The 72,089-nt window shown below is 35.2% G+C and overlaps 3 non-coding genes across 3 annotated transcripts; all 3 read left to right on the top strand.

The window, feature by feature from the left end:
- Positions 1-24,898: 24,898 nt before the first annotated feature.
- Trnai-uau (transfer RNA isoleucine (anticodon UAU)) lies at positions 24,899-24,998 on the top strand. The gene is made up of 2 exons: positions 24,899-24,936; positions 24,963-24,998. It is a non-coding gene; the product is annotated as a tRNA-Ile (tRNA).
- Positions 24,999-33,540: 8,542 nt separating this feature from the next.
- On the top strand, positions 33,541-33,640 carry Trnai-uau (transfer RNA isoleucine (anticodon UAU)). The gene is made up of 2 exons: positions 33,541-33,578; positions 33,605-33,640. It is a non-coding gene; the product is annotated as a tRNA-Ile (tRNA).
- A 32,813-nt stretch (positions 33,641-66,453) lies between these two features.
- Positions 66,454-66,553, top strand: Trnai-uau (transfer RNA isoleucine (anticodon UAU)). Its single transcript has 2 exons — positions 66,454-66,491; positions 66,518-66,553. It is a non-coding gene; the product is annotated as a tRNA-Ile (tRNA).
- The last annotated feature ends 5,536 nt before the right edge of the window (positions 66,554-72,089 follow it).

The raw sequence follows: 72,089 nt of genomic DNA, 5'->3' as shown, positions 1-72,089 counted from the left end.
GTTACCTCTGTTACAAATGAGAGCATACTTAACCGGCGTTTGTGAGAAAACGTGATCGATGTGAAAAATTAAAGTACACAAAGACGGAAGTAAATCGTATAATTGTTATAATGACGAACGTAAGTGAAGGGTAAATAAAGTACAGTAAAGTAGCGAGTGATTATCACCGCCTAGACATAATGGGCTTCATATCTCTTGAAAATATCATTCGAAACCAATGGAAAGTAGTATCATTCAATTTAATTTCCGCGTTCGTTTTTGTGTGATTTAAATGAATTGCGTAAAAAGACGTGTCGCGATAAAAACACAAAAAAGATGAAACTGGTAAGATTAAAACATGAAACCACGAAACGTACTGTAACTTTATCAAAGCCTATCAGTTCTTTTTGTTGTAAAGTTATATCGAAGTGAAAATTGTGGAAAACATAATTTAGCGCAATATACAGTGATACAATATATTTTACTCTTTTTTTACCGGATTAAGTTTGGGTAGTTTTGTTTATTTCAATAACCTTTGATGGATTGGCTATTAACCGATTGAATTGACATGCCTGTAAAATGTCGTCTTCACTACATGCTGACTTTAAAGTAACCAATGCTGTCGTAAGTAAAATCAAAGCGCTGAAGGCACTGCAGTTGTTCGCTGTTGTCGTCCTTGATTATCTTGTGCGCATTGCACAGGCTAATCATTGTGCACAGGCTAATCTTATTTAACGTACATTAAGCCCCGTTTTCCCTGAAAGCAACCAATATGTACAGATTTCAATGATAAACACTAGACTGACCAATGTCGACTTACAAGCTGGTATATAAACTCACTGCTAGAGGGTGTATATACTCACTTCTACAGCAGAATCATTTGTCGTCTGCTGCAGACAGGCAGCGGTAATCGTCCCCTGCAGAGTGAGTTGTGGTTCACCGTACTTAAGGCTTCTAAGCACATACTGATTTGAAAAATATGCTCTGTGAATTAAAAAGAAATATTGCTTTTTGGAAGTTTATCTCGGTTTATGTGATTTACATACATGGTCTTTTATGTGTGTCTTAAACAAGGGGAAAGCAATTAATAGAAACAATAAGACGTTTTTATCGATTTTTGTTCACTCATTTTTCACTCACACATGAACTCAATTTGTTCACTCAACCAGCCCTCTTTGCCATCTGTTGTTGGAAGCGACTGCGAGGATTCTCCTTCCGGCTCCGTCGTAAGCGCCACCAGCAGGCGCCGTCTCTATTGTCAGACTGAGGTTCTTGTGACCACTGTTGCTCGAATTCCATGAGAACAACCAGCTTTACGTCTCGCATTTCATCAATCAAAAGTATCTCTCAAAAATAATGCCACAACACAATATGATCATATATTGCGATAATCTTAGAAATAAGTTTGGAATTAAATGTTGAATTTATTTGTGTTAAGACTATTGCAATAGGATGTTGTGCTAATCTTGGTACAAAATAAGCAAGGCATTTTTTAAGGGGGCCAGATCATCGTGACGTAGTTAATTACGTCTTGCTGCAGATGAGTAGGACACTAGTAGAACCAACTATTTCCGAGTATACTCGGTCCTGTTGTTAGTTTTTTAGTAAAAACTGATAAAAAAATTTCATGAGTTAATTAATATTAACACAACATAAATGTTAATGTTTTTATCTTTCAAAATTAATTGCGTGGCTGCACGTCAAGATTCCGACAGCATGTCTGCGAAGTCGATATTGATTCGCCAGAAACAATCCGATATCTTAGAGGATCTACGCCTTTTTTATTGAAATTGGATTGGTCAATTTTAGCGGAAACTGAAATGCATAGTCAACACACCTTTATTCTGATGTTGCCGATGCTGTTATGATTGTTTTAATAAATGCCCGCACGTCTAAAGAAAAACGAAAAAAAATATTTAAATTTAAATTGAGTCCTCAAATATTGAGCTGTGACATGCCTACACACCAGTAGGTATCGCTAAATAGAGTGTTATGTATTTCACCTTTGGGGTTTTAAAGACAAACTGGATAGACGTTTCATTTCAGTACATCGGGAGTTTAGATTTGTTAATCTTCTTCATTTTAATCAGTCCCTAGATGGCTGTAAATGGGGACATGTTGTGTTAAATGATAAAGTTGAAACTGGAGTATTCGTTGTTTTGAAACCATATAAGGGCGGTTCGAGACGACACAACTGACCCCACCGTCGGGCCCCCTAGGCAGGAAAACTATATGCAGCTGTTCAGATACGCGATTGTTTTCAAGGGTATTACCAGGTACAGAAATAACGAATGATTGGTGGCTGTATATAATGTTATTATGTTTAAACATTATAGAAATCATGCTACTACCAAGCATTGGGTACAAATAATAAAGAACAAGGAAGCCGACGCGGTTGAAACGGTTAAAATCAAAACAATCGACAGCTCACAATACTTCAACACGTGTGCAATTGAATTGTGAACTTCCTGATAGACGAAATTTCGTTAAGCTTTTTATCAAAATTCTCGGTAAAACATTGTGTTCTTAAAATACCCTAAGATAAAAAAGTTTATATCCATTTAATGTTCAATTTGGACGAAATCAAAAGCGGGTGATATATTTAGGGCAGATGATATGCTGATATAAATAAACTTGTTCACATTTCACTGAAGAGAAACCCGAACTTGTCTGATATGAAGTTAAGGTTTGTGGTTTAACTTCTTTGTAACTTTTGATAGTTTTTTATGGATAAACGTCAATAACAGTATTTAAACCGCTGGTGCGTGCGTCTATTTTAACGAAAACGTGAATAACGAAATGCTTGCGTGTGTTATAAAGTTGCATTGGCCAATAATTTTTACTCTTGTATGGCTAAGACGTCACGAAGTATTTCATAAAACTATTTCCGTGTTTAAGTGAATCGGATTTAACACATCAGTCCATCCCATCTTTTAAAAACCTGGTACTCGGTGTGTTATGCCACAAACAAACTGTCGAACGTGATTGCCTATTTGCAGTTAGGATTTTTTACCAAAAAGACGTTCTCCAACAAATTATATCGAATGCTCTTTGAAACTCGGGTCGTCCAATACGGAATACAATATTGGAGAGCCACTCGATACACATTGCGGCAAATGATCCATTAATTAAATATTCATAGATATCAGCACAAAATATAACTATTTGCATCTTTCTACTAAATTATGTCTATCATATTAATGAACGCCAACTGATGTTTTACTCAGTTTATTAAAACACACGTCTTTTTTTAATCGGCTTAAATCCCCCATGACAGTTGCTGTTGATCGGGTGCAATTTGACGTCCGTGGCTGTAACACTGACGAAATGAAAGTTGCAAGTAATCCTGACTAATCGTTAAATTGAACGTTTGGCTTTAAACGTTAAGATTGGTAATACTACCGTGACGATGGACTTGTTTACATGTCAAAGCAGGTTGCGAAAGACCAAGGTTTCTAATTTGACGAAATGATCTCCTCATGGTAATCGGTGTTCATTTGTAGGACATGTACGTGGGATTCAAAATATACTACTACTAACTACTACTACTACTACTACTACTACTACTACTACTACTACTACTACTACTACTACTACTACTACTACTACTACTACTACTACTACTACTCCTCCTCCTCCTTCTCCTACTACTACTACTACTACTACTGCTACTGCTACTGCTACTGCTACTACTACTACTACTACTACTACTACTACTACTACTACTACTACTACTACTACTACTACTACTACTACTACTATTACTACTACTACTACTACTACTACTACTACTACTACTACTACTACTACTACTATTACTACTACTACTACTACTACTACTACTACTACTACTACTACTACTACTTCTACTACTACTACTACTACTACTACTACTACTACTACTACTACTACTACTACTACTACTACTACTACTACTACTACTACTTCTATTGCTTCTATTACTTCTATTGTAGTAATAGAAGTATTACTAATACTACTTCCTCTTCTGCATTTGTTTTCGCTGTCTTTATTTATATAGATTTATGTGTATTGTAAAAACATTAAACAAACGTACTATGATTTTTCAAATAGACTTAATAGAATTTTCCAAAGAATTTCAAAGCAGCTAGCGAGGAAATATACATTTATTTGAAGTTTGTCAATTTTAGAAATTAATTTTGTTTCGGTGGAAAAACAAATGTTTTTAAGCTTCGTGATTTTCTGTTCCGCTTAAGCAGACGACACTGGGGGAAACACCAGATTGAGTCACGGATTGGGATTAGTTAATACGATACGAAATACTTTATTTATCTATAACTTCATTTGAAAAGTTTGCGCGTCGTATGAATTTTGAACTTGAATTAGGAAGCGAAGAAATCGCGGTATAGTAAAACATTAGCGGAGTGACAATAAATTGTCATCTTTATTCTCGTGTAATGTTACTTCTTTTAATTATGTTTTTGTATCTAAATGTTATCGATCACGTTTCGTGCATTCAAATTCGTTCCTATCCCACGCAGCCGAGACATTTCTTTGAACTTTTTAAGCGGGTCCACTTAGACATGCAGATGTGGCCAGCGTAGTTCGAGACGCACTGTCTGGTATGGATTTAACCCATATATGCCTAGTTGGCTCTCCCATCATTCTACATTGGATCAATTTATTTCCAAAATTAGGGATGTCTAGTATATTTATTTCTATATTTAGAATATTTCTTTCAGAAATTCTTTAAGCAAACAGCGAAGACCCTGATGAGACGCCGCATCATGCGGTGTCTCATCTGGGTCTACGCTGTTTGCCAATGCCTTTTTTTCTAGACGCTAGGCATAAATGGGTTAAACTGACCGCTGTAAAGTCACGATGGTTATATCATCTCTTAGCAGTCTGGTCTGGAGCCACTCTGGCCCCATATGGCATAAGACCGATTTTCGAGGGTCAATTGATGAAGAAGCTGAACACTTTTGCGATGCTGATGTAGATGAAGATGATCCGCCACTGAATTTCCGCTCGTTTTTTTCATTATCATATATACGACATTTTCTCATAGAAAGTGATCAATATATTTTTTCTTTCTTTTAAGCTTTCAAATATTTCCGCATCTCAACAGCAACTTTACAGCCTTATTTTTCGTCTGCATTATTAATATTGTCTGATTGTATGCTGCTCTATAAATAACCCAAACTGCATTTTTGGAGTATTTGAATCGATGATAACGCTTCCTGGAATAACGAGGGCATAGACAACAAAATGCTGGTATTTCAGTCCTCGAAGGCTTCTCAGGGACGGCACTTTCTGCTTTTATGATATGTTTCGTTTCCAAGAATTCTCTTCTTAGAGAAAATCTAGTTTAGACGGAAAGTGTTGCCCCTGATTAACAAGTGCGGAATGTACAGGCTAATGAGGGACGCCACTTTACGCACATTAGTCAAGCCTAGTTTTTCCAGAGCGAGGTTCGCCCAGGACAACTACACTGCCATCACCGCTATGGCGTACCATTTGGGTCGAAAGTCAACAAGACCTACTAGGTGAAAAGAGAAATGTACGTCGACGTACAATATGTACGTCGACGTACAAAAATTGTACGTCGACGTACAAATATGAAATACACTTCGACGTATATATTTGTACGTCGACGTACAAATTGTACGTCGACGTACAATTTTGTACGTCAACGTACAATTTTTCTGAGCAGCCAATCAAAACACTCGTCTCTTGAATTGCTTCAGATTTATTCAAAATAAATGTTCAAAATCTCTTTTTAAATTGAGGAAAAAAATACATTAAATTTGAAACAGAAAAGAATTAAAAATAAGTATCTACTTGACGGTATTTATTCTAAAATCGTTTTATGTAATGAATATTATCTAGTAACTGCTGAGACCGGGCTAGTCCATTTACGGTTTTCAAAAAATATGGCGGACGTCGAAGGTTTTCGAGAAGAAGCAACTCGCATTGTTCACTCTTTATGTAGAAGTTTAATGACGCGAGATACAGATGCAAATTTATGTGAATCTAGTCTTAACACTTTGACAGCGTTAAGCCGGAATGCACGACGTATGTGTTCCCGTTTTCCCATTTTTGAACGGTTGTGTGAGATTCTCGACTCGTTGATGTCAACAATTGAAGATCGAAAGAGGTTAGTATTTTCCCTGACCATTTAAATAATTTTCGATCCCATTACTTGCGGACCATTTGTTTATATTGGCCGACTTAGAGTATAAACTGTTCAGTTTACATAATCCTTTACCTGCAGCAGAATCGTCCATCCCTTATACGCTGTGCAACTGCAAAGTTAATCACTACAGTACCATCGGAATTACAGTGCCACAACCCCTTTAATATTGTAATAATGTCACTTCAACTTCATAATCCGTACCACATTAAGATCACATATACATTGAAACTGCACCAACATCACAGTCATCATCACCATTATACTAATACCAATAAACCATCGTCTCTTAACCACCACTAAAATAAGCGCCGCCAACGATCTACTATAAGCATTACGCTACTACGACATAACGACTGCAAAAAGACCACCAGCGCCGTAACTTTTACACTATCCCGACGACACTGCCACCACAATCACAACATCAACCACCACATCAACCACCACATCAACCACTACACCAACCATCAAATCAACCTCTACATCAAGCACCAAATAAACCATTTCATCAACCACCACATAAACCACTATATCAACCACCACATCAACCACTGCATCAACCACCACATCAACCACTACATCAACAACCAAATCAACCATTACATCAACTACTATATAAACCACTATATCAACCACCACATCAACAACCACATCAACCACCACATCAACCACTACATCAACCACCACATCAACCACCACATCAACAACCACATCAACCAACACATCAACCAACACATCAACCACTATATCAATAACCATATCAACCACCAAATCAACCACTACATCAACTACTACATCAACCACTACCTCAACCACTACCTCAACCACCACATCATCCCCTACATCAACCACCACATCAACCCCTATATCAACCAATACATCAACCACTTCATCAACCACTACATCAACCACCACATCAACCACCACATCACCCACTACATCAACCACTACAGCAACCACTTCATCAACCACTACATCAACCAACACATCAACCACCACAGCAACCACTACATCAACCACCACAGCAACCACTACATCAATCATCACATCAACCCCTATATCAACCACCACATCAACCATTACATCAACCACCACATCAACCACTACATAACTATTATGCTGCCTAACCATTACTTTACCACTGCATACACTCATGTACGCTAATTCGACGCATAATCAAACTATCACATATAACAACATGTGACAGAACCTGTCGTTTCATTCATAAGTACGCTATTCTTATTTTTCTAGGTGAACTACGTCTTCAACGCATCTTATTGTCACAATTTTATGACTGTGATGTTGTTAAGAAAAAAAAAGGCAATAAAGTTACGCGGAAGTTGTACTATGAAGGCCACGCTGAGAAAAAAATGTGGGTTATCGCTAAAAGAAGTTTGCAGAATTTAAACAATTATCAACTGTCAGCCACCGAAATGTTTGCGCCGCCTACCGCATATTTAAAACATGGTATATACTTCTCGAATGATTTAAATGCACAGAGAGGTAATAACGTAGTAAAGAAGATGGCGACGCCCATGCCGAGAACGGTATTTTTCGTCGTTTCATACCCTTTATTACTTGTATTAATCGTTAAAATGCCGCTCGCTTTCCGTCAATATCAACAAGAAAGTGATGAGCGTATATAATATCATCATATTAAATTCGCTCTATATCTCGACTTTACTCGCTGCGAAATTTCTTAGCGGGTCGCAAAATTACAGCTCTCGCTAAGAAAATTCACAGCCAGTAAAGTCGAGATAACGAGCGAATATTAATACATAATACACGATAATCACTTTCTTACTGATGTGGATGGAAGGTGAGCGGCAATTAAACAATCAATACAAGAAATAAAGGGTATAACATGGCGAAAAATACCTGTCTCGGCATGGACGTCGCCATCTTGTTTGTCACGTGATTACCCCCTGGGTTTGCTTTAACATGACGTACCTAGAACAAATCAAAGTGTTCCAACTGTACGAGAACGTCTTTTATTTAGTTTAAGAAGACCGAAAAGTACACATGTTGAAGCCTTTTTTACGCAGCGTAATGTTGGTCATACATGTCCGACAGATTCGCGCCCGAGGCGGATTACAATCTGAATTTGTTGGCAATACAAAATGGACCCCTACCCTCCGGCATTTGATCAGCTAAAGTAAGTACCGGCATGAAGGCGAGGACTAATAGTTGCATTATGATTGATAAATAACCAACGACAAATATCGGTTAAGATGATGATTACGGATCACGGACATGAAAATATTGCGAAGATGAATACATGTACAAAACTCATAATGTATCACCAGTTTTTCCCGCCTGAACCCATTTATGCCTAGTGTCTAGAAAAAGGGCATTGGCAAACAGCGTAGACCCAGATGAGACGCCGCATGATGCGGCGTCTCATCAGGGTCTACGCTCTTTGCTTTAAGGAATTTCTGTAAGAAATATTCTAAATATAGACATAAATATACTAGACATCCCTAATTTTGGTAATATATTTATCCAACTTAGAAGGATGGGAGAGTCCACTAGGCATAGACGGGTTAAACAATTCAGAAAAGCTTGCATTTATTAGGGAAGTTACCAATTCACTTCAAACTGCGGTTTACGCGCAGTGTACTATTACTTAGAGCAGAGAGGGTAATTACTAAGTACAGAGAGGGTCAATCAGTATTTCCGGTACTTTCGAATTCATCAAGAATTTACGCTCAAATACTAGTGAAGCTCATGTCAAACTCCGATAAACGTCGTTCAAAATATTTAAGTTCGAGTGAACTATTAAAAAGCACTACAAGGCATACCCCACGCATTGTTTTGTTATGTTCAAGAGTTGTTTCAGCCCTATTTATTTATCTTTCTTTTAAAATGAATCGCTAACAACTAAAACGAAAGACAAAATACATTTTATGAACGGGCAACTCGTGAACGCTAATTATAAAATATATGTTTATTTTTATTAGCGAGGTGTGCATCCGTGTTATATTAAAGGTAATTTATCACCGCAGCAAACACTCAATGAGATTCACGTTTAAGGAAATAGATGAATACAACTTAGTAAGATGAATGATGTTTTCGTAGAAGTTTATTAATGTATTTATTGTATGCATTTGACTTCTCTATCATTGAATACGCACCTGGTAATATATATTCACTACGTAATACATTGAAGCTTACAAATTTACTTTGACACCAACTGCATGCAACATCGACAAAAGTTGTTCAATTATTTTAACGTAAACGCAGCTAACGAATTACCCGCAAGGCTCAGTTTGTGTTGATTAAAATAAACACATATTTCTCGATATATTCAGTATATCGCGAGAAACGTTATAGATACACACTAATCTCAAGTCTGAGAGTCTGTTTTTGGAAGATTGTATTGCGATGTATCCCAATGAACAGGATGAATAGAAATTCAAATAGAATGGTAGCATTAGAGTGTGACAAAGTACGAGCCTCTACGCAAATATTTATCGTATAACTAAAGCTTCCCAATCAACATGCATCATCTGATGGTTCATCTAAGAGTATCTAGGATGGTATCGCCTTCCAAATTCTGAAATAGCATTTTAAAATGCAGCTATGTCCATAGAACGCTTTATTATTGCTGTTTTGTTGATGTTATTATACATGGTAACATTGCAGCATTGTGTTATTGCAACACTTAATATAACGTTAAAATCATCCTGTTTGTATGAATTTCGCTCCTAACATTAATACTAACCGCAGACAAGATTATTAACAAACCTCCAAAGGCATTAATTGTGTGTATTACGGCCTGGTATACAATTAAGCTACCCACGTCGCCCGCAGATCAAAATGACAAACACATCAGCGATGAGTTTATTTAGTGCATTAAACTGTTATCATATAATATTTCTAAAATAAACAGAATAGCAGATAATTTAATAAGGATGTATAAAAGTAATTGATTTAATCAGTAAAATGTACAAGTACGTGGGATATTGGACAATAAAGTAGACAATTAAATCAGGATTTTACGATCATTACGTTCAGGTGTACTATTAAAACGTATTTAATATTCATTTCATCTGTAGTGATATTTAATTGATGTATAGTTTTTGTTATAATAAAGTCGGAATCTAGTTTGTAAAGGAACAAACATTTAAACCAAAACATTTCCCAGTGATGGTAAGGGAAATCATTTCTTAAAATTTCATTCATTTTTTTTTTCCAAAATTGATTCAATGTTTATCTATTTTGGTTGCACAACATAATCAAGTGTTCCATTTCTTGTAACAAATCAAGAGATTATTTTAAAAATAATATTTCATATCTCCAAAATCAACTTAAAAAAAAGAAAGGTTGACATTTCACACTCAATGTGGTTTCTTTGGAATATGAAGTAAAGTATTATATAACATACAAAGAGCGTTGTATAAATTGCATCCCAACCAGTTACTAACGAGAGCGCCGATGGCGTTGAAAGTCTATTCGCAAGACACAAGGAAGTTTCTGCTGAAGTAAATGTTGAAGGATTAGTTGTCTGAATGAAAATGTAAAAGGCTATCAAAAAGATTTTTTATGAAGAACAAGACTATTGCCAATCAACAAAAGTCACCTACCTCGCATGAAGCAGTAGTATAATTGTCTCCCTTTGTTTTCAAGGGACGTAATTCTTTTAAGTTTGCCTTGTAGCTGGTCATTTTCTAAAAATAAAAATAATGGAATCCCAATATTTCTAGTCATACCCTTTTGCCGAGAACAGAATTGTTTTACGAACAAAATTTGTTTTAGTTTCTAAGGCCGTTTTTTCACGTAAAACGGTCTTAGAAAAAATTCACTAAAAATGGTGTAAGCAATGTTCTTGGAAGAAAATGTTAGAAAAAAGTTTCTAAATAAAAAATTGTAAGAATACTATATAAAATATCTATTTCGTCTGCCCAAAATCAGGGAAGGTTTGGAAAATGACAACCGTTTCCCATGTGATTTTGAAATGCGGTATTACAAAAGTCTATTTGCGTTGCAAATAGACTAAAAACCGGTCCCTTTTACAAAAAATCTCATTTTGATTATATTTATTTTTATCATGCGTTTTATCAAATCATTTCTGAAAACGAAGAGTGCGTTCTGAATTAAATCTTGAATCCATATACCGCGTTAACAGTGACACGCGTTGTGCAGTGCGATCTTTTATTATTTTCGTGCAATTTATTTAAAAAAATTCTTAAAACAACATCCCAGCCAATTTAATATTCGTAGTATCAATACCAAAATGTATGTTTTTACAACAAAGCGATCTATTCGATTTTAGAATGGAGTCAACGTTGATTAGTTGACCGTTTGGTGTCCACATTTGGATCCGGAGGTCCGAGATCTGAATTCGAAACAAATAAATATTCGTTTTGTTTGGTAATCATATTTTTTTTGTAACTGGTCTAAACTTAGTTATTTAGCTCAGGTGCTTGAATTTTTTAGATTGACTAATTTATGAGACACTTAAAAATGCTAAAATACGTATATAAGCCCCACTTCAATAAAATTGCTTGTATTAATTTTTTATCTTACCTTTAAACACATTTCCCAACCAGAAAGAGGGTTAATGATATTGAACAGAAAAACAAACTAAGTTAATTGTCGTAAGGTTATGTTAGTACTTTAAATCTATTGTAAAAATTATGTCATGAAATCCATATTCTGATGGTCACACTCTCCGGTCTTATTTATTCAGAGAGCATTTTATATTGAAAGTTACCAGAGCGTGGATCAAACTAACGACCCGCAAATCGTTAGGCTGTCACCACAACTTATTGAGATTTATAATGTTTGATACATTAATACATGCGATGTCTTTAACTTGTGATTGTTATTGTGCAGCACGTACACACATACAAGTCTGTTATATGTGTGCAAGCACAGGGTCGTATTTGCATGCATTTGTCAAATACACCTTAAATCTAAAATCTAGATATTAAAATAATTTCAGAGATAGTATGCAATGTTGCATGTCATGATCCCGGCTTTTTAACACCGTTACTTTGTCTAAGGCTGTTCACATTGGGTCACTCGCCTTGTTATCGGTCCAGTTGTATTGTCAAAATTCATTAATTCCATTTCACAGTAGAGGAAGTAGTCCAAGTGATTCAATCTATATTTCCATTAACCCATTTATGCCTAGCGTCTAGAAAAAAAAGGCCTTGGCAAACAGCGCAGACCCTGATGAGACGCATGATAAAACAATCGAAATGACACTCTAACCACAGAAAACTGTTTAAAAAAAAGATTCATTAATGGAGTCGTGTTCTGAGAAAACTGGGCATAATGCATGTGCGTAAAGTGTCGTCCCATATTAGCCTGTGTAGTCCGCACAGTCTAATCAGGGACGACACTTTCCGCTTTTATGACATTTTTCGTTTAAACGAAGTCTTTTCTTAGCAAAAATCCAATTTAGGCGGAAAGTGTCGTCCCTGATTAGCCTGTGCGGACTGCACAGGCTAATCTGGGACGACACTTTACGCACATGCATTAAGCCCAGTTTTCTCAGAACATGGCTCAATGGATAATCTGCATTTGAAATCGATAAGTTTGATACATTGTGTAGTACTAACATTGCGTCTATAATTCACTGGACAAATCCCCGGAATGAATTTTGTTGATGTTGTAGTTAGTCTAGGCTATTCAAAATAATATAGATTGATAGGTAATCATATTTAATGATTTTATTTTAAAACTACGAAATTCTGTGAACAAATTCCATTTAAAGACCGTTCGCTTTCACCAGCATTCGGTGCACTGCCAATGGAGGAAATGTTTAAGCTTTGGAACTAGCAAATTGATTAACCAACATCACCATTTCTTTATGATATGTTTTACAAATTAAATTATAAGCAATTCTCGTGACCTAAATGCATTTTGTAGTTGATATAACGGGCTTTAAATGTACATTTAAGATAAAAATAATCTTTTCACCTGAATATGCGTATTTTACTTACCGATTTCTGACCTGTCTTAAAACAGGTTTTATTATACTTTATACCTTTTTTGATAAAACCTTAAACCGCACAGACATTTTCTGAAAATATAGCATCATAACCGTTTAGTGTTCTTGCATATTTCTACATTCAATAGAATACCACAGAAGCAAGTGATTTTCAGAAAACGAATAGAGTATTTCGGTTAAACATGAAAGCGTCAGTTTATCGTAATACTATTGAAAGGTTAGATAGCCATTCATAGCGTCTCATGTAAAACAACTTTTTAAAATGTCTTTTTGTATCAATGATCAAACAGCTTACAATGCTATGACAAAGCGGTGATGAACCTTTTGTTAAAGACTTCCATAATAGTGAAGGTATTAAGTTTATTGCATTATGAACACTTGTTTTCGAAAATTTTGAGTGGCAGAGTTGAGACGCCTTTGCATTGTCATGGGCAAGTACGTTACAATGATATTCATATTGTTAAACAAGCAATTGTTATTTACAAGAAAAACAACAGCAACGTAATAACGCTCATTTGCCCCGTGTTTAGTGCGATTGTTTTGGTTGTAACTGAAGGTATGGTTAAGTTTGCAAAAGTTTGTTCTTGTAACACATGTTTTAACGTTCAGGTCATCTTGTTTGTAAGATGCTCTATTCTTTTGATGTTGTTTACCGCAGATGGTCATTGTCACCTCCGAAGTTAGTAATTGTGTATTAAGGTGTCGGCTGCTATCAACTTCCCCTATGCTTATGTTTGAACCATTTAGCCGGGTTAGTGTAGACATGCCTATGCTTTATAGCATACACGGTTCGTTATAAGTCAAGCGATGTTTAATGGGTCTCATACGCATCCTGTGAAGCTCCAGAACAGGTTGAGCGGATGCGGTCTGGAGCTACGCTGGTCCCATATAACTTAGGACCCATTTTCGTAGGCAATTTGATAAAGCAGCAGAACACTTCGGTGATGCTAATCTAGAATCAGATGATCGACACCACAAATGAGGGGTTTAAGACGGAGCTCGAGAGATTTGTATCTGCGCAACTTAAACTGCCAAACATTTGTTAAATATTTCCAAATGCAATCATGTGTCAATGACGTTATAAACCTATATTAGGGTTGAGGTGAGTGTTACTCGTGCATTACAATACATCTGTCATATTTTTGGTATACGGCATTTTCACCGATAAAATGATCAAATCCATGTTTGTTTTGTTTTTAATCTGCCGAATATTTCCGTCTGTGAACAGTAATTTTACGGCCTGATTTTGCGTCTGCAATAGTATTATCGTCTGCTTGCATATTGCTCTATAAATACATAACGCTCCACGCTTGGTTTATATTGATGGTACTACTGCTTGGTTTTATTGAGAATAAATCGTCTAATATATGAACACATATTTACATGAACACAATTTAAGCTTATTCAATCATCTCTAACACCACTGTGAACACAGAAGAGCAGTAACATTACCATATAATTTTAACAGAGACATGTACCTTTTTATTTAACCCTTTACCACTAAGAAACAACTTTTGACGCATTTGTAGTCCAATAGAAAGTTAAATTTAGTTATGTACATTTCTTACTAAATTCATGTGTTAAAGGATTCATTTCCAACCAAATACCGACGAGCAGCAAACAACATAAAACCTGAACAGTCTGCAGGTTACTCGCAAGCTGTTCTGGCTTTATGCTGTTTGCGCAAAGCCATTTTTACTTTGCTGTTAAGTGCGAAAAGGTTAACACAATACGCTGCCTCACCACTGCTTTACCACTGCATACACTGCTGTACGCTTATATTTCAGCATGTGACAGGCCGCGTCGTTTCATTCATAAGTACGCTTAATTTGTTCTTTTTCTGTGTTAACTGTGTCTTAAACGCATTTGTTTTTCAAAATTTTATGACTGTAATGTTTTAAAAAGAAACAGGCAATCAAGTTACGGGGAAGGTGTAATATGAAGGCCACGCTGAGAAAGAAATGTTGATTATCACTGAAAAATGTAGCAGAAATTAAAACAATTCTTAACTGTTAGCCACCGAAATGTTTGCGTCGACTATAGCATATTCAACAAATAGTATATACTGCTCAAATGATTTAAATGCGGTGATTTGCTTTAAAATGACGTACGTTAAACAGATCAATGTTTTTCGACTGTACAAGGACATCCATTATATATTTGAATAAGACCGAAAATTATACAATATTGAAGCCTTTTTCATGCAAAGCAATGTTGGACATACATGTCAGACAGGTTCGCGCCCAATGTTAAATAAACGCAGAAGCTTTCGGCAATACAAAATGCCCCCGCACTTGATCAGCTAAAGTTAGTATTGGCATGAAGTCAATGACTAAAAGTTTCATGATGATTGATAAATTACCAACGACGAATTTCGGTTAAAAATTGTAACATAGTCCGATGTGATGACAATTCATACACAAGTCCGATGAAATGTCTTTGATATTTTATTCTGCTAATTAACAAGTCCACAAAATGTTTCAACTAATAAGATGTATTCAGTAACTCTCGAGATCGTAAAATATTGAAGTCCAATAATTAAAATATGGCGGGCGGCCAGACCCTTACGTGCCGGCCCCGCGATTCACAATTAAAATGAATCCGATGTATATGCTAGTTTTACTCGAGCTGGACTCTTTTTTTGTACATATTACATTGCTCCCTTTTATATTCAAAAAGACACAAGCCTACGTTTCTACTAAATATAATACTTCGTGATCCACACCATATGTATTATATCTAAGTACATAAAAACTGTCACTTTCGTGGTTGAAGTAAAAAAACAGTGTCGATTTCTCAGTCATTTATATAATATTACATGAAAATCGTCGTCACTCGTTGTTTATGCCTGAATGTTTCGGTGGCTTTAACAGATGGTTTTAACATTTTATCAATAAAGTTAATTCCGTTGTGTAATCCAAGTCAAAACAAAAACAACTGTGTCTGTTTATATATACCATGCGAGGCCTAATTATGCAACATTGGCGGTTTGATGATTTAGGTATCGTTTTGTTACATTTGCCATTGATAGCGTTCTGCTGACTTTAACATATGGTTATTCGATACTGTCCTATTTATCTTAAAGTCCTGTCATAACGTTACAAAATGATGATCATGGATCACGGACGAGAAAATAAAAAAGATGATGAATACATGTACAAAACTCATAAAGTATCACCAGTTTTAAAAAGGCATTTACAACAATTCCCAGAATGTTGCGGTAATAAGAGAAGTTACCTATTCATTCAATCTGCGGTTTACGCACAGTTTACCATTACTATTAAAGTATAGAGAGGGTAATTACTAAGTGCAGAGAGAACAAGTATTTCCGGTACTCTGAATTCAGCTAGCATTAACGCCTACCTTATAGCCACGCATACACATGACAAACTCCAATAAACGCCGTTCAATTTACTACTGTTCGAATAAACTCTTAGAAATCACTAAAAGCATACCAGACGCATTGGCTTGTTATGTTCAAAGCGTGTTTTAGCCTTATTCTAAGAAAATTTAGGTTAATGCACGAGTCGTCCCAGATCAGCCTTGTGTAGACCACAAAGGCTAATCAGAGATGACACTTTCCGCTTTAATTTTATTTTTCGTTTGAATTAAGTCTCAACTGCGCGCAAATTCGGTTTATGCAGATAGAGTTACCTGCACAGGCTGATCTGGGACGATATGCAGATAGAGTTACCTGCACAGGCTGATCTGGGACGATATGCAGATAGAGTTACCTGCACAGGCTGATCTGGGATGATATGCAGATAGAGTTACCTGCACAGGCTGATCTGGGACGATATGCAGATAGAGTTACCTGCACAGGCTGATCTGGGACAATATCCCTAAAAGCGTATATAGAAGATGCATGTATAGAGCGTTCTTGAAATTGTTACGAATATCCGGACTGATGAACGGATGCAATAATGGAGTAAATAATGCCGGCAGTGTATACATCTTTAATTTGATCGCACAAAGTGTGTATGCACCCCTAAAATCAGAGAGGGATGGGATAAAGGGTTGAACTTTTATGTTTGCTTGTTTAATTGGATTTGTTGCCTATTCAAGCAGTACTTCAGTCGTAGAACGGCAGTACTTCAGTCGTAGCACGGCAGTACTTCAGTCGTACCTCGGCGGTACTTCAGTCGTAGCACGGCGGTACTTCAGTCGTAGCACGACGGTACTTCAGTCGTAGCACGGCGGTACTTCATTCGTAGCACGGCGGTAGTTCAGTCGTAGCACGGCGGTACTTCAGTCGTAGCACGGCGGTTTGTTTACCAGCTCTTCCTGGGATATCTGGTTAACCATTACACATACTTATCAAAGTAACTAACAGCTGTCTAACTTTAATCGGAGGTAGTTTAAAATAGTCTTAGGAAGAATTACAAGACAAAGCCCCAATTAGTTTATTTGGCCGAGCAGGGGGTCGAACCTGAAATCCTCGTACATTGAGTCCTGCGCTTTTGGATAAAGGGATATCGAGTGTTCACTGTTTTCCATATTACATGATACGTGATAGTGCAGGGACATATATATTTTAGATAAGTAATTTGTTATCATATTGCATCATTGTTATGCTGTCAAAGTGATTGCGGGATCGAAGGATCACGTTTGAAGTACAGGTTATGAAACGAGTTCGATCATTGCCTCGTTGCACACGAAGACGTTCATAAATAGCTGAACTGTAAACAACGCATTTACTCTTAATTTAAACTCCTCTCGTAATTCGAATGTGTTATCATCCAGATATAAAACACGCCATCCTTTTCACGAGAGCAAGAAACAGTAATGGTTTATTTTCCGATTATAAAACTTGACATGTGCGTAAAGTGTAGTCCCAGATTAGCCTGTGCAATCCGAGCAGGCTCATGAGGGACGCCACTTGCCGCTTTTATGATATTTTCGTTTCAATAAAGTCTCTTCTTAGCAAAAATCAAGTTTAGGCGGAAAGTGTCGTCCCTGATTAGCCTGTGCGGACTGTACATGCTAATCTAGGACGATACTTAAAGCACATGCATTAAACCCCCTTTTCACAGAGCGCGGCTCATTTATATAATGATGTGTGTAGCTTAAAACGAACAACTAAACTTTAGAGACTTCCACACTTCTTAGAAAACTCATTCTATGAATACAGATGAATACAGATTTATCATTCTGTTAAAATGAATCGCGCAAAACTTAAAACGAAAAACACCATTTATTATCTGTGAACACTTTATAAATAAAATATACGGCGAATATATTTATGTTAATTAGCGTTCATTATCGAAGTGTATATCCGCGTTACAACAGTAAAGGTAATTTATTACCGCAGCAATTAATTTATGAGATTGATGGATTTCGCTTTCGACGAAAAAGATGTTAGAGGAATGATGTTTTCGTAGAATTTCATTCATGTAGTTATTTTTGTTTTGAAGTATGTGACTTCTTTATCGCGAAACGCGCTCCTGTATACATACAAGTACATGCATTACACTGAGCATTCAAGCTAAAAGATTTTCTCGGACCTAAAATGCTTGCTACATTTACAAGTTTTAACAAATAATTAAAAAAGGAAATGCGGCAAACACATAATCCTAAATGCTCCGTTTGTGTTCACAAGGATTATCCGATAGCCCCTAGATATACGAAGTTTATGGCGAGCTCCATTAAACATACACATTACTATCAATACTAAGATACTGATTTTGACTCGAACTGCTTGCACAAAGTCGATAGACATCAGGCATATTTAAAGCAAACTAATTAGAATTTAAAAAATCCAAACACAAAAGCAGAAAGTAACATAGTTTAGTATGATAAGTTTAATACTGACAATTATATTTCGATATATTCCAATCAACTAGAGGAGTAGGAATTCGTCTAAAATAAAAGTAGTACGTGTGTTGCTATGCCAATCAAATAGAGGCGTAGCAATTCGTCTAAAATAGAAGTAGTGCGTGTGTTGCTATGCCAATCAACAAGAGGAGTAGGAATTCGTTTAAAACAAGATTAGTGCGTGTGTTGCTATGCCAATCAACTAGAGGAGTATGAATTCGTTTAAAATAAAAGTAGTGCTTGTGTTGCAAAGCACTATTTAACTATGTTACAAAGCTTCACGTCTATGTCTCAAAGATCAAAGATTATATTTTTAAAGCTCCCCGAGTATGTTTCAAAGCTCCAGGACCATGGTTCAGACGTACGAAAATTTCTTTTAGCATGGATTAAACGTACAACATGTCATTTGTAAGGCTGTAACCGCATCTTCTGTATGGGCCATGCTCTGTGATAAAGGGGTTTAATGCACGTGCGTGAAGTGTCGTCCCAGATTAGCCTGTGTAGTCCATAATTAAAACATAATGCACGCATTTAATATGAGCCGTGCTCTGTGAAAAAGGGGTTCAATGCATGTGCGTACAGTGTCGTCCCAGATTAGCCTGTGCATTTCGCACAGGCTAATCTGGGACGACACTTTTCGCATAAACTAGATTTTTGCTATGAAGAGACTTTCTTAAAACAGAAAATATCATAAAAACGGAAAGTATCGTCCCTGATTAGTCTGTGCGGGTTGCACAGACTAATCAGGGACGACACGTTACGCACATGCATTAAAACCCTTTTCACAGAGCACGGCTCATATAAAAGGGGTGGATAACGTTTTATTTATTACATCACAGGGAGGGCTGACACGTTAGATGCATTGCTGTAACTAATGTACGAATATACTTTTTTCGTCTACATAAAGAAAGGTTGTTTTGTTATTTGTTACACACCTGTAAGAAAATTGAGTATATTTAACATTGTTAATTTCATTTAATTGAAAAAACAACAACATTAAGATGGGTCTGATTTTTTTTATTACAAATACCACGTCAAATATTTAGTCGGACTATACGAAGATTGCGAAAACTGTTCGTTCTCTTAAAGACAAGTTTTAACTTTGAATCACGACTTGACAACTTGTCTAAATGGTATATTCCGTACCTTTTAATTATAAAATAAGTTTTCTTGTCAAACGGAATTAGGCTGTTACATTTACTTTTTCTTATTTTGTAGAACTAAAATTAACCACACGCCATTTGAATATTCTCGATCGTAGGAATAAATCGTCATTGTACTATACAATGTACTTTGTGTTTCGGTACATTGAAACACATTTGTGAAAGTGAACATTTATGGAATTGTGAATAGCATTTGCGAACTGCATAATGTAACTGCTTACGTAATTATGCATAACGCCTTATGTGCAGTTCAAGTTTCTGACGCTTCGTTATCACGAACGCTTTTTTAACCCATTTATGCCCAATGGACTCTCCCATCCTTCTGAATTGGATCAATTTATTTCCAAAATTAGGGATGTCTAGTATATTTATTTCTATATTTAGAATATTACTAACTGAAATTCCTTTAAGCAAACAGCGCAGACACAGATGTGACGCCGCATCATTGTTATAAAATTTTATTGATAGAGTTATTGGCAAAAACTATTTTAAATTGTTTAAGTTAATGCGCTTATGACATTTATATATATTGTAAATCGGAATACAAAACCGAAACTGAAAATGAAAACAGACTGATATCTTCACTACATGTATTATTAATACCATCTTTCCGCTTGGAAACTCAAACAGTGATGCATAGACGTTTAAAAAAGTAATTTATATAGAAAGATGGCTATTTGTAATAATGCTTACTTGTATATAATGTATAAATTGCGCAACAACATATAATTTTGTTTCCAAACTGTCACTCTTTAAAAGTACCTATCCTGTTTGCACAGTTTTGTTTGCTCTTTGATTACGTTGAAACTAAATTAAATGACTATTGAAAAATCAGCGTCTTACAGTATTTCTTTGCATTATTTGCAGAGTCCTTATACATTTGTCGTGTATAATTCTAAATCTCAAACTATACGTAAAAGTTCATGTCCCGGGGAAATGTTGTCTCCTATTGTATTACATATATTCGTTCTGTCGTTCAACGTGTTAAAAATAATGTATGTATTTTATAGATAGATATATGGCAAACACGTATTTTCTATATGACTGCTTTAGTGGCGCAACTGGTTAGCGCGCCCTGTAGTTATAGACAAGTATCGTCCCCTTGCTTAGAAATGCAGTGGCTGAGTTCGAGTCCCACACCTGGAACAAGAGCCCAAACCATAAACTTCAATATCATTTCAAATATATGTTTGGTATATTGTCACATCGCCTTTATGTGATGATTGTATATACGGGATAATTTTAAACTGTTACATATATTTAGTTTTCTGTGCAATTTAGATGTTTTTCCATCGGTCAAACAAATTCAAATATGTTATGTCTTTAAAACTTAAAAGATATAAACTTGGCATTTATACAATACCACTGTTCGAAAGGATTATCTCAATTAATTATTCTGTTTTGTACCGCAATGTGTGAGCATAGCTTAGTTTCTTTTTACTGTGATATAATATATATATATATATATATATATATATATATATATATATATATATATATATATATATATATATATATATATATATATATATATATATATATATATATATATATATATATATAGTATTATTATTTACAAAATACTATGATAAAAAGTTAGATGTGCAGGATTGCGTTATAAAAGCACTTCATAAACAACGCACAAGATTACATTGTCTGTTCTTCTAAAAACAGTTTGTCAATTCATTTGTAAATAGAAACATTTGCTTGGACGTAGCAGAGCAAGAACATCTATTAATTATAATTTACAATTTTCTACTGCAATGAAGAAAACATCGAATTTAAGTCATAATCTTCAGAAAATTCGCTGCACGTTTAATTATTGTGTACTCAATACGTGTACAGCGGTGTATCTGATTGTGATCGAACGACTTTTCAACATTCCCATTTATTATCTCATGGCTATACATTTCCAAACATCAAAAAGAAATAACTGGTTAAAGGATTTCCGAATACATTTCATATGTACCCGTCTTTCTAATACTTTCTAATACCTCTTATTAACGGGAAAGGGGCAAAGTAAACGTTAAATACAAAAGCGTTTCGTTGTTGAAATAAAGACATAACACTATCTCATCATAAGAGAACATACTTGACCGCAAAATATACTTCCTCTTTGCTTATTCGAAAGTTTCTGCACTTGAAATCGATGATAACGGTATAACAAACATATCGTTTTATCCTGTCGTTCCGTGATAGCTCCCTGATTGGAAATCGCTTTTAGTATATTGACAGGTGGAATTTAGAGATAACGCTAAGTGGATTTTCGGAAAATCACTTGTTGAACCTAAGAAAAACTTGTTTGCATAGATTTTCATGAATTTGCACTCAACTCTCCAATCAATTGAGTTGTGTAATGAGAAAACTGGGCATAATGCATTTGCGTAAAGTGTCGTCCCAGATTATCCCGTGCAGTCCGCACAGGCTAATCAGGGACGACACTTTCCGCTTTTATGACATGTTTCGTTAAAATGAAGTCTCTTCTAAGCAAAAATCAAATTTAGGCGGAAAGTGTCGTCCCTGATTAGCCTGTGCGGACTGCGTCACGCAGTGGTAGTGCAATAGCTTTTGATTCAAAAAGTCCCTCTATCAAATCCCGGGGACGGAAACATTTTGTACTGACTTTTTTTATTGCTTTCGTAATAATTTAAGACTATTAAAAATATTATAGACTGTAAGTACACATATGTAACGACATTTTTTTTCAAAACTACAAAAATCTGTAAACAATTTCATTTTAAGACCGTTTAATAACTCCAACATTATTGGCACTGTCAAATGTAAGATAATGGTAAGCTTTGAAACGGACGTAAGGTCTTAAAACATCATCATTTCTTAATGGTTATGGTGTTTACTAGTAAAATTATTTAAAAAAGCCGGTGAATTAAGTGCATTTGTGTTGGTAAAAATGAGCTTTAAATGTACTATTTTATGATGAAAAATGATCTTTGTTCGTGGATGTCGATGTTTCAATTTATGTAAACTATTTCTGACATAACTAATAATATATTAACACTATTATGTTTGTTATGCTTTTAAACGCCCTTTTTAAAATATAGCATCATAACTTGTAAGTGTGTTTGCATATTTCTATTGTCAATAAGTTAGTGCTTTGCAGACAGTATTTAGAGAATTTCGGATAAACTTGAAAGCTACAATATATCATAATATTCTTGTTAAACGGAATGATGGTGTAAAATGCACTATTCCTATATTTGTCATTTCTAAACCTAACCATACAGCATTTAAATATTCTTGACTGTAAGCATAACTCGGCATTGTCCTATATAAGACAGACGGACAGGATAGTTTATTAACGTCTCTTTTGTGTACATAAAAACCTAATAAAACAGAACAGAATCGTTATATATGTGTACGAAAATACTCTAAAAGAGTTATGAGAGACGAGGGTTCTAAGAATTGCAAAACTGGTCTACGATTATGTACATTATAAAACTTTCACATCTGTTAGAAGTATATAAAAGATCTTTAAAGGAGTTCGATTTAAAATGAGTAATTTCCTTATGATGAATTAAAATATATTAACACACATATTTAAAAACAATGCAATTTGAGCATTATAAACAGTTATGTAGTTTTGTATTACAAGTTATATTACTATTTGATACGTAATTGTTATATGCACACATTAAAAGGTTCATATATACATGTGGTTGCCTCGCTTCATAAAAATGTCTCTGGAACTGGGTTTCACGATGCGATCATCTGAAAGCAAGAAGTTATATGAGTCATGTTCTGAGAAAACTGGGCATAATGCATAGGCGACACTTTCCGCCTAAATTGGATTTTTGCTAAGAAGAGACTTCATTTAAACAAAAAAATGTCATAAAAGCGGAAAGTGTCGTCCCTGATTAGCCTATGCGGACTGCACAGGCTTATCTGGGACGACACTTTACGCACAGGCATTACGCCCAGTTTTCTCAGAACGCGACTGATATAATGTACTATGCGTTTTGAAACCTTTGAAATAGATTTATTAGAGTGAACATTTGTCGAAATGTGAATAGCTTTAACTACCGGTAACTGCAATCTAATTGCTTACCTAACTATGCATAACGCGTAATGTTCAATGCGAGTTACTAACGCCTCGTTATAACGGACCTTTATTATGTACGTTATTGACAGGGTGTTGCAAAAAAATCTTATAGACAGATTTATCGGCGACAAATCATGTTTAATAACATAACGAGGACTTGAGGGATATAAATATTGTAAATCGCAATACAAAACCGAGACTGAAACGGACTATTATCTATAGTGGTGATACTAGTATCTTTATTTTTGCTGTTTAGAAACTTAAACGGGCATTCATAGACGTTTTAAAAGTCATTTTCATAGAAAGATAGCTATTGTTAAAAATCCTGTTAAATGTTATATACCTGTATTGTTCATAGCCCTGCCACGGAGAGACTTGTTTCAACACTCTCACACGTTTAAGTGCCTATCCTATTTCACAGTATTTGTTCGCTTTTATTATGACGAGCACAATATATTATAATAGAACATAACATATATGTTAATATATTGTAATGATTGTATGGAAATTCAGCTTTAATCATGTTTCAGTAAATGTGTTTTTGCAGAGTGCATGTACATATACATTTGCCGTATATTCTAAATTTCAAACTATATGTAACAGTTCATGTTCCGAGACAAAAAAAATCTATTATTGTATTACATTTATTTGTTCTGATACAGTAGGACACTGTTATCATCGAAGTGGCAAAATAACAAAATTGTTTATTTTATATATAGTTATATGGCGACCAATGATTATTGACAAAAAATGCTCCAGTGGCGCAACTGGTTAGCGCGCCGTACTTATAGACAAGTATCGTCCCCTTGCTAGGAAATGCGGAGGCTGTGAGTTCGATCCTCACCTGGAGCAGGTTCTTTTAACAAACCCTTCAATTTCTGTGTCAATGAAAAAGTTTGTGCATGTCAAATTTGCCCCATGATTCTTGGTTATGTGTAATGATTGTTAAAGAAATATTAATTTTAAACTTTTCATTTTTTCAGTTTTCCATACTATGAAGATGCATGCAATCGGAAGATCTACCTCAACTTAAATAAACTTTCTCTTACATAGCGTCAAACAAAGCCATAATATTTCAAGTGAATAATGTAACTATAAGCGACGTCAACCAACTCTCAGTCAAGTATAAAAAAACGCTTTTTCCAAGAAAATAGTCGTATTAATGTCCTCATGTCTTCATGACGACGATAAAATGTAGAACATATTGAAGACTCTGTCACACACGACGGTAAAATGTAGAACATATTGAAAATACTATTTTTGTGTGTAACATTTCACCGTATTGGTATACATTTTAAAGGCGGTTGGTAAAATTCCAATATACGAAAGAAGACGATTTTCTTAGAAAAAGCAAAATAAAACAAAATACAGCTCTGAGTCGGCGTACATGATTTTCTGAGATGTAAATCTTGTTTGAAGGTTTGGCAGTTTATGAAAAGAAATCCTAATAAAGTCTCACATAAATCAAATAAATGTATATGTATTAACCTAGATACAATTATAAGTCTGTCAAATGTTTTCATATCGGGTTACCCACCTGGTTATCTGTCCAGTTGTATTGTCAAAGTTCATTAATTCAAAAGCAAAGTAAAACAAAAGTCCAAGTGTGTAAATCTATTTCCCCATGAAAGGAACTTAATGACAGGATAAAATGACGATTTTCAACAAAATTGTCATAGAATCAAAATAATAATGAATACATATGGTTTAAACAAGAGAAATAAAACTCCTGGCTCAGAGAACTGTTACAAATAATGGTTCATTTATTGATTGTAATCATGTTAAATCAGTACAATTGTGAAGAGTTTGTAACGCTTTTCCTTGATAATAAGTAGGATAAATTGTGTAGTACTTACATAGCGTTAATAATTTACAAACAAATACTAAAGTCTGCGTTGTTACAACTTGAATTGTAATAACGACCTGAATTGTAATAAACTTTATTACATTATTACAATTGCGTGACAACCTGAATTGTAATAACGCCCGAAAGTGTAATAAACTTTTTTCATGGTTTAATATTGCATCTGATCGCATTTTTCAAACACAGATTATTGCAAACTATAATGCATATATGTATATAAAATGTATCTTTATAGGGCAATACGACGTATGAATGACAAATAAGTTGGTCTCATACAAACTCAATTGTAATAAAGTAATTACATTATTACAATTACTTGACATCCTGAATTGCAATAACGCCTGAAAGTGTATTAAACTTATTTCTTGGTTTAAAATTGCATCTGATCGCATTTTCAATCACAGATTATTTCAAAATATAAAGCATACATGTATATAAAATGTATCTTAACAGGGCAATACGAAAACAAAAAGTTGGTCTTATACAACCCCAATTGTAATAAAGTTATTACATTATTATAATTGCTTGACAACCTGAATTGTAATAACGCCCGAAAGTGTATTAAACTTATTTCTTATTTTAACATTGCATCTGATCGCATTTTCAAACACACATTATTGCAAAATATAGTGTATACATGTATATAAAAGTGTATCTTAATAGGGTAATACCACTTATAAATTACAAAAGGTGTTCTCCTACAAACTCAATTGTTATAAAGTTATAACATTATTACAATCGCTTGTCGCCCTGAATTTTGATAGCACCTGAAAGTGTGTTATAAACTTATGTCTTGGTTAAAAATTTCATCTGATCGCATTTTCAAACACAGATTAATGCAAAATATAATACATACAAGTGAGACTTCATGGCGCGACATCCGACACTGCGATACTATAAACAGCTGCCCTCAAGGAAGTGTACTATTATTTTCCGCTACAACGAACACCCTAGATCGAACGATAAACGCCCATAATTCTCAAAATGACAATCATCAAATTAACATATCTCTTTTTGTGGATGACAGTGCTATATGGACCACTACAAAATAACCTAAATAAGCAATAAATAAAATTCAAAAAGCCCTAACTGCCATATAGAACTGGAGTACATCATAGGGTGTCCAAATTAATCCTACAAAAACACACGCAATCGTATTTTCGAACAGAGCACGAAAAGCAACCCTATGTAAAAGAATTGCAGACCTCCAACAATTAACGTTATGCGGTACTCCTCTTCCATACCTTGACAAAATTTCTTTCCAGGGGATGACATTTGATAAATATCTAACATGGGAAGATCACATCATTGAATTATTAATGCGCCGCCAAAAAGCATCCAAAAAACAACTGGGGTATGGATAAAAAAAGCCCTTATGCGTATTTATAAAGCCACTATCTGGACAAAGATAAATTACGCAAGCATTGCGTGTAACTCATCTAGCGATAAATTACTCAACAAGCTACAAGTTATTCAAACTACGGCACTTAAAATTATCACGGGCACGCGTAAAACTACAAGCACCATGCTACTACACATCAAGTGTGGAATGCTTAAACTTAGACCCGGCCTACCTTAAAAGAAAAGAGAACTTATGACTCGTGTACGCTATGAAGTTCAAGCGCTTAGCAAATACTATCTGATCGACAAAATTAGTACAGGCGCCTACTTAATACAGCCTAAGAGAACTCTCCAAACCCGACATTGACTTTCATCTATCAACACTAATAAAAACAATCGATTCAAATAGCGTAGATATGGCTCTTAACTATTTAAATAATAACTATGGCGAATACACCCAGATTTTCACTGACGGTAGCAAAAACGACGAACTCGAAATAGCCGGCGCCGCGTATGTAGTGTATAACCCACAAAATGTCATCATCCATCACTCCCGAGTAAAATACCAAAAAGGACTCTCTTTATTTGCATGTGAACTGTCTATAATTAATGACGCCGTAACGTTGCTTAACGCACTTGAAACGCACGAGCGAACTAACTACGCGATTTTATCTGATTCACTCAGAGCATTGCAAGCACTATACGCAGGCTCATCGAAAACACGCCCGACTTGGTATGTGCAGTTTTAAAGGGTATTACGATATTAGTAAATAAATCATCTCTCTCAAATTAGGATGGATACAGAGTCAAGTAGGCATTCCGGGAAACGAACACGCATTAAATTGTCCCAATGCAACGTCCCAAATATCGTCGAACACATATTCTTTCTAATTATGCCCGGAACATTCCGTTCAGCAACTAGAATTAAATGCAGAAGAAATAGCAGCAAACAAAAATACAACTGCCACTGATCGCGACCTAGTGTTAATGCCGCCAAGCGGGATAGGGCCTATTGTAATGCAACATGTTTTCGAATTTCTGAGATACACGGGATCCCTCGATAAAGTACATGTACACTAGATACATTGCGTTTAAATCGTGCAAAGAATATGCCGGTAACGAGAATCCAATGGGAATGCGTTATTACATAAAACATAGTACCCTATGGTACTTCGCATTAATAGGAAGGCACAACGACGTGGGGATTGGTAACAATGAATTCAAAACAACACTATTGCCAATTTCTGATACATTATATAGCTCCTCATATATCAGAACTATTTTACTCAAAGAACATACTTACAATAAATAAATTATTATTACCCCTATCTTGCAAAAAAACACCAATATGTATGGTTATAGACTATTTTGAAGCCGTCAACGTTTTATAATTACCTCCCTTGCAATAGAAAAACGCGCATTCTACCAACGATCAAAATCTAAAAATGTTTTTCTCCGAACTTTTTTTCTGGTAAAATTCAATTTAAAACTTGAAGTATATCCGCATATAATAAATGAAATAAGCGATATAAAAAGGCATTCTAAACAATCTCTCGTTTACTTGAATAAATTACCTCCCCTAAGCGTATTAGCAAATTAAATTATTATTATTATGAAAAAGTAAAAAAAAGCAAATTAAAATATACGCATATGGATAAACGTGTTCACAGCAAAGCGTGCTAATAAAACGCGTACCCGTGTCACTCGTTCTCAAATTACTAAATACATCAAGTGCAAACTACCTACAAACATTGCGACAAAATACAATCACAGTAAATAGGTTGTCAGCATAAATATACATGTAGGAAATTTGGAACAAAGAGTAATATATCCTGTATCTTGTCGGCCGACTCCGATCCATGTTATTTAGCCACGAGAGGTACGCCCGAGATGGGCATGGACGACGGACCGCTTCTACGTGCGTCATCGGCCCTATCGTCCGGGCCCTGCCCGGGCTGCATCTAACTGTATCCTACCGGCCTGGTCCGAGCAATTATCTAAAAACAACATATAGTTATCCCAAAGCAGGGCATAGCCGACGGGCCGCTTCGACGAATGTCATCGGCCCCAGGGTCTGTGCCCTGTGGGGCGCCATAGACGTAAGCGAGCTGTCATGTTGCAAATTAAACCTACACATAATGCTAAAACGACGGAAGGTTACGCTTTCCCCAATAAGCAGGTCACTCAGCCTTTTTAACCACTATGGTTTAACCACTATGGATGAGCTTAACTCCTCCTTTCAAAACCACTTATCAATCGGGTTAACAGTATCCGGGTTCCCCCTTTTTCGGCGTAAGCTGCATAAGCCAGCTTTTCACCTTAGCCTGACCTTTGTAAGTGTCCAATAAAATTCCAATAAAATTTCCCGCGGCTAGGTACGAATGAATACACTTCATTTATTCCATTGGCTGATTTGAGTATACCACCAGAACATTGGAAACATATCCGCGTCTTTGTAACATTGTTTTACTGTATGAAACAATTTTATCTCGAATGAAAAGGCTTAATAGATAGAACAGTAAAATTATTAAAAAAAGCCGGTGAATTAAGTGCATTTGTGTTGGTAAAAATGAGCTTTAAATGTACTATTTTATGATGAAAAATGATCTTTGTTCGTGGATGTCGATGTTTCAATTTATGTAAACTATTTCTGACATAACTAATAATATGTTAACACTATTATGTTTGTTATGCTTTTAAACGCCCTTTTTAGCTCATCTATTTTTTGAAAAAAAATTATGAGCTATTGTCATCACCTTGGCGTCGGCGTCGGCGTCGGCGTCGGCGTTGGCGTTGGCGTTGGCGTCGGCGTCCGGTTAAGTTTTGCGTTTAGGTCCACTTTTCTCAGAAAGTATCAATGCTATTGCATTCAAACTTGGTACACTTACTTACTATCATGAGGGGACTGGGCAGGCAAAGTTAGATAACTCTGGCGTGCATTTTGACAGAATTATGTGCCCTTTTTATACTTAAAAAATTGAAAATTTTGGTTAAGTTTTGCGTTTAGTTCCACTTTTCTCAGTAAGTATCAATGCTATTGCATTCAAACTTGGTACACTTACTTACTATCATGAGGGGACTGGGCAGGCAAAGTTAGATAACTCTGGCATGCATTTTGACAGAATTATGTGCCCTTTTTATACTTAGAAAATTGACAATTTTGGTTAAGTTTTGTGTTTAGGTCCATTTTATTCCTTAAGCATCAAAGCTATTGCTTTCATACTTGCAACACTTACTAACTATCATAAGGGGACTGTGCAGGCAAAGTAATGTAACTCTGACTGGCATTTTGACAGAATTATGTGCCCTTTTTATACTTAGAAAATTGAAAATTTGATTAAGTTTTGTGTTTAGGTCCACTTTATTCCTACAGTATCAAAGCTATTGCTTTCATACTTGCAAGATTTATGAACTATCATAAGGGGACGGTGCAGGCAAAGTTATGTAGCTCTGACTGGCATTTGGACGGAATTATGGGCCCTTTATACTTAGAAAATTGAAAATTTGGTTAAGATTTATGTTTTGGTCCACTTTACCCCTAAAGTATCATAGATATTGCTTTCATACTTGGAACACTCACAAACTATCATAAGGGTACAGTAAAAGGACAAGTTGCATAACTCTGGTTGTCATTGTTACGGAATTATGGCCCTTTTTTGACTTAGTAACTTTTAATATATGGTTAAATTTTGTGTTTCGATCCACTCGAAGTATCAAGGCTATTGGTTTCAAACTTCAAATACTTACATGCTATCATGAGGTTACTGTACCTGGCAACTTGAATTTTACTTTGACCATTGAATGACCTTGACTCTCAAGGTCAAATTATTAAATTTTGCTAAAATTGCCATAACTTCTTTATTTATGATTAGATTTGATTGATACTTTGATGAAACTACTCTTACCTGACATACCACAATAGACTTCACCCAAACCATCCCCCGTGCCCTCCCCCCCCCCCTCCCCCCCCCTCCCCCCTCCCCCCCCCTAATTTTTTTTTTTTTTTTTTTAAGGTCATCTCACAAATGACCACCACACCCTCACACTATACCCCCACCCCCCCCACCCCCCCCCCACAATTTTTTTTTGATATTTTTTTTTTTTTTTTTTTTTTTTTTAAGATCATCTCACAAATTATCACCACACCCTCACACTATACCCCCCCCCCCATTTTTTTTTAAAACGGTTATGTTTGAAATACCGTCCAACCATCGCACCCAAACCCCCACCCCCCCGATTTTTTTTTTTTTTTTTTTTTTTTTTTTTTTTTTTCGCTTTTTTGGAAGATAATGTAATAAATGTCCACAACCCCACACTATACACCCCTCTTCACTCCACTCCTCCCTCCTTTGTGATTGAAAATGAGAGTCCCTTCACCTTTAAAAAGAAAATAGATGAGCGGTCTGCACCCGCAAGGCGGTGCTCTTGTTAAAATATAGCATCATAACTTGTAAGTGTGTTTGCATATTTCTATTGTCAATAAGTTAGTGCTTTGCAGACAGTATTTAGAGAATTTCGGATAAACTTGAAAGCTACAATATATCATAATATTCTTGTTAAACGGAATGATGGTGTAAAATGCACTATTCCTATATTTGTCATTTCTAAACCTAACCATACAGCATTTAAATATTCTTGACTGTAAGCATAACTCGGCATTGTCCTATATAAGACAGACGGACAGGATAGTTTATTAACGTCTCTTTTGTGTACATAAAAACCTAATAAAACAGAACAGAATCGTTATATATGTGTACGAAAATACTCTAAAAGAGTTATGAGAGACGAGGGTTCTAAGAATTGCAAAACTGGTCTACGATTATGTACATTATAAAACTTTCACATCTGTTAGAAGTATATAAAAGATCTTTAAAGGAGTTCGATTTAAAATGAGTAATTTCCTTATGATGAATTAAAATATATTAACACACATATTTAAAAACAATGCAATTTGAGCATTATAAACAGTTATGTAGTTTTGTATTACAAGTTATATTACTATTTGATACGTAATTGTTATATGCACACATTAAAAGGTTCATATATACATGTGGTTGCCTCGCTTCATAAAAATGTCTCTGGAACTGGGTTTCACGATGCGATCATCTGAAAGCAAGAAGTTATATGAGTCATGTTCTGAGAAAACTGGGCATAATGCATAGGCGACACTTTCCGCCTAAATTGAATTTTTGCTAAGAAGAGACTTCATTTAAACAAAAAAATGTCATAAAAGCGGAAAGTGTCGTCCCTGATTAGCCTGTGCGGACTGCACAGGCTTATCTGGGACGACACTTTACGCACAGGCATTACGCCCAGTTTTCTCAGAACGCGACTGATATAATGTACTATGCGTTTTGAAACCTTTGAAATAGATTTATTAGAGTGAACATTTGTCGAAATGTGAATAGCTTTAACTACCGGTAACTGCAATCTAATTGCTTACCTAACTATGCATAACGCGTAATGTTCAATGCGAGTTACTAACGCCTCGTTATAACGGACCTTTATTATGTACGTTATTGACAGGGTGTTGCAAAAAAATCTTATAGACAGATTTATCGGCGACAAATCATGTTTAATAACATAACGAGGACTTGAGGGATATAAATATTGTAAATCGCAATACAAAACCGAGACTGAAACGGACTATTATCTATAGTGGTGATACTAGTATCTTTATTTTTGCTGTTTAGAAACTTAAACGGGCATTCATAGACGTTTTAAAAGTCATTTTCATAGAAAGATAGCTATTGTTAAAAATCCTGTTAAATGTTATATACCTGTATTGTTCATAGCCCTGCCACGGAGAGACTTGTTTCAACACTCTCACACGTTTAAGTGCCTATCCTATTTCACAGTATTTGTTCGCTTTTATTATGACGAGCACAATATATTATAATAGAACATAACATATATGTTAATATATTGTAATGATTGTATGGAAATTCAGCTTTAATCATGTTTCAGTAAATGTGTTTTTGCAGAGTGCATGTACATATACATTTGCCGTATATTCTAAATTTCAAACTATATGTAACAGTTCATGTTCCGAGACAAAAAAAATCTATTATTGTATTACATTTATTTGTTCTGATACAGTAGGACACTGTTATCATCGAAGTGGCAAAATAACAAAATTGTTTATTTTATATATAGTTATATGGCGACCAATGATTATTGACAAAAAATGCTCCAGTGGCGCAACTGGTTAGCGCGCCGTACTTATAGACAAGTATCGTCCCCTTGCTAGGAAATGCGGAGGCTGTGAGTTCGATCCTCACCTGGAGCAGGTTCTTTTAACAAACCCTTCAATTTCTGTGTCAATGAAAAAGTTTGTGCATGTCAAATTTGCCCCATGATTCTTGGTTATGTGTAATGATTGTTAAAGAAATATTAATTTTAAACTTTTCATTTTTTCAGTTTTCCATACTATGAAGATGCATGCAATCGGAAGATCTACCTCAACTTAAATAAACTTTCTCTTACATAGCGTCAAACAAAGCCATAATATTTCAAGTGAATAATGTAACTATAAGCGACGTCAACCAACTCTCAGTCAAGTATAAAAAAACGCTTTTTCCAAGAAAATAGTCGTATTAATGTCCTCATGTCTTCATGACGACGATAAAATGTAGAACATATTGAAGACTCTGTCACACACGACGGTAAAATGTAGAACATATTGAAAATACTATTTTTGTGTGTAACATTTCACCGTATTGGTATACATTTTAAAGGCGGTTGGTAAAATTCCAATATACGAAAGAAGACGATTTTCTTAGAAAAAGCAAAATAAAACAAAATACAGCTCTGAGTCGGCGTACATGATTTTCTGAGATGTAAATCTTGTTTGAAGGTTTGGCAGTTTATGAAAAGAAATCCTAATAAAGTCTCACATAAATCAAATAAATGTATATGTATTAACCTAGATACAATTATAAGTCTGTCAAATGTTTTCATATCGGGTTACCCACCTGGTTATCTGTCCAGTTGTATTGTCAAAGTTCATTAATTCAAAAGCAAAGTAAAACAAAAGTCCAAGTGTGTAAATCTATTTCCCCATGAAAGGAACTTAATGACAGGATAAAATGACGATTTTCAACAAAATTGTCATAGAATCAAAATAATAATGAATACATATGGTTTAAACAAGAGAAATAAAACTCCTGGCTCAGAGAACTGTTACAAATAATGGTTCATTTATTGATTGTAATCATGTTAAATCAGTACAATTGTGAAGAGTTTGTAACGCTTTTCCTTGATAATAAGTAGGATAAATTGTGTAGTACTTACATAGCGTTAATAATTTACAAACAAATACTAAAGTCTGCGTTGTTACAACTTGAATTGTAATAACGACCTGAATTGTAATAAACTTTATTACATTATTACAATTGCGTGACAACCTGAATTGTAATAACGCCCGAAAGTGTAATAAACTTTTTTCATGGTTTAATATTGCATCTGATCGCATTTTTCAAACACAGATTATTGCAAACTATAATGCATATATGTATATAAAATGTATCTTTATAGGGCAATACGACGTATGAATGACAAATAAGTTGGTCTCATACAAACTCAATTGTAATAAAGTAATTACATTATTACAATTACTTGACATCCTGAATTGCAATAACGCCTGAAAGTGTATTAAACTTATTTCTTGGTTTAAAATTGCATCTGATCGCATTTTCAATCACAGATTATTTCAAAATATAAAGCATACATGTATATAAAATGTATCTTAACAGGGCAATACGAAAACAAAAAGTTGGTCTTATACAACCCCAATTGTAATAAAGTTATTACATTATTATAATTGCTTGACAACCTGAATTGTAATAACGCCCGAAAGTGTATTAAACTTATTTCTTATTTTAACATTGCATCTGATCGCATTTTCAAACACACATTATTGCAAAATATAGTGTATACATGTATATAAAAGTGTATCTTAATAGGGTAATACCACTTATAAATTACAAAAGGTGTTCTCCTACAAACTCAATTGTTATAAAGTTATAACATTATTACAATCGCTTGTCGCCCTGAATTTTGATAGCACCTGAAAGTGTGTTATAAACTTATGTCTTGGTTAAAAATTTCATCTGATCGCATTTTCAAACACAGATTAATGCAAAATATAATACATACAAGTGAGACTTCATGGCGCGACATCCGACACTGCGATACTATAAACAGCTGCCCTCAAGGAAGTGTACTATTATTTTCCGCTACAACGAACACCCTAGATCGAACGATAAACGCCCATAATTCTCAAAATGACAATCATCAAATTAACATATCTCTTTTTGTGGATGACAGTGCTATATGGACCACTACAAAATAACCTAAATAAGCAATAAATAAAATTCAAAAAGCCCTAACTGCCATATAGAACTGGAGTACATCATAGGGTGTCCAAATTAATCCTACAAAAACACACGCAATCGTATTTTCGAACAGAGCACGAAAAGCAACCCTATGTAAAAGAATTGCAGACCTCCAACAATTAACGTTATGCGGTACTCCTCTTCCATACCTTGACAAAATTTCTTTCCAGGGGATGACATTTGATAAATATCTAACATGGGAAGATCACATCATTGAATTATTAATGCGCCGCCAAAAAGCATCCAAAAAACAACTGGGGTATGGATAAAAAAAGCCCTTATGCGTATTTATAAAGCCACTATCTGGACAAAGATAAATTACGCAAGCATTGCGTGTAACTCATCTAGCGATAAATTACTCAACAAGCTACAAGTTATTCAAACTACGGCACTTAAAATTATCACGGGCACGCGTAAAACTACAAGCACCATGCTACTACACATCAAGTGTGGAATGCTTAAACTTAGACCCGGCCTACCTTAAAAGAAAAGAGAACTTATGACTCGTGTACGCTATGAAGTTCAAGCGCTTAGCAAATACTATCTGATCGACAAAATTAGTACAGGCGCCTACTTAATACAGCCTAAGAGAACTCTCCAAACCCGACATTGACTTTCATCTATCAACACTAATAAAAACAATCGATTCAAATAGCGTAGATATGGCTCTTAACTATTTAAATAATAACTATGGCGAATACACCCAGATTTTCACTGACGGTAGCAAAAACGACGAACTCGAAATAGCCGGCGCCGCGTATGTAGTGTATAACCCACAAAATGTCATCATCCATCACTCCCGAGTAAAATACCAAAAAGGACTCTCTTTATTTGCATGTGAACTGTCTATAATTAATGACGCCGTAACGTTGCTTAACGCACTTGAAACGCACGAGCGAACTAACTACGCGATTTTATCTGATTCACTCAGAGCATTGCAAGCACTATACGCAGGCTCATCGAAAACACGCCCGACTTGGTATGTGCAGTTTTAAAGGGTATTACGATATTAGTAAATAAATCATCTCTCTCAAATTAGGATGGATACAGAGTCAAGTAGGCATTCCGGGAAACGAACACGCATTAAATTGTCCCAATGCAACGTCCCAAATATCGTCGAACACATATTCTTTCTAATTATGCCCGGAACATTCCGTTCAGCAACTAGAATTAAATGCAGAAGAAATAGCAGCAAACAAAAATACAACTGCCACTGATCGCGACCTAGTGTTAATGCCGCCAAGCGGGATAGGGCCTATTGTAATGCAACATGTTTTCGAATTTCTGAGATACACGGGATCCCTCGATAAAGTACATGTACACTAGATACATTGCGTTTAAATCGTGCAAAGAATATGCCGGTAACGAGAATCCAATGGGAATGCGTTATTACATAAAACATAGTACCCTATGGTACTTCGCATTAATAGGAAGGCACAACGACGTGGGGATTGGTAACAATGAATTCAAAACAACACTATTGCCAATTTCTGATACATTATATAGCTCCTCATATATCAGAACTATTTTACTCAAAGAACATACTTACAATAAATAAATTATTATTACCCCTATCTTGCAAAAAAACACCAATATGTATGGTTATAGACTATTTTGAAGCCGTCAACGTTTTATAATTACCTCCCTTGCAATAGAAAAACGCGCATTCTACCAACGATCAAAATCTAAAAATGTTTTTCTCCGAACTTTTTTTCTGGTAAAATTCAATTTAAAACTTGAAGTATATCCGCATATAATAAATGAAATAAGCGATATAAAAAGGCATTCTAAACAATCTCTCGTTTACTTGAATAAATTACCTCCCCTAAGCGTATTAGCAAATTAAATTATTATTATTATGAAAAAGTAAAAAAAAGCAAATTAAAATATACGCATATGGATAAACGTGTTCACAGCAAAGCGTGCTAATAAAACGCGTACCCGTGTCACTCGTTCTCAAATTACTAAATACATCAAGTGCAAACTACCTACAAACATTGCGACAAAATACAATCACAGTAAATAGGTTGTCAGCATAAATATACATGTAGGAAATTTGGAACAAAGAGTAATATATCCTGTATCTTGTCGGCCGACTCCGATCCATGTTATTTAGCCACGAGAGGTACGCCCGAGATGGGCATGGACGACGGACCGCTTCTACGTGCGTCATCGGCCCTATCGTCCGGGCCCTGCCCGGGCTGCATCTAACTGTATCCTACCGGCCTGGTCCGAGCAATTATCTAAAAACAACATATAGTTATCCCAAAGCAGGGCATAGCCGACGGGCCGCTTCGACGAATGTCATCGGCCCCAGGGTCTGTGCCCTGTGGGGCGCCATAGACGTAAGCGAGCTGTCATGTTGCAAATTAAACCTACACATAATGCTAAAACGACGGAAGGTTACGCTTTCCCCAATAAGCAGGTCACTCAGCCTTTTTAACCACTATGGTTTAACCACTATGGATGAGCTTAACTCCTCCTTTCAAAACCACTTATCAATCGGGTTAACAGTATCCGGGTTCCCCCTTTTTCGGCGTAAGCTGCATAAGCCAGCTTTTCACCTTAGCCTGACCTTTGTAAGTGTCCAATAAAATTCCAATAAAATTTCCCGCGGCTAGGTACAAATGAATACACTTCATTTATTCCATTGGCTGATTTGAGTATACCACCAGAACATTGGAAACATATCCGCGTCTTTGTAACATTGTTTTACTGTATGAAACAATTTTATCTCGAATGAAAAGGCTTAATAGATAGAACAGTTTTACACTCAATTCTCGACATCAATACAGTTTGTGCGTACACCTTTTATTTTCAGAGTATTACCAGCGCAAGAGCGTTTATACTTAAAAGGCTATGTTCTCATATTTAGTACTTACTTCCTTATTCCTGTCAACATGTTAACATGTAAAAGTATAAAAGGCAATGGAAGCGAGGCCTCACTTTAAAGCATTGCATTTCAACCCGCGAGGTATATCGGGTCAATTCGCGGACATTCAGAGTTTATATACAGGTCATCACCGGAGTTGGCGGCCAGTAAAATAATCGTTATATAATAAAGACGCTATCCGTGAACTAGGTGACCTGGAATTTTCTTTAGACCAGAAATATGTTAAATGAAGATATTCAGCAATATAATTATGGTATGTAAATAATAGATTCTTAATGTGTTTTCAACAATACAATGATAAATATACTTGTTGATAAATTTAACAATAATTATTCGTCCATATTGCCTAATGTACTAAAGTGATATTATGAGCATGTAACAGTTTATAGGTGTCTATCGCAACCGTTGATTATTTTTGATGTTTCTACTTCATATACACTTATATTAATTAATGCAGCATCATCATACTAAAACAATATACCAGAAAGAGAAAAATAATGCATTTGAATATCAACCGCACTTTCGTTTGACAACTGATCATGCGTTTACGAGTTGAACCTAAATTTAGTTTTAGTGCAGATTTGTTCATACGACACAAAGACACGAAATTGTTTTACGGATCATTTCAGCTTACAGGACTGGGTGGGTCACGTAAGAATATCGAATATAAAATATATTTTTATAAACAACTGGTAGCAAGGTGAGTTGCAGATAATTAATCAGTAACCACATTTTAACTAACTATTTTGACCTGTTAATTCTTTTCAGCTCAATTCAACAGTGCAAAATGCCCATAATATTACTTTAAGCATTAGCACGATGATAATTGATACTGTTAATAATTGAATCAAATAGCAATGCCCGACAAACCACTAAAACAGGTTTGTTCGAAGAACGCGCCTATAAATACGGATACTTCTCGTGTGGTCGGTTGACTCATATGTTTAAATTTCACTTCCATTCTTCTTTTGGTTTTCTGTTTTGTATCTATAGGTTTATGACCAGCAATATGTTATAATGTAAAATAAGCCGCGAAAACTCCCCGTAACATCCCGTACTGCGTGTGATGCAGCTAAGAACTGCACAGAAAAAGACATTCGCTATCCTTGATCTCATTCATTAAACTATTTACGCCGTATATCTTTTTTAAAGATATTTCTTGTTCTACGATGTACTCAGCAGTCAACAACCGTCGACGTACGCAGGGGCGTGCACACAGACAACTTACTTCCACGCACGAACTCAAAGCTACCCACAGTGCAACCCCTATAGGTGTAAATATTGCAGCATTCAAATTTGACCATATATTTTCAAATGTACACTATAAAAATATGTTGGGTGGAGCGTGTCGACTGGGATAGTGGGGCGTACCAAGCCGCCCGCCGCGCTACAGCTCTGTCGACACGACCTACTCAAGATCACAAAAAAGAAAGGTGATGGTATATGTGTTCCTCGTTGTCTTGTAGCCTTTGGAAAACTGATTGCATGCCATTTGGCTAATAACCATTGTATTTGCTACTCCTAATGTACCTACGTGGCCGGCTCGAATGTAATGAATGGCAAGCATCATCCCAGTTCACGCTCTTCCCCGGCCAAAATACAATAATACATAGGACTGCTGCCTTTGTCATCATAAATAGTATAAACAAAGACACATGAACCTGCGCGCTCTCTCTAATAACAAACTAATACCACCACACGGTCCGGATGAAAAAGAAAGAATGAAGCTCGAACATTGTCTCACCAAGAAGAAAGAATATATCAAGAAATTGTCTCCCCTTATACCCCCAATGAAATAGTCATCTTGGTCAAATCACACACACTCAGCCCCTTTGTACTATCGTCAAGTACATGATCTTTCAAAACTTGTCTGGCCCTAACAACACCACCCAACTCCAGACAATACTCGTAAAACAACAGAGAGAGCCCATGTCATTATATGATTAGACACAAGGCAGCCTAGTAATATGTGTACCAATACTAACATCACGTACTAATCTGTCCTCCGCGAGGGGCGTTAAACGGGGGTGCAGTGTATCGGAGCAGTACGCCGGGCACTTAAAAGAACTAGGGGCGCCCCTGGAATCGGGGCGTCTTCTGCATCCCGCTCGAACCCCAACTAACACCTCTCTTGGGGCGAAGAGCACAAATCCTCACACAAGAATCAGAAAACAAGAACAATGCCAATAACGATAATGTTAATCTTTGAGATAACATGACTTCGACACAATAATAATAATAATAATAATAAGAGGGTAAACACTTAAACTCAAAAATGTCATCCATACATTATATACTATTATTTCATCACTATAAGACCTATCAATTTATAGCAGTAAATAATTATATCAGTGTAAAACAAAAACAATCCAGCCTGATGCATGGCCTGGATGTTTGGCAGGCGGGTGGAAATGGGCGATGGTGACTCCGGTTGGGGTTCTGTGAGACTCCTTTGTCGGCCATGGACTGATCCGTTGTAGAGCGCAGCGAGAGGGTAGATGAGGGTGCGCTTGTCTCGGGAAGCTTCGGCGGTTGGAGGCTCGGGGCTGGGCCGTATGCGCGGGCGGGAGGGGTCTGGCCCGCGCGGCGTGAGTGCGCTTGTTCGGGGGCGGCGTTCGCTTCACTCTGGGAACTGCGACGAGAAGTTACTGCCTTCTACGACTGACTGACGGACGCTAGCAACTGACAAACCCTTCCACTTCCGCTCTAGACAAATACCCACCAACCACATACTTTATACTATACATAGCCGCCCACAGATCACCACCACAAGACCCATTAAAGTAAAATTGCGAAATAAGCCCGATATTTAATTCTGAAATCGAAAATGTCTGTACAGTCGAATTCGCCAGCATATATATCGTACATGAACGTTGTGAATCTAAATTTATTTTTGCGGATCATTTTGATTTCCTGCAACGATATCTATTCATACGACACACGAACACTAACTCCGATCCTAATAAAAAGACGAATGCTTCGGTTATTGTAGGAAAATATGTACGGAATATCTTATTCACAATCGGCTCGGTGCGCCAATGTGTCTTTGTTGCATTTTATGAAATTCGTCTTCAATATATATTTTTTCTTGACTATTGTGTTTTATTGTAACATATTTTTTAATCAATATGTTACAATTTAACACATATAAAAATCGTATAATCTCCCTTTAAGATGCATTTTATATACACGTATGCATTATATGTTGCAATCATTTCTATTCTAAACAAGGATTAGATACAAGTTTAAACCAACAAATGAGTTTATTACACTTCGGGTGCTATCACAATTCAGGGCGACAAGCGATTGTAATAATGTAATAACTTTATAACAATTGAGTTTGTATGAGAACACATTTTTGTCATTTATAGGTCGTATTACCTTATTAAGATACATTTTTATATTCATGTATACACTATATTTTGTATAATTTGTGTTTGAAAATGCGATCAGATGCAATGTTAAACCAAGAAAAAAGTTTATTACACTTTCGGGCGTTATTACAATTCAAGTTGTCAAGCAATTGTAATAATTTAATAACTTTATTACAATTGAGGTTGTATGAGACCAACTTTATTGTAATTCATAGGTCTTATTGCCCTATTAACATACATTTTATATACATGTATTTATTATATTTTGCAATAATCTGTGCTTGAAAATGCGATCAGATGCTATTTTAAACGAAGAAATAAATTTATTACACTTTCTGGCGTTATTACAATTCAGGTTGTCAAGCAATTGTAATAATGTAATAACTTTATTACAATTGAGGTTGTATGAGACCAACTTTTTTGTCATTCATAGGTCGTATTGCAGTATAAACATACATTTTATATACATGTATGCTTTATATTTTGCAATAATCTGTGTTTGGAAATGCGATCAGATGCAATTTTAAACCAAGACATAAGTTTATTACACTTTCGGGTGTTATTACGATTCAGGTTGTCAAGCAATTGTAAAAATTTAATAACATTATTACAATTGAGGCTGTATGAGACCAACTTTTTTGTCATTTATAGGTCGTAATGCCCTATTAAGATACATTTATATACATGTATGAATTATATTTTGCAATAATCTGTGTTTGAAGTGAAATCAGATGCAATTTTAAACCAAGAAATGAGTTTATTACACTTTCGGGTGTTATCAAAATTTAGAGCGACACGCAAGTGCAATATTGTAATAACTTTATTACAATTTAGTTTGTTTGAAAACACATTTTTGTCATTCAAAGGTCGTATTGCCATATTAATATAAATTTGATATATATGTATGCATTATATTTTGCAATAATCTGTGCTTGAAAATGCGATCAGATGCAATTTTAAACGAAGAAATAAATTTATTACACTTTCTGACGTTATTACAATTCAGGTTGTCAAGCAATTGTAATAACTTTATTACAATTGAGTTTGTATGTGACCATTTTTTGTCATCCATATGTCGTATTTCCCTATTTAGATACATTTTATATACATATATACATTATATTTTACAATAATTTGTGTTTGAAATAGCGATCAGATGCAATATTAAACCAAGAAAAAAGTTTATTACACTTTCGGGCTTTATTACAATTCAGGTTGTCACACAATTGTAATAATGTAATACAGTTTATTACAATTCACGTCGTTATTACAATTCAGGTTGTAACACTGCGTGACGCGGCGGTAATGCACCAGCTTTTGCATCCGGGCTAGGAATGTCGAGGACGAAAATATATTGTGTTTTTATTTTCTTCATGTTATAACTAGTAGACTACTCAAAATATAACAGGTTTGCAGTTCAACATATAAAATGACATTTTTTTCAAAATTTCGTATATGTTTTTACAGGTCCATTCAATGACATGTGGTTTCCACTAACATACTGTTAGTGCTGTCAGATGTCAAGCTTTGAAACTAACAGAAGGGTTATAATTATTACCATTTCTAAATACTAATTTTTGTTACAAGTAAAATTATATAAGGAGCGCATGTCCTAAGTGCATTTGTGTTCAGAAAAAGGTCTTATAATTAACATTTATAATGAAAAATGATCTTTTCCTTTGCATTTCAAAGATACCTGACAGATGTCTGACACAACTTACAGCATCTTTACAAACTTAGATTTGATTTGCTGAATACCATTTTTGAAAAATTTCACCACTCACAGAGGTTCGTTAAAGTACAGCAGTATAAACTTTACGTTTGCTTGTAGATTTTCAATAAAGCGCGCAGAAGCTTGTACTTTTCAGAAAACGAAAAGGTAATTTCAATAAAACATGATTTTGTATTGCTATATTCTTGAAGTGATTTATCTGTTTGATTTTGCCATTCATTGCAACCCATGTACAACAAATTATAACAGTTACAAATTATAAATATTTTATCAATTATCGAACAGAAAACACTTTAAAGTAGATCTAAAACTATTCATTGATGACATTTTATATAAAACTTACACAATCGTGAAGATATAAAATGTCATGCATTGTGAACAATTGTTTTCGAAGAATCCGAGAGGCAGACGCTTTGAGACGCTTTTGTATTGCCCTGTGCAACTTTGTGACAATTGAATTCACGGAAAAATACCATTGTTTTGTTACAAGAAACACAGCAACGTTATGCCGCAAATTAGCTCTGTTTAATCTGATTGTTTCGGTTCTGACTGATTGAATTGTTATTTTACAGGAGTGTGTTATTACGTGCAGATCATCCAGCTTGAAAGCTTAATGTTACCACAGACAAAAAGATGGTAATCATCATAGTCAATAATTCAAATATCTGAAGTGAGTCAGTGTTTGTATTGATGTGTCGTCTGCTATGACGTTAGATTTAAAAACACAAGTTATTTAAAGATATTTGTTCACCATTTTAAATTACCAAATTAAGTATTATACAACAAAAAAGAACGTTCTTAAAAAATGTATCTGTGTCAAAGAAATCGTTCTCACGGAAAATCGAAATTTTTGTTTATTGTGTTTGAAAGTACGTTTTATCAAAATCAGTCCTGAAACCATGAGTGCTTTCTAATTATAACAACGAAACTTACTTACATAAGGCTTGCACACGGTTGTGAAGTTCAATGGGGCTTTGTTTCAAAAGTAACAAGTTCGCTTGGTGTCCTTGTTTTGGATTTTGACGTCAGAAATTTTAATCCGGATGAATAAATTTGTATTCGTATTGTCTGTGCAATATCTGATATAAATGATTCATTTGAGTTCCTTAGCTCAGGTGCTAGTGCTAATATTTCAAGTAAACCAGTTTAAGTGAAACACTAGGAAACTAAAAACTAAACTACTGTGAAAATGCCCCATGCAAAAATAGTTACGTCGAAGTCGTCATTTTAAATACGTTTGCAAACTGACCTAGTGTTAGCGATATTGCAAAACAAAAACATACAATCCATTGGCCGAGTTCTAAATTATCTTCCGGTATAAATTACAATACGTTTTTTTCGAAGGACACACTTTCGGCTAAATTACCTTGGGAGAACCAGGCACAATTACTTAAATTTGCCTATGTCACTTTTTAAATATTTTTTTAATGTGGCATAACAAATAGTATTTGTATTGTTAAGTTCACATATAAGCTCTTTTAAGGTTTAAAATGAATGTTTTCCACACTTAACTGCAAAATAAAAAACTGATCATAAGCTAATCCTGTTAAACGAGACTTACGAGCTATTTTAGAAATAAGGACCAATACATTATCCCTTTTGAAAATAACATTTGACGTTGATCGTTCATCAATAATGTTTAAAGGAGCCTTTTCACAGATTTTGTCATGTATTGAAGTCTGACAATAAATGCTTTTTATTGATAAATTTAAACATTGGATCAAAAAAGCTCCAGTAAAAAATCAAGAATAAAAAGAAAAAAAGAGTAACCCTCAACAGGGCTCGAAACACTGACCCCTGTAGTTCTGGTTTAAAAGTCTGAAAGTCTACCACTAAGACCTCTCGACCATCCGTGCTCATACAATAAAACGTATTTATACTTTATGTAAGCAATCCTCGTAGTTTCACAAAATATAACGACAACAACAGAACTCTCCAAATTATTCAATCGTTTCGCGTTGTAACGCTTTATAATTTCAGGTTTTTATCGTCAAAAGATGTATATAATGGCTATTTTAGAGCATGGTTAATGTTCAGTATTACTGTTTCATCACAAATATCATAACTAAAACGAAAATTTATGAATCTGAAACAACTTTTTTTAATTTTGTCAATTCACCAAAACGTGAAAAGGTCCCTTTAAAAGCTCCAATGAATCTGCTTTAAACTCACGACCTGCCAGTCGTTCTGCTATCGCCGCATATACAACATCATTGTGATTAAGAGCGTTTGATTGAGTAGTTGTTGCGATGAATTCTACTGACAATTCTTATTGTATCACAGGGGATGAGGAGCGAAGCTAATGCTATTATACGACTATAATGTGTTTCGTATTGGTGCTTCAAAGTCGTCGTATACATAATCACAAAAAACTTGTCCCGAATATCAAGAGCGGGCTAATTTCGAGCCAGCTATGACATCAACATTCGGAAAAAGTCCCGAATTTCGAGCTGGAGAGAATGTCATGGTAGCTCTGACATCGACATTCGGCAAGTCCCGGGACCAAATGTCGATGTCAGAGCTGGCTCGACATTCGCCCCAGCTTGATATTCGGGAGTTGTACAGAATTGGTAATCTTATAAATGTATACATATTGGTTAACATGAGTAGAAATGCAAAAGTCTCTGATATTTGAATTTAGAAATGTTATATACAATTGTCTATTGTATATATAACATTCAATGTTTGTTTTGTTGTATTGTATGTAATTGAGACTATAATAAATATTAAATACATGCTACTGTGGTTTTATGGTTTTTGCACATAGCCATTTTCACTTTGCTTCTGAGTGCGAAAGGGTTAACACGATACGCTGCCTCAGCATTACCTTACCTCTTCATACAATTATCTAATCTGACGCATAATGAAACGATTAAATATCACAGCATGTGACAGGGCGTTCCATTTCATTCATAATAATATCACAGCATGTGACAGGGCGTTCGGTTTCATTCATAATCACGTTTTTCTTGTTCTCTAGGTTAACTGCTTCTTAAACGTACCTGATTGTCACAATTTTATTTATGTGACATGTTTTTAAGAAAAAGAGGCATTTAAATACGCGGAAGTTGTACTATGAAGGTCACTCTTAGATAAATATTTGGGTGATCGCCGAGATGTTTTCTCAGAATAATCCAACCATTTATCATCTGTCAGCCTCTGAAATGTTTGAGCCGCATGCCTTTTAATCAAACCATCTTTATTCACTTCTAAAAGGATCTTAACTCAGTGAATTGTTTTATAATGATGTACATGGAACAAATTAAAGTGTTCCAGCTGTGCAAGAACGTCCATTATTTATTTAAATAAGACAGACAAGTTTAGTGTCGAATACTTTTTTTTCATACATCATTATGCTTGTCACACATGCCCGACAGGTCCGCGCCCAACGCTGAAAACATCAAGAGGCGTATCGCAATCAGAAATTTGATCAGCCGAAGTAAGTGCCGGCATGCTGTGAATTACTAAACGTTCATTTGCGATTGATTAATAACCAAAGATGATGCGGATACATGGCTTGAAATAATGATTAAGGAACAAGGACGAGAAAATACCAAGAAGATGAATAATTTTATAAAAGTCATTAAGGATCACCATTTACCGCCTTTTCAACAATTCACAGAATGTTGCAGTTTTTGGGAAGTTGGCAATTCAAAAGCGAACTGCGGTTTAAGTATATTTTACTTTAACAAGTGCACGGAGGGTGAATTAGTATTCCGTTACTTTCAAATTCAGCTACCTACCACGCAAACTCATGTCAAATTTCGATAAACGCCTTCCGAAATACTATTGTTGGAATGAGCTCTTAGAAATCACTAAAAGGCATATCAAACACATTTCCTTGTTATGCTGAAATCCTGTTATACATTAGTTGCAATGATTCAACTCTCAGCTTTATAACCCAAAGGGTTGCTGAGAGTTGCAATGCGCCGTCTATTGTCATAAGGTGCAAAAATTGATCACCACTGAAAATGCTAAGGAACACTGATACTGCAAAAACTTATTAACGTTTACCTGTCTGAAGCACAAACTAATGCAAATGGTACCATTAAACTGTCGTAATGTTTCCGACAAAAAGTGTCGCTAAGTGTCGGTCAGGTCGCAGATCACCAATCTGATGTTTATATGGACTAGTTATACATTAGATCCTCATAATGGAAAAACTGGACTTGATGAATGTACATCAAGTGTTGTCCCAGTCCAGCCTGAGTAGTCTTCACAGACTTATCAAGTACGACATATTCCGATTGTATTGTATTTTTCGTTTCAATGAAGTCTCTTTTTACCGCAAATCCAACGTATGCGAAAAGGGGCGTCCCTGATAAGCCTGTGCGAACTGCACATGCTAATAAGCAACGACCATTCACGCACGTGCATTAAGTTCAGTTTTCCCAGAACGAGGCTCATTTGTCACACACGCCTGCTTGTGGCCTTTGTTAATGTTTGTCACGAATGTGTTTCATTGCACTATGATGTTTGGCCCCAAATTTTCATTTTGTGTATAATTTCACATTTTGATTTTGTCTACATGCATGAGTTATTTTACTGGAATACAAAGCACAAATTTAACAAGACAGCCTCACGGACAGATGTATTCTTCGTGATGGTTCTGTATTGGATTTTAAATGCGAATTTGAATAATAATCGGATTTGTAGTCCTGTGCTCGTTTATGATGGGATTATCGAGAGATTTCCAGGAACACTGAGTCATAAAACAGACATGCAATATGTTAACGTATTTCATATTTGTATATCATGTCAAAGTGATTGCATGATGACGTTTATGAACGTTTATGTAATAGCATGATTTCGATCACAGGTCGCCACATTGCACAAGAAGAGGTTCATTATTAGCCGATCTATTTTTCATTTAAATACCTTTAGTAATACGAAATTGCTATCACCAACAAAACTACGCAACATTTTCATGATAGCAAGAAACAGTAATGAATTAGTTTCCGATTATAAACTTAATCTAACCGCAAACTTCATTTCGTCGCTTGTGAATGATCGCAAGATGATTAATTATGATCCATATGTAAATGAAGTATGTGACCGAAAACCACGAGAGAAGATTTCACGGGACTTTTTAATATTCCTATCACGGATATAAACTATTGACTTTGTTTCTCAGAATTGATTAAAACCACAGAACGGCAATTAATCGAAGAAATTAACTCGCTTAAAAAAATGGTGAATTTTTAGAGCAGGTAAAATCATTAGGCTCGAGTTTGATATATGTATCAATTTTGACAAATATAAGCAGCGCTCGGACAAAACCATGGATACTGCACATACGTTCAGTGTTGTCCAAGATGAGCTTCTTTTGACTGCACAGGCTACTCATGGGCGACATATCCCGCCTAGTTTTTTTTGAAACCCCTATTTTTAACGAAAAATTCATCTGGGAGGATACTCGAAACACATTCGTTAAGCCCTCTTTTCCAGAAGTGGGGCCCGTATTCATGTTGTTTAAATTAAAAAAATATTAATAAGTGTTATTCATGTGTGTTTTGCCGGATAGTATCTTATATTATCGTTCTGTATATAATGATTATTGTAGTTTGAAACGTACAATTTACTTTTTGGGATTGCAACACTTTTTACAAAACTCATTAAATGATTAAAGATTTATCGGATTAAAGGTTACGTGATATTTTATGAACGGGAACTCAGTCAACAAATGCGGCGAATATGTTATGTTAATTAGCGACGTATATATCCGTGTTAACATTAAAGGAAATTTATCCCCGCAGCAAATTAATGAGATTTATGGAATTCACTTTGAAGGAAATTGATAAATAAACCTACGCATGATTAATGATGTTTTCGTTGAATTTCATTCATATAGTAATATTATTTTGTAGTATTTGACTTCTTTATCGCGAAACGCACGCCTGGTATCACACAAGTATGTTAACTACATAAAACATTCAATCTTACAATTTTATTAAGACACAAACTAAATGCTAAATTGACAATTTTGAGCAAATATTTAAAAGTAATCGCGTCACACAAATAACTCGAAATGCTCCATTTGTGTTCTTTACAATTATCAGATTTTCCCTATATGAATGTATTTTTTTCTTTATATTTTACAGCTTGTGCATTTGGATTGGGACAAAAAGCGCGGTAGACCATGATAATGAGAAAAGTGAAACATCATTAATACGATAATAAAAAATACTTCACCACTTGTTTATAAGTGCACGTTTAATTGCATTTTAACATTATATTGCTGTACAATAAACTCAATAAACATATAATTAACAGATTTGGACATTTAAAATGTGTCATATATTCATAAACGAATGTATTTAATACATTCAACCAAGAAAATAACACGCGTGACTTAGAAAATGTTTTACAATATGCTCCTTTATTGCTAACTATCAGCCGAAATCGTAAGAAATATAAAGCATTTGCAACGCTACTTTCACAGGGTCCTAACTACACTTCACATCTTTGTGAAATGGAAGCGATTTCGCGTTTGCTTCCAGAGATCCCGCGTTATTTTCCAAGGGGATTTACCTTTATTTATTATTTTATTATGTACCTTGTTATTAATTTTTTTTTAAACTATTCCAAATATTACACTTTTGTTAGTAAAATAAAATGATATAGTAAAATGATATTTATCATACGAAAATCGGTGAACAAGTCCTTTTACGGTCAGTGCGTATATAAAACCTTGTCATTATCAGTATATATAAGAGTGAAGTCGTTAAATTGTTTACAAAAACATGTTTACATATACCACGCTTAATAGTTAGTCAGACTATTTAACATGTACACATTCATCGTTGGCGTAAACGGAAGTTTGAAATATGAACTTACGGTTCTATAGGTATATTCAGTAAACATGAATTATACTGGTTCGTGTCCTGTTAAAAGGCGTAAATTATATATACAAACTATTTCCATATTGTTCACATCTGTAATGGCTTGAATGAACACTGAGTCATTTGAACATTCTGAATAGTGAGCTTCACTTTGGATTGTAATATACAGTATATATAACGATGCATGGGGCACAAAATTAAGATTAAACGTTAATAAGATACCTTCAATGCAAAACGCCTTTAGTCAGGGTTACTAACGCTTCGTTTACTCGCATTAATTTCTATTGTTTCACTTATTGAAGGCATCTAGAATTATATATAATTGACATAGGTATTGGAAAATATGGTCAAGTGCAACATCTTTAATATATATAAATATTCTTGTTCACATAATTATTGGTAGCTTTATTTAATACATTAATGTTATCTCATAAGGCATCCATTTAAAATAATTATTCACGGAAATAGAACTAATTATTGAATGCAAATATATAGGTCTATATTTGAATTCATTTCTTCGTAGACTCTCGCGCAACTAAGGCGAACTGATACACTATAGCAATACCCATTTTGTTTTCGCATTTTTTTAGCTTTGATTATTATGTATATAAATACAGTGATTCAATTCAGCTTCTGTCAGTGCTACTGTAAATGCATAGTTGGCATGGAATAGAATTGAACCAAAGACTGTGTTGTTTATGTAATTCCAATACTCATATTGGCGGCGAATGTCATTATTTACTCGAATGTAATGCCCTCAATAATCTAAGAAAAAATTCCATTGATAAAAATATTACATGAGACCAAAAATTTTAAAATTTAAATTGCTAATGTCCATCGATTTTCATAACCACAGTACGCACAGGAAACTGTGTTTGATCGTTGAAGAAATATTGAAACAGTTTTAATGTATTACGTGTTCGATGTGTTTGCTTCTCAATACATTAAATTATTGTATGTTTCCCCTTAACTCTCAATGTTGAAATGTTCGTATTTGTTGAAAAAACATATACATATTTTCGAATGTAAAAATTGCTGTATAGTATGTAGCCCCTTCAACTATGTACCTATTGATGCACTTTGTATAATTGCTGTATAGTATGTAGCCCCTTCAACTATGTACCTATTGATGCACTTTGTATAATTGTTGTATGGTATGTAGCCCCTTCAACTATGTACCTATTGATGCACTTTGTATAATTGTTGTATAGTATGTAGCCCCTTCAACTATGTATCTATTGATGCACTTTGTATAATTGTTGTATAGTATGCAGCCCCTTTAACTATGTACCTATTGATGCACTTTGTATAATTGCTGTATAGTATGTAGCCCCTTCAACTATGTACCTATTGATGCACTTTGTATAATTGTTGTATGGTATGTAGCCCCTTCAACTATGTACCTATTGATGCACTTTGTATAATTGTTGTATGGTATGTAGCCCCTTCAACTATGTACCTATTGATGCACTTTGTATAATTGCTGTATAGTATGTAGCCCCTTCAACTATGTACCTATTAATGTACTTTGTATAATTGCTGTATAGTATGTAGCCCCTTCAACTATGTACCTATTAATGCACTTTGTATAATTGCTGTATAGTATGTAGCCCCTTCAACTATGTACCTATTGATGTACTTTGTATAATTGCTGTATAGTATGTAGCCCCTTCAACTATGTACCTATTGATGTACTTTGTATAATTGTTGTATAGTATGTAGCCCCTTCAACTATGTACCTATTGATGCACTTTGTATAATTGTTGTATGGTATGTAGCCCCTTCAACTATGTACATATTGATGCACTTTGTATAATTGTTGTATGGTATGTAGCCCCTTCAACTATGTACATATTGATGCACTTTGTATAATTGTTGTATGGTATGTAGCCCCTTCAACTATGTACATATTGATGCACTTTGTATAATTGTTGTATGGTATGTAGCCCCTTCAACTATGTACCTATTGATGCACTTTGTATAATTGTTGTATGGTATGTAGCCCCTTCAACTATGTACATATTGATGCACTTTGTATAATTGTTGTATGGTATGTAGCCCCTTCAACTATGTACCTATTGATGCACTTTGTATAATTGTTGTATAGTATGCAGCCCCTTTAACTATGTACCTATTGATGCACTTTGTATAATTGCTGTGTAGTATGTAGCCCCTTTAACTATGTACATATTGATGCACTTTGTATAATTGTTGTATAGTATGCAGCCCCTTTAACTATGTACCTATTGATGCACTTTGTATAATTGCTGTGTAGTATGTAGCCCCTTCAACTATGTACCTATTGATGCACTTTGTATAATTGCTGTGTAGTATGTAGCCCCTTCAACTATGTACCTATTGATGCACTTTGTATAATTTTTGCTCCTATTGTCAACTTATGTTTAAACTGAGCTTAACACGTAATAAACTTGGAAACTTGTTAATAATTTACAAATAAATACCAAAATCTGCGTGTCTTGGCGGTAATGCACCAGCTTTTGCATCCGGGCTAGAAATGTCGAGGACGAAACTATGTTTTGTTTTTATTTTCTTGATTTTATAATTAGTATAGACTACTCCAAATATTACAGATTTGCAGTTCAACATATATAATGACATTTTTCAAATGTTTAAATATGTTTTAACAAGTCCATTTAATGACATTTGGTTTCCACCACAGAACGAGAGCTGTGAATTTCCATGTTTCAAAGAAACCTGATAGATGTCTGACACGACTTACAGCATCTTTACAAACTTAGGTTTGTTTTGCTGAATACTATTTTTTTTAAACCTCACCACGCTCAGTGGTTCGTTTAAATACAGCATTATAAGCTTAATGTTTGCTTGTATATTTTCAATAAAACACGCTGAAGCTAGAGCTTTTCAGAAAACGAAAAGGTAATTTTAGTAAAACATGAAAGGTTTATTGCTATATTCTTGAAGTGATTTATCTGTTTGATTTTGCCATTGATTGCAACCCATGTACAACAGATTATACCAGTTACAAATTTTAAATATTTTGTTAATTATCGAACAGAAAACACTTAATAGAATGACTATTCTTTGATGACCTTTTATATAAAACTTACACAATCGTGAAGATATATAATGTCCTTCATTGTTAACTATTGTTTTCGAAGAATCTGAGAGGCAGACGCTTTGAGACGCTTTTGTATTGCCCTGAGCAACTTTGTGACAATTGAATTCACGGAAAAATACCATTGTTTTGTTACAAGAAACACAGCAACGTTATGTGCCGCTCATTAGCTCTGTTTAATCTGATTGTTTCGGTTCTGACTGATTGAATTGTTATTTTACAGGAGTGTGTTATTACGTGCACATCATCCAGCTTGAAAGCTTAATGTTACCACAGACGAAAGATGGTAATCATCAGAGTCAATAATTCAAATATCTGAAGTGAGTCTTTGCTTGTATTGATGTGTCGTCTGCTCTGACGTTAGATTTAAAAACGCAAGTGATTTAAAGATATTTGTTCACCATTTTAAATTACCAAATTTAACTAATAAATTTTAAACAATATGGTATTTTAGAACTTTTCTTGTTTTGTCAATCTGGTTGACGGTCCCTTTAAGTATTATACAACCAAAAAAGAACGTTCTTAAAAAATGTATCTGAGTCGAACAAATCGCCTTCACGGAAAATCGCAATTTTGATTGATTGTGTTTGAAATTACGTTTTATCAAAATCAGTCCTGAACCCATGAGTGCATTCTTATTATAATAACGAAACGTACACACGGTTGTGAAGTGCAATGTGTCATTGTTTGATAAGTTACAAGTTCGCTTGGTTTCTTTGCTTTAGATTTGGACGGCAGAAATTCGAATCCTGATTAATACAATTGTATTTATAATGCCTCTGTAATATTTGATATAACTGATATAGTTGAGTTCCTTAGCTCAGTAAACCAGTTTTATTGAAAAACTAGGAAACTAAAAAACTAAACTACTGTGAATACGCCCCATGAACACTTAGTTACGTTGAATTTCTCACTTCAAAGCCGTTTGCAAACGAACCTAGTGTAAGCGATATTGCAAAACAAAAACATACAATCCATGTAACCAGTAAATGGGCCAATTTCTACATAATATACCGGTATAAAATTACAATACGTTTCTTTGGAAGGACACACTTTCGGCTTAATTGCCTTGGGAGAACCAGGCACAATTTCTCAAATTTGCCTTAGTCACTTTTAAATTTAAATCTTTCTTTTTTTAGGAAATGTGGCATAACAAACAATCATCGTATTGTAAAGTTCACATATAAGCTCGTTTAATGTTTAAAATGAATGTTTTCCACTCTTAACTGCAAAATAAAATACTGATCTAAAGCTAATCCTGTTAGAAGAGGCTTACGAATTATTTTACAAATAAGGACCAATGCCTCACCCCTTTTGAAAAATAACATCTGACGTTGATCCCTCATTAATTATGTTTAAAAGTTCAACTGATTATGTTTCAAACTCGCGCCTGACAACCGTTCTGCTATCGCCGCGTATACAGCATCATAGTGATTAACCCTTTGCATACTGGGATATGTGTCGTCTGCTAAATTGGTGTCTACTGCATTTTTAAAATCATCATTGTCTTCACTTTATTTCAAAGACCACTATCAGAATAGCAATCGGTTTGGATTATGATCAGACGCCACGTTTTGTGGCGTCTGATCTGGATCCAAACTGTTGGCCAAGGCCTTTAAAATTCAGTTCCAGCGCTAAAAGGGTTAAAAACGTTTGATTAAGTAGTATTTGCGATGAATTATGCTTACAATTCCTATTGTAGCACAGGGGATGAGAAGGGAAGCTAATGCTACTATACGACTACAATATTTTACGTATTGATACTTTAAAGTCGTCGTATATATAATCACAAAGTAAAACATTGTTTCGGTATTTGATACACGCTTGCACGGTCACTGCTTATTTATAATAAGGTCTTTATCCGTATATCTAAAAGGAACGTTGATAAATGGATTTTTTAAGACAATGTTCGCACATTCTACGTCTAATCTTTAATTTAACTGTTCTTAAAATGCGATTTATTTCGATCTTGTAACCTTAAGTTTTATCTACGAAACGACTATACAAAACAAGCAAGTGTTTTAACTGATATCCCCAGCCGAAACAATTTTGTATATAGATGGGTGCAGATGAACAGGGCAATAAGTGTGAACATACAAAGTGTAGTGTCATTTTTTAAATAGATTGCAATTCCCCTCATTGATATATTTGATATATATACCCGTGAAGTTTTATGTTTCAGTATTGTATGGTATCTTAGATATAACCCTCAATAGTTATATCATACCAAAACAACTAAGGACACTCTTATCATATGGTTCCTGTGCATGGCACTTCTCCTCGTTGATTTCTATACATCCAATAAGTTTCATGTTGAAATCGTGTATCATGTATGAGATATAGCCCTTAAAAGTAAAACATCATGGGACAATTACACGTATTTATGAAAATGTAAGGTTATGGTTCTTATGCACGGCCCTTCACCTCATCGATATATATATACATCCATGAAATGATATGTTGAAATATTGTAACGCATCTGAGACATAGCCCTTAAACATACATTATACAAAAACAACAAAGGGCAATACCTCTTACTCAAGAAAGTGTGTGTTGTGATTATTGTGCGTGACCTTGTCCTAATTGATATCTATACATTCATGAAGTTTAATCTTGAAATCTTGAAGTATCCGAGATATAGACCTGAAAAGTTACACCCTTCAAAAACCTTAAAGGGTAATACCTCTTATTAAAGAAAATGTAAGGTTAATGTTTTTGTGCATGTCACGTCTTCTCATTGATTTCTATGCACCCATAAAGAATTTTGAATATAGCCCTAAACAGTTTGTGACGAACGTAAAAAATAAATCGGCATTTTACTATATAATTGACTTTGCGTTTCGGAAAAATTACAATAAATTTGTGAAAGTAAAAATTTGGCGAATAGCATTGACAAACAGCATACTGTAACTGCATTCCTAATTTTGCGTAACGTGCAATGTGCAGTTATTGTAACTAATGGATCGCTTACACACACGCTTTAAAAAATCACCTCCAAATATATCTTTATTATTTGCGTCATTGATAGGAGTGTTTCAAAAAGTTCTTTTTGGCAGAATTATCGGCAAAAACTTCTTAAAATACAAGATGACTGTTTCATTTGCTGTCAATCGGAATACAAAACCGAAACTAAAAAACGAAAACAGATATACATATGATCTACACTGGCATAAATAGTATGTGTCGCTTTCCGTTTTTGAAAAGTTATTCGGGAATGTTAAGACGTTTTAAGTCATTTTCATCGAAAGACAGATATTGTTTAATAATGTATACATGACTTTAAAAGTCATTGCGTTACAACAACCAAGAAATTCGTTTCGCTACTTTCACTCTTTAACATTGCATATTCTACGTTCACTGTATTGTTTCGTTTTGCTAATAATGTTAATCAAAGAGTTTAATGGAAATTTAGTTTCTAACAGTATTAAATTTGCGTTTATTTACTCAGATAGTATCTAGAGCATATTGATGGCAGGTTAATGAGGACATGTGAAAGTTTGTATAAATCCTTTAATAATGGTAGTGGCCAATACCTTTGTTATTAATGTTAATACACAGTTGTTTCAAATTGGACTTTGAAAAATTTAATTTTTCCAATTTACTTACCCTTAGTAAGTTCATGCCAAAATGCACAGCACTGTCCCCTATGGTATTACACGACCCGCAAGGTATCGGGTTTCCTGGGGTGGTGTTAAAATAAGTAATACTAGAGTTGTCTAAACGCTTGTTTACATGCTGACAGGGTTGCACAGGATCTAGGTTTTTTTATGCGACGAACGAATCTGCTCATGGTATTCAGTGTTCATCATTGTTAAACGGTTTTTGCATTTTTTATCAAACAATTTTAAGAAATAGCCCTAATGTTGTTATATTTCTGCTACAACTTCACCTAATACTACTTCTAATTCAATGCGATAAAATATACGAGGGAATAAACATTTATTTGAATGTCATAAATTAATTGAGCTCCGATATGAATTTCAATTTCAATATCGTCTAGAGTTTCTGGTCCGCCTAAGTAGATGACACTGGGGAAAACACCCCATTAACTTACGGATTGGGCATTGTATAAAACCAGATTAAATTATTGAATGATCTATTGCATAATTTGATTAGGGGCAATTTGTTATCGGGGAGTTTTGGGCCTCGTATATATTTTGAAAATTCATAAGATCCACTTCTAAAGTGAAATAGAAAGCGAGCGAAGAAATCGCGATATCTCAATATAGTAAAACAGTAGTGGAGTGAATTTTATTTTTCAGTTTCCTTTCCGTCTAAAATCTTCCTAAGTCTTTGAATAAAGTTTTTTGCATCTATTATGCCATCGATTGTTTTTCATACAACCCAATCGTCTGCCTCAATACACGCAGCACCAACACCAAAGTCACCACCCTTATCATCACCATCACCCCTTTAACACAAACACAACACCACCACCACCGCCACCATAACAACCACCACCACTACCAACTCCACCGCCACTATTCTTCAATCGTCAATATGCTTCTACGACATACAGACTTCAACTCTACCACTACCACCGCTATACCACCACTATCACCACAAACACCAACCACGACTACATTACCAAAACGCTTTATTTCCAACCCTTAGATACTGATGAGCAGCAAACAGCATAAAACCTGAACAAACTGCGAGTTACTCACTGGCTTCTAGAAATGTTATATACAATTGTCTATTGTATATAAAAAATTCAATGTTGTTCATAGTTTCATTCCATCGTTCCTCAAAAAGTTGTAACTCTGTTGCTCTGGTATCTTCAATACCATTGAGTAATTAAATGGTAATTAAATTGAATTCGTTTTAATTCCCTTTTATTATTGTTTAATTTGAGTTACAATGCTATGAGGTTAAATTTTATTTACACTTAAATGAATTATGAATATTGCTGGGCCAATTGTGAGGTTGAGCGCTCCATAACCGGTTTAAACCCCCAATGCTTTGCATTGACCGTTCCAAGGCGGTGACCCCAGCTTTATTCTTATTTGTGTTAATGTTGTTTGTATTATATTGTATTGTGCTGTTTTGTACTGTTTGGGCAATCGGTCACTTGCCTTAAATAAAGGACGTACTAATTGTTTATAATAATAATTCAATACTACTACAGCAGCTGGAGTTTCACTTCTTTATATTGTATTGTTTTATTGTGTGTAATTGAGACTATAATAAATAATAAATACATGCTGCTCTGGTTTTATGCTTTTTGCACATAGCCATTTTCACTTTGCTTCTGAGTGCGAAAGGGTTAACACAATACGCTGCCTCTACCTTACCACTTGATACAATTATGTTCTCTAATCTGACGGATAATGAAACTATTAAATATCACAGCATGTGAAAGGGCATGTCATTTCATTCATAATTACGTTTATCTTTTGCTCTAGGTAAAGTGCTTCTTGAACGCACCTGATTGTCCCAATTTTATTTCTGTGACATGTTTTCAAGAAAAAAAAGACGCAATTAAATACGCGGAAGTTGCACTATGAAGGTCACTCTCAGATAAATATGTGGGTGATCGCCGAGATGTTTTCTCAGAATAATCCAACCATTTATCATCTGTCAGCCTCTAAAATGTTTGAGCCGCATGCCTCTTAATCAAACCATCTTTATTCACTTCTAAAAGGATTTTAACTCAGTGAATTGTTTTATAATGATGTACATGGAACAAATTAAAGTGTTCCAGCTGTGGAAGAACGTCCATTATTTATTTAAATAAGACAGACAAGTTTAGTGTCGAATACTTTTTTCATACATCATTATGCTTGTCATACATGTACGACAGGTCCGCGCCCAACGCTGAAAACATCAAGAGGCGTATCGCAATCAGAAATTTGATCAGCCGAAGTAAGTGCCGGCATGCTGTGAATTACTTAAAGTTCATTTGCGATGGATTAATAACCAAAGATGATGCGGATGCATGGTTTGAAATGATGATTAAGAAACAAGGACGAGAAAATACCAAGAAGATGAATAATTTTACAAAAGTCATTAAGGATCACCATTCACCGCCTTTTCAACAATTCACAGAATGTTGCAGTTTTGGGGAAGTTAGCAATTCAAAAGCGAACTGCGGTTTAAGTACATTTTACTTTAACAAGTGCACATATGGTGAATTAGTATTTCCGCTACTTTCAAATTCAGCCAGCATTAACGCCAACTTCATAGCCACACATACTCATGTCAAATTTCGAAAAACGCCGTCCGAAATACTATTGTTGGAATAAGCTCTTAGAAATCACTAAAAGGCATATCAGACACATTGTCTTTTTATGCTGAAATCCTGTTATACATTAGTTGCAATGATTCAACTCTCAGCTTTATAACCCAAAGGTTGCTGAGAGTTGCAATGCGCCGTCTATTGTCATAAGGAGCAAAAATTAATCACCACTGAAAATGCTAAGGAACACTGATACTGCAAAAACTTATCAACGTTTACCTGTCTAATGCAAAAACTAATGCAAATGGTACAATTTAAGCAAGAAATAACTGCTTTTTATTTACTTTGTTATTCTTTCGTACCCTCTATTCACTATATTGGGAAACTGTCGTAATGTTGCCGACAAAACGTGTCGCTAAGTGTCGGTTAGGTCGCAGTACACCAATCTGATGTTTATACGGACTAGTTATACATTAGATCCTCATAATGGGAAAACTGGACATGATGAATGTGAATAAAGTGTTGCCCCAGTTCACTGGACATGATCAATTCGCATCAAGTGTTGCCTCAGTTCACAGGACATGATGAATGTGCATCAAGTGTTGCCCCAGTTCACTGGACATGATGAATGTGCATCAACTGTTGCCCCAGGTCACTGGACATGATGAATGTGCATCAACTGTTGTCCCAGTTTACTGGACATGATGAATGTGCATCAACTGTTGCCCCAGTTCACTGGACATGATGAATGTGCATCAACTGTTGCCCCAGTTCACTGGACATGATGAATGTGCATCAACTGTTGCCCCAGTTCACTGGACATGATCAATGTGCATCAAGTGTTGCCCCAGATCAACCTGGACATGATGAATGTGCATCAACTGTTGTCCCAGTTCAGCTTGGACATGATGAATGTGCATCAACTGTTGTCCCAGTTCAGCCTGGACATGATGAATGTGCATCAACTGTTGCCCCAGTTCACTGGACATGATGAATGTGCATCAACTGTTGCCCCAGTTCACTGGACATGATGAATGTGCATCAAGTGTTGCCCCAGATCAACCTGGACATGATGAATGTGCATCAACTGTTGCCCCAGGTCACTGGACATGATGAATGTGCATCAACTGTTGCCCCAGTTCACTGGACATGATGAATGTGCATCAACTGTTGCCCCAGTTCACTGGACATGATGAATGTGCATCAACTGTTGCCCCAGTTCACTGGACATGATGAATGTTCATCAAGTGTTGCCCCAGATTAGCCTGAGCAGTCTTCACAGACTTATCAAGTACGACATATTCCGATTGTATTGTATTTTTCGTTTAAATGAAGTCTCTTCTTACCGCAAATCCAACTTAGGCCAAAAGGGGCGTCCCTGATAAGCCTGTGCGAACTGCACATGCTAATAAGCAACAACCATTCACGCACGTGCATTAAGTTCAGTTTTCCCAGAACGAGGCTCATTTGTCACACACGCCTGCTTGTGGCCTTTGTAAATGTTTGTCACGAATGTGTTTCATTGCACTATGATGTTTTGTCCAATATTTTCATTTTGTTTATAATTTCACCTTTTTATTTTGTCTACATCCATGAGTTATTTTACTGGAATACAATGCACAAATTTAACAAGACAGTCTCACGAACAGATGTATTCCTCGTTGTGGTTCTTTATTGAATTTTAAATGTGAATTTGAAGTATCGCAATTGAACAGTAAAGGTCTGTGTATGGCCGGATATTAAAACAAAGTTTTTCTAATATTTGACCTGCCATTGTGATATTGACCTCGAACAAGCGAATCTTACTCATACCGTCTAAACACATCGGAATGACCTTAATATTAGAGTGAAGGTTCGTGCAAATCCTTCAAAGGAAATAAGAGATGTGTAGCCGGATCCTAAATAGTTCACCTTCAAGCGTGACCTTCACGTGTAAGTGACATGTGCACATCGTCTGAATACCCTTGGCTTATGAGATAAAGATGACTAGGATCAGACACGAAAATGTTACGCTCCTCCGTTCTGATGAACGGACGTACGAAGGGCTTTAATAAGCATAGAAGGTTGAATCGTAGAGTGGACTTTACATGTGTGCTTGATTTGTTGGATGTGTAGCTGTTTTTATAATATTTCAGTCTTTTCACGGCGGTCAGTGTACCAGCTCACACCTTTCCTGGGATCGCTGGTTGTCTGCTACCAAATGACACCCGTTTGGCAGTTACGTTCAACTGCCGTACGAGAGGATGCGTTAAAATTGCCGTATGGTTGAATTTAAGGCAAATATCCGCATTATGTGTTTGGCCTGGCCAGGGATCGAACCTGCAAAAATCGGATTTGTAGTCCTGAGCTCTTTTATAACGGGATTGTCGAGATATTTCCAAAATACAGTGCCATTACACTGTGTCATAAACAGACATGCAATATGTTAACGTATTGCACACTTGTATATCCTGTCAAAGTAATGTGTTTAATAGCGTTCAGGTAATAACATGATTTCGATCACAGGTCGCCACATTGCGCAAGAAGAGGTTCATTTAAAGCCGAACTGTAAACCACGCATTTACACACCTTTCGTAATACGAAATTGATATCACCAAGCAATTAAAATACGCAACATTTTCATGATAGCAAAAACAGTAATGAATTAATTTCCGATAATAAATGTAATCTAATCGCAAACTGCATTTCGTCGCTTGTGAATGATCGCACGGTGATTAATTATGATCCATATGTAAATTAAGAATGTGACCGATAACCACGAGAGAAGATTTCACGGGACTTTTTAATATTCCTATCACGGATATAAACTATTGACTTTGTTTCTCAGAATTGATTAAAACAACAGAACGGCAATTAATCGAAGAAGTTGACTCGTTTAAAAAAAGAGCATGTAAAATAATTAGGCTAGAGTTTGATTTTATATGTATCCATTATGACTTAATATAAGCAGCGCTCGGGGAAAACCCAGGGATAATGCACAAACGTTAAGTGTAGTCCCATATGTTGTCCCGCACAGGCTAATAATGGGCGACAATTTCCGCCTGGTTTAGATTTCGTTTTGAAACCCCTATTTTTAACGAAAAACTCATTTGGGAGGATATTCGACGGACATTCATTAAGCCCTCTTTTCCAGTAGTGGGGCAAATAAATACGGAATATTACGCTAGTCAATTGTTCTATGTGTTTATATCAGTCGAGTGGCTTGTGTGATGACGTATCTCACGAGAGGCGGAGCCTCGAGTGTAATACGAAATAGCGCAGGCCACGAGACTGATACAAACACTTGTAACAATTGACTTGCGTGATATTCCTTTTATTATATACAACTTTGAATCATTTAAGTTAAAAAATGAGTTTAAGCGTTTATAATAAACCAAGAATGTTCTTAAATAATTGTCTGAATTCAAAGTGAGGTTATTAAAAGTAGTCCGGCTAGTATGGTAATACGGAATTGGAAAACTAGCGAGTAGCATAATACGGGAATTATTTATGTTCAGTTGTATTTTACCGATTGATACAACTTGTATATTTTTGGGAACATAAAGCAGGTTTATAATAAACATGTAGATTAAACTATAAATATTCAGTCGTTTTACTCATGTGAGTTTTGATTTTCCATATTGCCCTGTCTCCCTGTGTTCCTTAACCAACCGTTCATGGGTTCCAGCGTGAACCAAATCGCACTGGTTGCTTACGAGCGTGCCTGAATCAAGCGTCTATATTGCCCCCTTGTTGCAAAAATGTACCATTTTACATTGAAATTAAATGTCACATGGTAAGTTTTTGTGCCAATGGGGTGATACATGAGGTGGTTTTTAATAAAGTATTGTTGTTCAATCCTCAATCAAGCCATAGCTACGTAGTATCATATATTATCGTGCTTTATATAATGATTCGTGTAGTCTGAAACGTACCCTTTACTTTTTGAGATTGCCACACTTCTTAAAAAACGCATTATATGATTTAAAGATTTATCAGATTTAAGGACACGTTATATTTTATGCACGACAACTCAGTCAACAAATACGGCGAATGTGTTTATGTTAATAAGCGACGTGTATATCTGTGTTAAAATTAAAGGTAATTTATCCCCGCAGCAAATTAATGAGATTTATGGAATTCACTTTTAAGGAAATTAATCAATACACTTACGCAAGATTAATGATGTTTTCGTAGAATTTCATTCCTGTAGTTATATTATTTTGTAGTATTTGACTTCTTTATCGCGAAACGCGCGCCTGGTATCATAAAGTTATATACACTACAGAAAACATTGAATCTTCAAATTTATTAACACAGAAACTAAATGCTACCTTGACAATTTTGAGAAAATATTAAAAGTAATCGCAAAACAAATAACCCCCAATGCTCCATTTGTGTATATTAAAATTATCAGATAATCCCTCGATATATCAGTCTATTTTTTGCTAAATATTTTACAGCCTGTTCCTTTGGATTGGGAAAAATAGCGCGATTAACTATGATATTGACAAAAATAAAACATCATAAATACGATTATAAATAAAACTCCCACTTGTTTATAAGTGCACGTTTAACTGCATTTAAGATGTTTATTATAAAATGCTACGGAATTATACTGCTGTACAATAAGCTTGATGAACCAATAATTGAGATATGCTGAAAAGCGTGTCTTTCCTTTCGGGACATTTTGGTTTGATTTTGGGGGAACATGTTACTTTTTCTATTGAAAAACAGATGTAAGAAGCTGTAATTTTCGGCACAAAATAACAGTATATGCAACAAATGGCACATTTGTATCAAAACTAAAATAATGGTTTAGACAGTAACTGTTTGCACAATGTCGATCTACATCAATTATATAATATATGAAGCAATCCGGATTCGAATCGTATTCATTTAAACAAAAATTAAGCCACGAACCTAATTTAGTAAGACGAATTTTATACTGAAGATTTTATGTTGATGTATGCCAATCAACTAGAGGAGTAGAAATTCACCTTTAATAATAGAATTGTGTGTGTGGCAAAGCACAAGCCTTTATGCAAACATTTATCGTATATGTATAGATGTAAATCAACATCTATCAGAAAGTATCTACAAATGCAGCTATGTACCTATAAAGGCTGATCGTTGCTGCCATGTTGTTGTAATAATACATCGTAATTGTGCAGGATTGTGTTATTGTAACACTTGCCATAGCGTTATACTCATCGTGTGCGTATGAAATTCCCTTCTGTTACGAATGTTAACCGCAGACAGGATTTCCAGTTAAGCTACACACGCCTACACATCAACGGTGAATTAATTTAGTGCGTTAAAAGGTTCAACACGTGTTTATTTCCAATATAGTTATCAACGAATCTTTCTAGAAATAAAATATAAGCGGGCCATTTAACTAGAATGTATATAAGTTATTAATTTTATAAATATAAATACAATTGTGCGGGATATTGGAATGTTAAGTTCAAAACCAAACCAGGATTTTAATATTCGTTATGTGCGGTTGAACTATTAAAACCTCTTTGATGTTCATTTCGATTGCAGTTGAATAAACTTGATGCTTAATTTGTACAATCATAAAGTCGGAACAATTTCGCAAAACAACATCTCAGCCAATTCACTATATGTCGTATGAATACATAAATGAATGTGTTTACAACCAAGCGATCGATTAGATTTTAGAATGCCGTCATCGTTGATAAGTAATGAAACCGTTTGCTGTTCTTTTTTTATCCGGAGGTCCGAGATTGTGTCAATATTTAATTCATGCTCTTAAAGACTTGTTCAAGTTTGGCAAAATGACAATAAAAAAATGTCATATATTCAAAAACAAATGTATTTAATATATTCAAACAAGAAAATAACTCGCGTGACTAAGAAATTGTCATTTGTAAGCCTGCTTGGTGCAATGGTAGCGATTTCGCTTTTGCTTCCAGAGATCCCTCGTTATATGCCAAGAGCATTTACCTTTATTTATTATTGTAAAGTGTACCTTGTTCCAAATATTACACTTTTGTTAATAAAATAATTAAATGATATTTATCACACAAAAACCGGTGAACAAGTCCTTATAAGGTCAGTATTTATATATAAACCCAGGCCATTATAAGTGTAATTAAGAGTGAAGTCGTTAAATTGTTTACAAAAACATGTTTACATATACCACGCCTAATCTTTAGTCAGACTATTTAACATGCACACATTCACCGTTGCCGTAAAGGGAAGTTTGAAATATGAACTACGACTAAAAAAATAGTTCAGTGGGTATATCCAGTAAACATGAATTATACGGGTTCGTGTCTTGTTAAAAGGCGTTAATTATACATACAAACTATTTCCATATTTTTCACATATTTAATGGCTTAAACGAACAAAGAGTCATTTCAACATGCTGAATCGCAAGCTTCACTTTGGATTGTAATACACAGTATACATAGCGTTTCGATGCTTGTGGTACACAATAAAGATATATCAATGTCAAATACTTTTAGTTAGGGTTACTAACTCTTTGTTAACTCGCATTAATTGCTATTGTTTCTCTTATTCAAGGCATCTTGCATTATATATAATTGTATATTTTATATGGCAAAAATATTTATTACCTACCTGCTCCAGTGGCGCAACTGGTTAGCGCGCCGTACTTATAGACAAGTATCGTCCCCTTGCTAGGAAATGCGGAGGCTGTGAGTTCGATCCTCACCTGGAGCAGAAGCTTTTAATACAGCTTTTAAGTTCATGTTTAAAGCCAATACAACTCAAAATCAACGAATATTTCGTACCATATTTCGAAAAAATAAAGTTAACACATATACGATCATAATTTCTTATAACAAAAGCCAACATTTCAACGCTGGATATGGTATTGTTACATAGATTTAACGAGATACAAAATGCTCGTTTTATATTATTAAACAGACTGCACTTTATACTGTGATGACCTTTTATATAGGAGTTCTTTAATCGTGATAAAAAGTTTCCTACATTGTGGAATTATGTATTATTTACAAAACATCTAAGAGGCAGAGTTGAGATGCTTTTGCATGGTCGTGAGCAATAATGTTTTAATTGTTTTCATAAATGTAAAACATTTTTTTAATAACATAATAAAAAGCAACCTTATACCTCTTTATTGTCAATGTTTAATCCGATTGTTGCAGCTGCAATTGAGTGCATGAAAATTTTGTATATGTGTTTTATTGTTCACAAGTGTTCTAACGTTATGATAATCTAGTTAAGTATAGAATTGTCTTCTATTATTATGTCAATCGATGGCGAGAAGTGAGTTATCGTCATAGTCAAACATTCCAACCCCCGAAGTTGTTCTGAGTATTTAAGTGTCGTCTTTTCTACATATCTGCTATGATTTTGTTTATATAAGTGACAGTCATGGTAACCATATAAATCTTTCATTCATGCACATTCTTGTGTAGTCTGAAAATATTTAAGAAAATAAAAACGTTAGCAATTGTTATAATATACATAATTCTCGCAACAGTCGACTGTTTCAATTAAAGACATTGTGTAATATTTAAACATTTCATTTGTAAATCTTTTTTAACGAATGGCACAGCTTGCAAAAACTTAAAGGACAACATATCCAACAAAACACAAACGCAAAACACAAGGCGTGATGTTTAATGTTTTTAAATTTAAAGTCTCTTGGAACTGGCCGTATGCATGCGCTTAATGTTTGGTCTCAGATTAGCATGTGAAGTTCGGACATGCTTATAAAGGACGGCACTTATCGCCTTTTATTGAATGTCCGTGTAAAGGAAATGTCTTATAAAGAAAATAATTTCTATGCGGGACGTGTCGCCAAAGATAAGCTTTAGCTACTAAGCAATTTCTTGAAAATCGCTCTGAAGCGAACAAATCTCTAATCTGGGTCGAAATACAAAATAGCAAAATGCAATAGCAAAATACAAATTCAATAGAATCTTGATTAAGCGGACTTCATCCAACTGCAATGACCCAGGGCGTGTTTGCTCATGGAAAAGTAAGTATACTGATGATTGACTGCTTGAAGTAAGCGGACACCCAAAATGTAAAGGCCATCTTGGTAACTGAAAATATACTAAATAATGTTACGGCAAAGGTGTCAACAAGTACGTAATACTGAAATATCAATAAAAATTATACCGTTGGCTGCATCTAATATGAAAATCTGAAACAAATTCCATTTACTATAATAACAACAATAGTGTATAAAAACGTCTCTTAAAACCGTCATAGACGTAAATTCTGAAAATTAAAAATGAATAAAACCAAAACAAATAAGGCAAATGTATCATATATATGATATAGCAAATTTGACCAAGTAAGGGGGGGGGGGGGGTCGGACAAACGACCTTTCTTTGCTTCAAATAAAACCTCGAGTGACAAAAAACGCCTATATACACCTTTATAATGCCACGAGACCTTGCAATGCACGAGCTAATTTCCCGCAAAATCAAATCGTAAAACGAACAAGTACGATCAATACCAAAAACTATAAATAGAATCAATTTAGAAACGTGAATAATTTTATTTACTTACTATTTCATTGTGAGTAAATCAATTATTCCCTTATCTAAATTGCTTCACAAAAAAAACTTACAACAACACAACAGATAGGTATAAGGCATGTTATTGGCACAATATCGAGTACAACAAATAGAGGTTCTTGTATCAATATAAAATTATGTAAATTTCAACTTAGTTATTAAAATAAATTAAATAGAAAGTATACTTAGCCAAGTTTATCTCCATTCTGTACTTTTGCAAACATCTAGACAGCCAGAGGTCTATCCTCATCCTCTTACAGCAACCGACATCAGAATGGGCGCTTCTTCTGCAGAGCACGTACCACGGCATTCCGCCAATTGCAGAGCACATAACTTTGGCATTCCGCAAATTGCAGAGCACATGACTTGGCATTTCGCCAATTGCAGAGCACATCACTTGGCATTCCACTAATTGCAGAGCACATGCATGTAACTATGCATTCGGCCAATTGCGAAGCACATACCTAGGCATTCGGCCGATTGCAGAGCACATAACTTGGCATCCCGCCAATTGCAAAGCACATAACTTGGCAGTCCGCCAATTGCAGAGCACATAACTTGGCATAGCGCCAATTGCAGAGCACATACATGTAACTATGCATTCGGCCGATTGCAGAGCATATAACTAGGCAATCGGGCGATTGCAGAGCACATAACTCGGCATTCCGCCAATTGCAGAGCACATAACTTGGCATTCCGCCAATTGCAGAGCACATAACTTGGCATTCCGCCAATTGAAGAGCACATAACTTGGCATTCCGCAAATTGCAGAGCACATAACTTGGGTGTCCGCCAATTGCAGAGCACATAACTTGACATTCCGCCAATTGCAGAGCACATAACTTGGCATTCCGCCAATTGCAGAGCACATAACTTGGCATTCCCCCAATTGCAGAGCACATAACTTCAGTTGATTAGCCTCGAGCCGACTGTAAACATGGTAACATCCTCGTTCAGATGTCTTAAGAACTGAAACGATACTAATTAAATTATGTAGAACATGTCATTATGTATACTTAACATGCACATGTGTAGCAAGTGAATAGTGCAAATTTATATACTCAAACAAATCAGACTGCAAGTCGAAAACTAAAATCAAGAGTTAAGGTTTGAATAAACTGATCCACGCCGATGCCCAAAGCGCACACAGGACGCCCCTAACGCCCATCAATCACGTTAACTTGCTTAAAATGAATATATTTGTAAATGGGAAAAATTAAATTTTGTTTAAAAAAAACTGCTACTATTTGCAAGATCCATCCACCACCACCACCAATCAAGAGAAGTGTACATGACTTCACGTACACCCCATACAATAATCGGTAGTAATGAACGGTTAAGGTAAAACCGCGAGCGGGATACGCAATCCTATTGCTCATTTTTCGTTTCTTTATGTTTTCTTTTAATGGCAGGGGGACGTATGAGGACCCATGGCTCACGACCGGTGTCTAGGTGCCTTCATCACCTCCCGAAACCTATAATTTTAGAGAAATCTACAAATAAGCAGCTATTATTGTATTGTAATATTAAGTATTCTTTAGCAAAAACGTGTAAATGACACATTATAAAACTTATTGCGCAAATTAACATAACAAGCAAACAAAAGCACCTCGCACGCACCCCGGACATCACCAAGAATCAAACAAATCACACAAACATTTAATCCATAAATAAATACCTAAAAAGAGTGTAGATAAAAAGTTTTCCGAGTAATATATATATGCATATGACGAAATTTTGCATCAACTGTACTAAACCGACGTCAACATCTAACCAGGTAAAACTAAAACGAAAAAAATAAGTAATAGTAAAAATAATAATACCTTTTACAATTAAAAAGTCATTACGTAAGAAAAAGCACAAGAGCTGTTAGCAGCTGATTTAAACACAATGTTAGACTATAGTCGGACCTTTTCCCGCACGTTCTCTCCAATCCAGTCCTACTCTTCCTGGAAGCTTCTCTTCAAATCCTTAAATTCGTCGTCAAAGTAGCCATTTAAGTCATTCACAACTTTATTTTTTAAATCATTTTCTGAATCAGACATAGTGAAATAAATCAAACGACCTTTCTTTGCTGCAAATAAAACCTCGAGTGACAAAAAAACGCCTCTATACACCTTTATAATGCCACGAGACATTGCAATGCACGAGCGAATTTCCCGGCAAATCAAATCGTAAAACGAACAAGTACGAGCAATACCGAAAACTATAAATAGAACCAATTTAAAAACGTGAATAATTTTATTTTTATCTCGAATTTACTCTACGCAAATTTTCCTATTGGAGCCCTAATTAGGTCACCCCTCTAAGAAATTTCGCAACGAATAAAGTCGAGATATAGAGCGAATATTACTATGAAATAAACGCCAGTAACTTTCTTGCTAAAACTGCTGGAAAGTGGGCGGACTTAAAAAAATACAAGTTATTAAAGGGTACAAAACGGCGAAAAATACCGACCTCGGCATGGACGTCGCCATCTTGATAATCACGTGATTACCCCCTCTGCTTACAAAACTTTTAGAAAAACGTAACGCGCAAACCGGTCGTTTTATGAGGCATTAAAATATTTTAGAAATATTGCTATTTTATATAAATTCGCGAAGAAGCAATTTCTTTTCGGAAAAAATAATAAGAAACAAGAGATGTGTTTGTCAGAAACACAATGCCCCCTATTGCGCCGCTTTGAAGCCATATATTTGACCTTTGACCTTGAAGGATGACCTTGACCTTTCACCACTCAAAATGGGCAGCTCCATGAGATACACATGCATGCCCAATACCAAGTAAGAGATGTGTTTGTCAGAAACACAATGCCCCCTATTGCGTCGCTTTGAAGCCATATATTTGACCTTTGACCTTGAAGCATGACCTTGACCTTGACCTTTTACCACTCAAAATGTGCAGCTTTATGAGATACACGTGCATGCCAAATATCAAGTTTCTATCTTCAATAACGCAAAAGTTATTGCAAAACTTTAACCAAGGTTAAAGTTTTGGGACACACACAATGAATGAATGAATTAATTAATGAATGAATTAATAAATAAATGACAGACAGACAGGCTAAAACTTATATGCCCCCGATCTTTCGATCCGGGGGCATAAAAAGGTCAAACATTAAAGCTACATTTTATGTTGTAACACCTGGCGTTGGGTTATCCGTTTAAATGTCCATTCATTTCGCCCGGTGTAGAAACGTTTTTAAGTTTCATGTTTTAGTCCATAATCAAACGAAGCGTATTTGTTATGACACTTTTGAGATATGCCTTTTTCAGTTTTATATCGAAACATCTGAGAGGCAGATTTGATACGACTTTCAGGGTCCTAAACACATTTGTTACAATGATATATGTAAAACGGACAAAATATCATCATGCTGCATTTTTCTTATTTCTTCTCATTCTTGTTCTTCTTGATTTATTATTGAATGTATATGTTGTTCAAACAAGTATAATCATCTCGCTTGTATAGCCCCCCATTTTTTTTTTTTTTTTGGCAACCGACGATCAATTTTCGTCATAGGCTAGTGTACTTCACGGCCGTTAATCGTGCGAGCCACCTCTTTTTTTAGATGCATTGATAAATGAGCCAATGCTGCTTCCGAGGTGGCGCTCAGGCCCGGATATTTTTTAATTTAACGGATAATTTTACAAGATGATTAGGTTCTATATGTATTATCAACATATTTTGCATTATTTTAA

Source organism: Dreissena polymorpha, chromosome 11 (assembly GCF_020536995.1).
Source record: "Dreissena polymorpha isolate Duluth1 chromosome 11, UMN_Dpol_1.0, whole genome shotgun sequence".
Classification (NCBI taxonomy): Eukaryota; Metazoa; Mollusca; class Bivalvia; order Myida; family Dreissenidae; genus Dreissena; species Dreissena polymorpha.
This window is presented reverse-complemented; position numbering and strand designations above follow the sequence as displayed.